The following is a 72,089-nucleotide window of genomic DNA, read 5'->3' on the forward strand; positions in this document are numbered from 1 at the left end:
GACTGTAGGAGCTGGTCAAGCGTTAGCTCGTGTCCCAGAGGAGCACCACTAGTAATTGGTTGGGAAGAGAAGATAGGATGTACCGTAGTATTTGTCATAGTGGACAGATAAGGGTGAGGGTTTGGAGGGTTGCTGGGACCAGCCTCACTTCTTGTGGTAAAAGGTGGTAGGGGTGGTCCGGGAGACAGCGTTGGCTCAGGTTCATCATAATCTAAACGAATCCTTATACCCTTTTCCCTTTCTTTACTCACATGTTGGTTAAGAAGTGACCTTAACTCGAGGAAATTATTAGCGACCCCCTCGGGGGTAAGTTCAACACGCGCCGGGGTGTCAGATACACCGACATTGGGGGATGGAGCCCCGGATCTGGATGGGGTTGGTGTGTTGAAGGTAAGGAACTCGGGTGTGCTCCCCGGAGTCGAGAAAGGTGTTGTTATAGTCGTATGAGCTTGGCCACCACCCGGGGTGGAAGTGTTAGGGATCTGGTTCACTTCTCCTGGAGATCCACTTTCAGACATGGTGACTTTGAGTGAAGAGAGCTACACTACTAGGTCTTTTTTTGAGAAGAAATAGCGGCGTAGCCCCACGGTGGGCGCCAACTTGTTGATGCAACAAACACGAGACCAAAGATGGTAGCTGAGTTGGTTAGGCAAAGAGGTTGAAGGGTTCAACCTTGCCTAACGCAGGTCGCGGGGTCCCCCCACGTTTGCAAAACGTGGAAGGAGGTTCACTAGTATGTAATTATTGTTTGCTGAGAGTTCTTTCTCCGAGACGTGCTCGAATCCAGGAGTGAAAGCAAACAGAATGTGTGTGGTGGATGTGATAAGAAGTAACTTGAGAGTGGGCAAGTACTCCACGAATGACCAGAAATGAGGGAATCTCAACTGATCGAAGAATGTCTTTTGAGGTGAATGAGCTGTCTTCTTATAGGGGAAGACATCTCCTCAAATAGTATGTACAAGACTAGTAGAACCTGTTTGCAGTGGAGGGTTTCCCTTTTTGGGGTTGAAGGCTTTTGTCCCCTGTATAATAGCATGTATGGTGCAGACCTGCTTTGCTTTTGCGAGCGTGGGTTGGTGAAGCGAGCTCGGATGTGATTGATTACTGTTCCCTCCTCGCTTTTCCATTTCACAGCTTTTCAACCATTGAACCGTTTAACCCTTTAAGCACTTGCATGTTTAGTCACTTTATTTAGTCTTGGGCTACCCCCGTCATCACCCCTAAATAGACATCTCTTTTCAATTCGTTTTTCCTAAAAACACCTGTCGGACCTACTCTCATGAAACTTAAAGGAATGACCATGACAAGGGACTATGTTAGTTTACTACCGGCAAGGAACCCATTAGTGAACGTTCGGTTTTCGTATACATTTAATTCACTTAATGCGATGAAATTCTTTTAAAATTTTTTAAAATTTTCAATTTTTTTCACTTTTCATCGTTTTCAATCACTTTCAACCTCTTTCAACCTCTTGTCCCAAACCTTTCCTTTCCCAGGTTCCCAGATCCCCACACTTGGGTGACATTGTCCCCAATGTATAGTGCTTTTAAAACAAACCCGGGAATAACAACCAAACCATCCCATAAGCGGCCAATCCCTAACACAAATAGTTGAACACCACCAAAAACACGAATAACAATACAATAATAAAAGTGGAATAGACTCCCCTGGTTTAAAGCATAGAAGCCTCATGCGTCATGTTCCACCACGACCGTATAGCATTCCATTCGCGGTCGTGTCCACAAGTACTCAGGTCAATCTCTATAATTAGTGTTCGGATCATCCCCATCCAAATGGAGATTGAGTATGACAGTTCTGACTGAACTCTAATCCGTGCATTGTCCGCAATTGCAACTAGAACGTACGGGGACTTCACCAAACATCCTCACACTTGGACCATTGCATCCGTAGAGATTAATAACCTGGTAACCTGCAAAAATACTCACGCAAAACAAAACAAATATACACTACTCTACATCCTCGGGCTGCCTCCCGAGAGCGCTAAGTTTATAGGTCTTCAGCCAGACCATACCTGATATGCTCAAGGTGGTCGAGTGAGATGTTCGCGTCCCATGGCCTCTAAGTATGTAATCCGCCAATGCTCAGGTAAGTCATCCACTGTCTTCCACATTGGACCGAATAACTTTAACCTCCGTTTTGCATTGTCACACTCGGGCGGTTTCTTTTCCTTCTTCTTTCCTCGTGGCTTCCCTTTTTCTGTCTTTAACTCCTCCTGAGTCACACTTTCCTTTTTCGTCACTGCTTTGCTTCCTGCCACTTCAAACCTGTCAACCATAAAACACTCATGTTTGGTATGAATCTCCTTTGCAGGAGAGACATTTTCTTCACCATTTTCAACTTTTGAGTGTTCACATGTAATAAGAGGATCAGTAGCATTTGAAAACACATTTAACCGCAATTCGCGGTCACCAAACTTCATACTTACCGTTCCATCAACACAGTTTATAATTGCAAGAGTAGTCGCTAAGAACGGTCTACCCAGAATGACTGGAGGGTGCGTGTTCTTTGAACTTGTGGTACAATCAAGCACTAAGAAGTTAACTGGGTAGTAACACTCTTCTACCTTCACAATTACGTCTCTTACAATCCCCCTCGGACACATGGGAGTCTGATCAGCCAACACCACTGTGGTGTTGACTTTTTGTAGCGGACCAAAATCATATTGGTCATACAGACTGCCTGGTAGAATGCTAACACACGCTCCAAGATCCAACAACGCCCTTTCTATTTTAAATTCACCCACTTGTACAGAAATAATGGGTGCTCCTGGATCTTGGAGTTTCTGGGAAAGGGTACCCAACAAAATGGCATTCACATTTGCAGTCAAATCAAGTTTTTTAGGAAACTTGTGAAGTCATTTTTGGTTACTTAACTCTTTCAGACACTCAACCTGATCGGGACTCTCTTTAATCGCATCGAGTAAGGGTAGATTAATTTTAGCTTGTTTAAAACTTTCCCACCTTTCATCCCTTGGTGGGTCCCGATCATGCTGAGAGTCCGATCCATTACCAACATCTTCCACCACTTCCTCAACAAATTGTGATGGTGGAGTAATTGTGACACTACCAATTTCAGAAGTTGGAAGAATACTTACTGCGTTAATGTGCACATTTCTTCCATTTTTCAAGCTAGATGACTGATGTGCTGGATTCACTGTGGTAGTGCTCGGCAACTTACCTGGATTTCTTCTTAGCTGGGCTAGATCTTCTGCTAGCTGCCCTAACTGCTTTTGCATTGCTTCAGGCGTCTTATCTCTAACCTCATTATCCTTTCGAATGTCCTTCATGAATGACATGATCGCGTCTAGCTTCGAATCATTCGAGTCGCCTCCACCACCTGAAGAATTACCTTGCTGGTTACCTTGATTCCTCCACTCCCTTGATAATTGCTTTGATAATTGCTCTGATTTTGCTGTTGGTTGTTGGCTTGAGGCCCTTGATTATATTGGCCCCGATTCTGGTAACCTCCTTGCAGGTAATTTCCTTGTCGATTCTGATACTGTTGACCTCCTTGGTTGGGTACCTGAAAATTGGGGTTTAACTGATTAGCAGAATTACCGTAACTAAAATTGGGGTGGTTTCGCAAACCTGGATGATATGTATTCGATTTCATATCATATTGCTTTCGTTCACCGTATAATTGATTCACTTCATCAGTCTGACCACCCAACACAGCACACTCTCCGACTTGATGCCCTAACTCTCCACACTCAGTACATACCGCAAACGTATTGGCGGTTTTAACTTCACCTCCCTTTTCGAGATTCATTTGAGCTACCTGTCGCTCAAGCAATAAATTTTGGTGCTTCAACTTCTCGACCCGTTCCTCAGCTTCATAATCGACTGATTTTGCTGAACTCGATCTTGCCCTCCTGCTTGATTGTGCATGTCTCTTAGAAGTAGCACTTTGTCTCTCCAAGTATGCCCAATCTGCAGCCTATGTGTTTGTAAGAAACGTACCATTACTAATGGCGATGAGATCTCTTACATCATCAGGAAGTAGCCCATCATAAAACGCCTTAATTAATTCCCATGTCTGAATTTCATGATGTGGGCATTTCTTAAGCAACTCCTTAAATCTTGTGAACGCCTCATGGAACGGTTCCCCTGAATGTTGCTGGAATGCTCTGATTGCATCCCGAACTTCACTGGTCCTATTCATGGTGTAGTATTCCTCCAAAAACACATGCTGCATCTCTTGCCAAGTGTATATACTACCTGGAGGTAATGTCGCGAACCATTGACGTGCTTTGTCTTTTAGGGTAAATTGAAACAACATTAGCTTTACCTCATCCTTTGTAAACCCTGACCCTCCAATAGTCTGACAAATTGAATCGAAGCTTGCAATGTGCAAGTATGGTTCTTCAGTTCTTTTTCCATAAAATTCCGGCAAATGGCCTAAGTATTGAGGCCTCACCTCGAAGGGTCGATTATTATTCTCCACCGGTATAACTAGAGCTGATGAGTTGGGTACTATAACGGGTCAACAATGACCTTCAACGTCTTGAATTGGTGCTCCTTGAACAACTTGTGGGACACCATCCACAAACTGTATCTGCTCGCCCCTAAACCGATTATTAGCTCTTCCCGCTTAAACTGTGGGACTCCATTATGAATTTGATTTTATGGAATCGGCCGTTGGATGTGATTTCTTTGGTTGACCTGCTGTTGTACTGGGTGTCCTTGATTAACATTATACCCTTCATCGTACCTATAATCTGCGTATCTCCCATCATACTAATTTTGATAATCATCATCTTCCCAACCAGATTCCCAAGTATGCACACTGCCTTCTCTGTGTTGGAAACCCTCATCATACACGTGTTGATGTTGGGGTTGGTTGTGACGAATAATTTCCCCATGTCGGAGATTTAGATTTGCCGGTTGCTTTTGTGGACCTGGGTTAAATTGTGGAAATGGTTGTGATGGTGGTTGATTCTGGTTTTGGTTATTGGGCTGGTTTTGGTTCTGGTTCTGATTTTGATTTTGGTTTTGGTTTTGAGGGATTGGTGGATCTGGAATGGGAGGGATTGGATCGTTTTGGGCCTGGTTTTGTGGCTCTTGATCATCCATTTCGTGAGCTGCTTGTTCAAGATCTTGAGCAACTGTTGATGACTGAGCTTTAGTTTTCACTGCTGAACGTAGAAGAACGAGATTCTGTCGAGCAGTCTTTTCTATTTCTGGATCAAATAAGAGCGGTGATGATTTCTTTGAAAACCTGGTATGCATGCAACACGAGAATCACCTGCACACAGACAAACAAGAAACCAAGCGTAATACGGAACAAAACAAATAAAAGACAAACAAAAGGAAATATTTTTGGGTTTTTTTGGTTTTTTCTAATTTTTATATTTTTTTTGAATTTTTAAGAAAAACAGCTAACTAAACTAAGCGCACCGACTCCCCGGCAACGGCGCCATTTTGATCGATGTCGTAAGGTCGGTCAAAAGTAAAGTTAAAAGTGTCCTATTCACCTTTTACTAGTAAAGGGCAAGTAGGGTGTCGAATCCACGGGGAATCAGTGGAAAGTATGAAACTTCGTTGCTTTAATTACCATCTACGTCTAAACTAATTGCTTTTTGCAGTTTTTAGAATGATTGTGAAAACAAAATAAATTAGATTTGTAAACAATTATGAGAAGAGGGACCAATCTCCGGGTTTTCAGGTTGTGTAGAAACACGGGTAACCTAATTACTACCAATTGGAAATCACATAGACATGATTTGCTAACTACTTGTTTTGATAAATAATTAACAGATAATATATTTGATTGCAATGATCCACGATCGAAACCGAAAGATTGATGCAACTGAATAGTAACCTAGATAATTACCAATCCTAGATTTCATAAACATGAACAAGTTCAATGGTTAAAGGTTGAAGACAATGACAACTTAGAATTTAATCCCAATTGTTGATGACAAAACCAAATAACTGATGAACAAGTATGCAAATGATAATCCAACAATGTTTAATAAAAAACAAATAAACAATAAAGATAAACTAACCGAATGATTAGTCAAATCTCAATCCAAAAGTTTGTAAAACTAAGTCAACCTGGTTCCTAACACAAACCCTAGTCCCGGAGATGATCACGGGTGGTTTAGCCGCTCATGTTCTTGATTTGATCTTCAATCTTGATGAGGAATTGCAAGATTGATGATTGGGTTGAGGTTGGGAACTCCAAAATTCGTCCTTGGGAAGTGGAAAACGGCTAGGGTTAATGATAATTACGTTTGGGGAATGTTTGTGCTTAAATATGGTGGAAAAACAAGAAATTCGCAAGTCAGATCTGGGTTCAGCGCCTAGCGCACCAAAAACAGCACCTAGTGCGCCAAACTATACTTTCCTTCTGTGGTGCGCTGAAATCAGCACCTAGTGGCGCCGATTGCTACCGAACTTCCCGTTTTTCATATTTTGGCCTTCCAACTTGTGTGTATGCTTCCAATACTCCATAATGCTTCCCGAAAACCTTCCGTCAAGCTCCAAAAGCCATCCGTTATGCTCCGAGTACATGCAAATCAAAATCAACCCAAAGTAAACCGTTTCCATACACATAATCATGTAAAGCCTCATAATTAAACACTTTAAAACACGATTAAACACCCTCACATCACCGTGTCTTTTACTTTATTTCAATACGCATTCTATAGGCCTATACGATATGTATTGAATTAAAAAAGTGTACGGATAGAGAGGGGGTGTGCCATTAAAAAATCTAAAAAAAAAACATGATTAAAATTAATCATATCAACAAAATAATCTATAATGATAATGACAAAATATCAAAAAGTCACATAAAAGTTTAGTCGGTGAAATAAAAGGCTACGACTATTTCATAAGAAGAAATAACCAATACGCAAGCAGTATCCCCACTTTCGCAGAGGCCGCAAATCTTTGACACCCCACCGATCGCCACAGCAAATCATGTCTGGCGGCATAGCTCGTGGTCGTCTCACCGAGGAACGCAAAGCATGGCGAAAGAATCATCCTCATGTTCGTCATATTCCAAACCCTAATTCCCCCCTTTTTTAATAATTTCACTTGCTAATTGTTAATTTCGTGTTATTAATTAGGGTTTCGTAGCGAGGCCAGAATCTCTCCCCGATGGTACAGTTAATTTGATGGTCTGGAACTGTACTATACCCGGTAAAGCTGGGGTAAGTTTTTACCATCTGTTAGTTTTACAAGTTTTAATGTTTAATATGCTGATTGGATAATCTTTTATTAAATTAGAAACTGCTGCATCTGATTTTTTTTAAGGTTGTTGTTTGGTGCCAGTTTGTCTGTAGATGTTACGTGTCACCTAAATGTTTGTTTTGATTGAGAAATAATGCTCTTAGTTTTTACTGTTATGTGATAGATTAGAAAGTGATGCACAACTAACGTTTTTAACACAATTTATGCGATGCTATAAGCGGTATAATTCTCGGATTGCGTTTATGATTAGGTATAGATTAAGAAATGGTTTTTTTTCATCACTTTCCTAAACTGGATATTAGTTATGTGACAGTTTGGGGGAGGGGAATGGCAGTTTGTTTTTGGATTCTTTCAGGTTGCATTTTCGATTTAAAAAGGGTGTTGTGACTTGTGATCTGATGCGTTTTTATCCCTAAAAGCCGATTATGCAAGACGTTTGTTATTGAAAAAAAATACTAAAGGTTTATTTATTTATATATGATATTTTAAGTTGTCAACTTTAAACACTAAAATATAAGATATTTTTTTCGTCGTCTCTGGTTAAATTTGTTAAATCAATGGTCTAATTTGTTCAAATACTCTCACTCATTGCTCGATCATTGGTCTAATTTGTTCAAATATTGGTCAACTGCATAATGCGTCGCATACTCGCATCAGACTGCATCAGTTGCATCATGGAATCACATTGCATTATGCAGTTGATGATGTCCCATCAGCACAGTGCGCACCTGATGCGCACATTTTTAAACAAAGCTTATGACTTGTGTCTATGAAAATCTCTAAGCTGATGATAATGCACGGTGGTAGTTTCTTTTGTGTAACCAGTATGTTTCAGTGTAAATAAGATCGATCGATCATCTAAGCGCGTAAGAATTGATTTCAACTTTCAATTGATGAACATGGATTTAGAAAATGTGAGTTGCCGTCTTTCTAATATTTAGAATGCTTAATGTAATGATTAGTTGCTAATTAAAGTCGCAGAGAATACTTAACTCACAGGCGGTTAGTTTCTACCAATGATGTTTGGGAATACGGTCTGAAATCGTGATAGAAGTAACATTTAAAAAAGTGGCTTGATGTTCGATGAAATGAAAATACTTTTATATTATGTTGGCTCTTTGATTGCTTGATCATGTACAAGTTCTTGACTCTATATTATCAAGATCATTGTGGGGTTGACTGTATTTATCTTATTCTATGATTTTATCATACGAGACTTTTGCAGACTGATTGGGAGGGTGGTTTTTATCCCCTCACCCTTAATTTCACTGAAGATTATCCAAGCAAGCCACCAAAGTGCAAATTCCCCCAAGGGTTCTTTCACCCCAATGTTTACCCGTCTGGAACCGTTTGTCTATCAATCCTCAATGAAGACAGTGTACGCGCATATCATCCATGTTAAGATTAAAAGTAACGTTAACATATATCGTTATCACTAATAATATTCTGTGACTATCTGTTATCTACAGGGTTGGAGACCCGCAATTACGGTTAAACAAATTCTAGTGGGTATCCAGGATTTGCTGGACACTCCGAACCCTGCTGATCCTGCTCAAACCGAGGGATATCATCTCTTTATTCAGGTAATCATGGTTTATTTCTGTAGTTTTGTCATCAGTTATCAAGTTACGGAACTCGTGATATGATTTGCGCAAAATATATCATGTGCAGGATACTGTGGAATACAAGAAACGAGTTCGCCAGCAAGCGAAGTCATACCCCTCTCCTGTCTAGATGCAATCCATGGTTCTGGTTTCATGTAGATCTGACATGTTAATGAATTTGTTTTCTATTGATTTGCAAAACCATCATTCAACAACGCGTATTTGGTTCTGATTAAACATGTTTAATGGGTTTCCGAGTTACTAACTTTCTGTTTATTTATGAGTGGATTTACAAGCAATATATATTAGTTTCGGAGTTCATTTGAACGCTACATCTTGGCTAATGTAAACATTTCAGCGCGCATGATCAGAGGAAATCTGGGATATGCTCGTCATGTCATTTAGAACAAGAGCCATCCAATGACCCTTAAAAATATGTATAAGGAGCACGGGGCACCTCTTAGATGGCGGCTTAGTGGGTTCCACAGGAACACCACCGCAACTTTTCTAAGACGGGATCCTAGGTCAGTTTTCGTGTTTTTGAATCTGTGCTGGATAGAGGTGTTTGAATGTGTTTTTCATATATATTTTTTTTTTTTAAAGTGTGATGTGTCTTAAGTCTGATTGTTACATTCTTTTAGGGTTAGAAATGAGTTGGAGTGAGTTCAAATAAGATGACATTATCATAATGATTGGCTTTATGAGTTCAAATGGGTTCTAAGATAGGTGTCCTTTCCACCCTTAGCTAAAACATAATTTATTTTAGCTGTATGAAAAATAAGCCTACTTAAGTTCACGAGCCTAGTCAATCTTGAGCAGCTTATAAACGGCTCTACTCATTTACACCTCTAGTCAAAAGTTTAATTAAACTAGAAAATAAATGTACATAGTTAACTTCAATGGGAATCACTTGCAAGCTTGATTGCAGAAGTCGCTAGACGCTCACAGGTCAGTTGACTGTAAGTTGCGAGTACTCGGTGTTGGCAGAAAGTACTCGGACATGATAAACTATAAAGATATTAATTTTCGGGAAATTATATATATGTCAGATATCACACGTTTACTAATATTTATAATAAAATATGTGAATATCGATATAAATAAAAGGATACGTATTTAGGTTAGATTCATTTGTGAACAACCACCTTAATAATGAACTGTGTGAACTAATCCTAGCCCTTGATTATTAATACATAAGTGTAAATCAATGATCAGGATTTGATGATGATTTCATGATGAAAATACACTAGTGTATTTTACGATTTGATGATGTAAATCAATGGTCATGATTTGTTCACTCAGTTCACAAATACGCTAGTGTTCACTTTAAAACCCAACCCGTATTTAAATACTAAAGGAAATTATATATACGTCAAATATCATAAGTTTACTAATAGAGGGGCAATCTTGACCCAAAGCCTTTCAAGTGGGTCAATTTGGGTTGCTTTTAAAATTATATGAGTTGGTTTGGGTAAGATATTTTAACTAAATGAGTCACAATGAGTCACTTGAACTTCCATCTTATAATTTTCGGGTCAAAGCGGGTCGACAACATTAAATAAATGGGTCGATGTGGGTTAGTGTCTTAAAGAAATGGGGCAGGTTTCGGATCGGAATGGGTTTCGAGCCGGCACAAGTATCCGCACGAGACGGGTTATGGCATGAAACGGGTTTTGGATCGGAACGGGTTCAGTTCAGATTGAGTTTCGGGCCGAGACGGGTTTCGACACGACGCAGGTTTTGGATCGGAACGGGGTCGGTTCGGGTCGGGTTTTGGGCCGACACGGGATTCTGCACGGGACGGGTTTCGGATCGCAACGGATTTTGGGCCGACACGAGTTTCCGCACGAGACGAGTTTCGACGCGAACCGTTTCGACGCGAACTATTTCGACCCATACCGTTTCGAATCAAACCGTTTCGACGCGGACCGTTTCGACCTGTACCCATTTTGACCCATGAAAAAAAAAATCTAAAAAAATCCTACACCCAGCGTGTTGTTGATGGGACAAAAAAAAGTTATTCTCATTTACCACTTGTTATACCCGTGACGAATGGGCAAATTTGGCTTAGTCAACGATGTTGTGTTATGAGAATCACTAGAAATCAACATGCTTAATATGAGCTTCGTTTTAAAAAACATTTGTGATTTCTCAGGCTTTTATGCTACAACGAATTGTGATATCAGTATATGAGTTGGAACTTTGTTTTCAATTGCAGTATCTGGAACGTAAGAAGTACCGTTTCGAATTGAACCATTTCGACGTGAACCGTTTCGATGCGAACCGTTTCAACCCGTACCGTTTCGACCAGTACCGTTTCGAATCGAACCGTTTCGACGGTTTCGACCCAAACCGTTTCGAATCGAACCATTTCGTACCGTTTCGACGCGAACCGTTTCGACCCGTACCGTTTCGAACCGAACAAAATTGCCTCTTGATGTACAATCTCTTTAAAAAAAACATTTTTAACCAACCCAACCCGAAACCCATTCCGACCTGAAACCTGTTCCGACCCGAACCCGTTCCGACCCGAACCAAATCAACCCGTTTCGACCCGAACCCATTTTGACCTATGACCCGACCCGACTCAACCCGACCCGTTTGACAGGTCTACTTACTAATATTTATAGAAAAAAAATGTGAATATGCTCAGGTTTATTTAAATACGTTCACATATAGACATAGGAATTATGTTCTATTATTTTAAGTCAAACTCGGCCTGACTAGATCCGGTTCTACACGGGGTTGACCGCCTTTGACCGATTCCCAGTAATTAGGCGGAGTTGAAGAAAATCGGCTCAGCACGATACCATACCAAGTAGTGATTACTCGACGAGTCCTCGACCGCCTACACTGAGTTTACAACATTGCTTTCAAGCATAACTAGTGCCATAATTTGAAAAGGTTATGTGAATCGGCATCAATGTGAGTATATAACACTTAAAAGCCAGGTATTATATAACATGATTTTTTACTACCCAATCTAGATTTGTCCTGCTCGAAGGCTTTGGCTCAAGTTCGTTTAAGTTTTAATCAATTCATACTTTTAACACCTTGATCTCGAATAACTCATGAGTGGTTCAACTAATTTCTACCCTTAACGTTAATTAAATGAAAAGTGAAAATAGGCGGTGTTCATTTGGTTGGCTATAGTTCATTTGGATTTTTTCAAACTTCTAATGAAATTTACACAAATCAAACAAACCCGAGCAGAAGAAAGTAACTACCAACACAAGTTGACATTGACACTCATGCCAATCTAAATTTGATACTTGGATTTGAAATTGTTTACATCAATATTTCCCCAGATGTGGACATCGTGAAATATAATTTATTTTTGAGTAATTTACAATTTGAGTCCCAGCGGTTTACATTGTCCAACATGTTGAGCCCGTAACTTGTTTTTTCATCCGAGTCCCCGTGGTTTACAATTTCCTACACTTTGTGTCCGTCTATTAGGGTAGTTAGATGGTTAACTATATAGTTTAGTTCTTGACTATGTAGATCGGGTTTTTGTAATGATCTAAGGTACACAGATTTCAAATATGCAATAGTTTCAAATTTGAAGCAGTGACACCTTGGATCAATGACAAACGACCACCATTCAGGAGCAGACCCACTACCATTTAAAGGGGGTGGCCGCCCACCTTAAAATGTTAATGTTATACGTATATTAAAATTCAGATATGATAATACAACACACCTAGCCTCTCTTTTATACAACTCCAAAACAGAACCCTAATGAGTCAAAGATCCTGACTTTAACAGCTACTAGCAGTCCTAGCTCATTAGCAGCCCAACAACAACTATATTAGTAGCTCAGCAGCTCATCAGACCAAGCGGACCGATTTTTTTTATTATTTAACGAAACGACCCCTAAAAATATATGCCTCGTGAAAAAACTTTACTAGGTCCGCCATTGCCATAAGTGGCACCGATGAAGTTGTATTATGATAATCCACTGATGCGTAATGTTATAACCACCAATTGTTACACTATTTTCTTTCATGATGGTTGCAATGTTTCACTCTGTCATTGCACTAATTCGACCCTTATATAAGGGAATAATCTGGTTCGTTTAATATACAATCTGATCAATTGGCTTTTACAGAAAAGAACGTCTTGTTCTTGAGAAACATTTTTTGTTTTATCCGATTGTTGATTTCGTGCACACAAAATACTATAATCTGAAAACAAGATTACATGATTTAGAAAGTTATCGAAGTTATACTAAATCTATAGTGAACATAATCTATTCGTTACAAGGTTAAACATTTATAACCCAAAAAACAAATGGATATTGGCCTCTAAGAATTCTTGCTAGACGTCATTGGCCATTGGCAGTCCCACCTTTTTTTATTTCACATGACAGTCCCACCTTTCAACTATTTTTTTTCACCGGTCCTCAGATAAAAAACCCTAACAGAGTTAAGTTTTTTTCCAAATTACAAACTGATATTTAGGGCTTTTGATCAGAACGAGGATACGAGCCGAATGATGTAAAACTTACCTTGAAATTGTGCTCTAAACGACGAAAATGATGCTTCAATTCAAGTGTTTAAACTTCCAATTACAAAAATCAAGTCGTTTGGAGCACTATTTCGAGGTAAGTTTTACATCAATAGACTCGTAACCTCGTCCTGATCAAAAGCCTTAAAACATCAGTTTGTAATTCGGAAAAAAACTTAACTCCGTTAAGTTTTTTTTAACTGAGGACCAGTGGAGGAAAAATAGCTGAAAGGTGGGACTGACAGGGGGATAAAAAAAGATGAGACTGCCAATGAACAATGACATCTAGTAGGGATTATTACAGATCAATATCCCAAAAACAAATCATTTAGAATCACAAATCATTTAGAATCATGTTCCTATCTTGATTTGTGACAGAAATGAAATCTCTATGTAAAAAAATAGTTTTTTTTTTTTTTTTGTTGACGGTTTACTTCCAATTTTGGCCGAAAGTCTCGAAGTTTAATTTGTTAACTTCCTAGGATACCCTAGGAAACGACACATGTTGTTGCATAAAACAAGAGTCATGACAAACACAAAAGTTGCATTGATTTCTTCACCTAATGTTTTGATTTTCAAAAACTTCTATCAAAACGTCAACTCTCATGTGTTAAATAGAACTTAAAGGTAATACAGCCATGATAAAATCATCACTAGTGGTGATCACGGATATTTAAGTTCCATTCATAGTGGGCATGAGTGAGTTTTCCCCTCTAGGTCTCAAGTTCGAGTCTGAGTAATAGTGGTTTTTCATGAGGGGTTTAAATTGAGGATCTATTGTGTGAAGGGACTCTCTAGTACGGACCCGATTAAAACAACGAATGCTAGACCTCCTGACATTCACAAATAATTCACACCTTTAAAAAAAATACAACCATGATAAATATAGTCTCTCCCCTAAATTATAATCTATTATTTATATTTTAGTTTCTTACAAAATAATTAACAAATCTATGCATTATGAAATATAAGTAAGATTGATTATTATCTTATTATTTACCTTTAATTTTAGGGTCAATATTTTCATTTTCTGTTATTTATAAAATCGTATCTATATATATATATATAAATGAGATGGATTTGGGCTAGGTGGCATTTGTATTTGGCCATCTTGGCTGATGTGGCAATTTAGTTTAGGAGGGAAATCTCATTTTGCTTTCTACATTCACGATTCCAAGAAAAAAGAGGCGGGATCCGAAATGTGTTGGGTCGGGTTTTTTGAATTCGGGTCATAGTATATATTTCCTTTTTTTTCTCATTCTTCTTGCATACACTTTACAAACCCTAAAAAACTAAGTTGCATCCTCTCTCCTATCACCACCACCAAGATCCTCAATTCTAAACCATAGCCAAACCTCTGCAACATCATCTTCTTCACACAAATCAATCCTATTAACCAATCAAAGGTATGTTTCTATGTTTTTGATTTTATTGTTTCTGATTTCTTTGTTTTACGATTGTAATCTACACAATCGATCCTAAATCTGCTTTATTTATGTTATTCAATTCTATAGAAACTTGATTTTATAAAGATTGTGTCGAATGCTATTAACTTCTTCTTTGTCCTAAACTTTGTAGATCTGATCATAAAAATTGAAGGTATGTTGTTTTAATTTGTTGTTTATCTATTGTGTATCTTTAATCAAGCGATTGAACATTTATCTTTTTGTTTTTTTGCAAACAAAATCAAGATCAGAGGTTTTATTATCATCATCTACATTTATCAAAGTTACTGATTTTTGTTGATTTTGTTTTTCATGTGGAACCCTAAATCTTGGATAAAATCGGACTCCGATCATTCGTGAAACAACAGAGGTTCGTTAAATGTTATAGTTGTTTTCTTTTTTTTAAGTTTGTGTAGGTTTGATTTTATCCTTTTTGTTCGGTATTTTATTTTCAAAATTAATAACATATGTTCTGAATGTTTTATGGTTTGTTTTTCTCATGGTAAACCCTCAATCTTTTATGACAATTGGACTCGAATTGTTCGTCGACCAAAACAGGTTAGTTCAGTTTTGTTGGTGTTGTTTGTTTTTTTATATGTATAGTCTTTCTTTTTTATTTTTGTCTTTAGGCGTTAATTTGAAATTTTATGTGATTATCTTTTGAAGTTCTTATGGTTTGTTTTGTGAGTTATAATTTTTGTATTTAGTTATAATTTTTGTATTTAATTAGTTTTTAATTCTTTAAATATGTCTTTAATTTCTTTTTAAATCTGTTTTTGTTTCTATAAATAGATTAGTGTTGTTAAAGATGATTTTTGTATTCGAAATTATGATTCGGTTTCTGTAAATAGACTTTGTTTCTATAAATAGATTACCGTTATATTTTTTTAAACAATGGTTACTTCCATTGCAGTTATGGATCATGAAAACAACGCTACTTCGTTGTTAAAGTTGATTGAGGACTATGATCCTATATTTTTCGAATTGTTCGTCGACCAAAAACAGGTTAGCTCAGTTTTGTTGTTGTTGTTTGCTTTTTGATATGTATAGTCTTTCTTTTTTATTTTTTTCTTTAGGTGTTAATTTGAAATTTTATGTGATTATTTTTTGAAGTTCTTATGGTTTGTTTTGTGAGTTATAATTTTTTGTATTTAGTTATAATTTTTGTATTTAGTTAATTGTTAATTCTTTAAAGATGTCTTTAATTTCTTTTTAAAGTTGTTTTTGTTTCTATAAATAGATTAATGTTGTTAAAGATGATTTTTGTATTCGAAATTATGATTCGGTTTATGTAAATAGACTTTGTTTCTATAAATAGATTACCGTTATATTTTTTTTAAAACAGTGGTTACTTCCATTGCAGTTATGGATCACAAAAACAACGCTCCTTCGTTATTAATGTTGATTGGGGACTATGATTCTATATTTTTGGTATGTTTCTTAAGTTTTCAGTTTTGTGCACACAATAAATTATTGCAACTTATATGTTTTTTTTTTGTTTCAATTGATAGAAAATACCGTATGATTTTGCAACCTTATTGTGGGGAGAACAACTTCCATATGTTAATGTCTTAAAATTATTAATGATGATTTATCGTGAGTCATTTAGTTATAATTTTTGTATTTAGTTAGTTGTTAATTCTTTAAAGATGCCTTTAATTTCATTTTTAAAGTTGTTTTTGTTTTATTAAACAGATTACTGTTGTTAAAGATGATTTTTGTATTCGGAATTATGAGTCGGTTTGTAAATAGACTTTATTTCTATAAATAGATTACCATTATATATTTTTTAAAACAGTGGTTACTTACTTTGCAGTTATGGATCCTAAAAACATCTCTCATTCGTTGTTAAAGGTGATTGAGGAATATGATCCTATATTTTTCGTATGTTTCCTTAGTGATTTGATTTTTAAATTTTAAATTTTGAAGTCAATCATTATTTTAAAATTAAATTTTGAAGTAAACCATTATTGTGTTTGATTTTAGATTTTCAATTTCGAAGTCAATTATTATTTTAAATTTAAATTTGAAAGTTTTCTATTAATGTGTTTCATTTTAAATTTCGAATTTATAAATTGAATTTAAATTTGAAAGGTTAGACTTTCCTAATAAGTTTGCTTGATTTACGGGATTGGATATTAGTGATTTGATTTTCAGATTTTAAATTTTACATTTTCAAGTCAATCATTATTTTAAATTTAAATTTTGAAGTAAACCATTATTGTGTTTGAATTTAAATTTTGAATGCTTTGAAATCTTGATGATTTTTATGAGATGCTTTGAATATATTATCTGTAATTTTAGGGATGCTTCGAGTCTTCGACTATTATTTTTGTACTCGAGTTGCATATCTAATTCAAATTGTGTTTTGTATTTTTAGGTGAAGAGCTTCTTTCAGACTCCTTCCTCTACAAGGAACTCTTGAATGAGATCCTATGAGAAGTTGAAGGAAAGGTATATCTTGCACCGTTCTTTATCTATATCTATATATCTATATATCTATATATCTTAAATGGGATCCTATGGGAAATTGATCTCTATTCGATTCACTAATGTATATTTTTCTCCTCACCATTTTGTTCCGTTAATAAACTCATGTGTGCTCTTATGTTTGATACCCGATCTTAATCCAGTGATTAATATCCGCTTGGGTAACCCAATCTGAGTGTGATTTTTTTCGTTAACGATTCAGGTAAACTTTCCCGATTTTGGTTTTCTGCAAGGCTAATCATCTAAATTAATTTGTTATTTTATGGTTTACCATTGCATAAGTTAGTATAATTTGTTGACAAAGTTTTGTTTTGGGGTATAGTAATCATAAATTGAGTAATATTCAAGGTTTATGTGTTTTATTTTGATTCATTAGGTGTTTATTTTGGATGGTCCGGGGTTTTTGGCTGCAACTATGTTGGACAGAGATATGCTTGCTATGGCTGGAAACAACATTGTTGTGCTTGATTTTAAATTTTAAACTTTAAAGTCAATCATCATTTTAAATTTAAATTTTGAAGTAAACCATTGTTGTGCTTGATTTTATATTTTCAATTTCGAAGTTAGTTATTATTTTAAATTTAAATTTGAAAGTTTGCCATTAATATGTTTGATTTTAAATTTCGAATCTGTAAATTGAATTTAAATTTGAAAGGTTAGACTTTCCTAATAAGTTTGCTTGATTTATGGGATTGGATATTAGTGATTTAATTTTCAGATTTTAAATTTTAATTTTTGAAGCCAATCATTATTTTAAATTTAAATTTTGAAGTAAACCATTATTGTGTTTAATTTTAGATTTTGAATGCTTTGAAATCTTGATGTTTTTTTTATGAGATGCTTTGACTATATTATGTGTAATTTTAGGAATGCTTCGAGTCTTCGACTATTGTTTTTGTACTCGAGTTGCATATCTAATTCAAACTGTGTTTTGTAATTTTTGGTGATAAATTTCTTTCAGACTCCTTCCCTTACAAGGAACTCTTGAATGGGATCCTATGAGAAGTTGAAGGAAAGGTATATCTTGCACATTTCTTTATCTATATCTATATATCTATATATCTTGAATGGGATCCTATGGGAAATTGATCTCTATTCGATTAATTGATGTATATTCTTTTCCTCACCATTTTGTTCCGTTAATCAACTCATGTGTGCTCTTATGTTTGATACCAGATCTTAATCCAGTGATTAATATCCGCTTGAGTAACCCAATCTGAGTCTGATTTTTTTCGTTAACAATTCAGGTAAACTTTCCTGATTTGGGTTTTCTGCAAGGCTAATCATCTAAACTAATTTGTTATTTTTATGGTTTACCATTGCATAAGTTAGTATAATTTGTTGACAAAGTTTTGTTTTGTGGGATAGTAGTCATAAATTGAGTAATATTCAAGGTTTATGTGTTTTTATTTTCATTCATTAGGTGTTTATTTTGGATGGTCCGGAGTTTTTGGCTGCAACTATGTTGGACAGAGATATGCTTGCTATGGCTGGAAATTGGTACCATGTCGGTTGGTTTTGCTTGGCAAGGTTAGACTTTCCTAATAAGTTTGCTTGATTTACGAGATTAGATATTAGTGATTTGATTTTCAGATTTTAAATTTTAAATTTTGAACTCAATCATTATTTTAATTTTTTAGCTAATAGTTTGATTGACTCGGTTGTTAGATTTGTGACGATGCGTCAGACAAACAACATTGGAATAAGATACAGCCTTGAGCCTTGGCAAGTTAACACATTAGTTAGGGTTATGAAGTTTTTCATGGCACCGACACATTATTGAGCAGTAGCGCATCAGGTTAGTGATATTAGACTTTTTGTCTTGAGAAATTTTGTATATTGATTGATGTTTGAAATTGATTGTGAGGTCTTTGATTGTGCATTGTATTGCTGATTGATATATGAGATTTTGTTGATTGGCATAAGGTATTAGATAAGATGTGTTTGAAGTTGTGAAGATGAATAAGTGAGACGTGTGTAGCAGATATTAGTGAGTGCACAACACATTAGTTAGGGTTTTGAATTATTGATACAGGTTAGTGATGTTAGAGATTATGTTTTGAGAAAGTGTGTAGATTTATTGATGTCTGTGTTTGATTGTGACACCTTTTATTGCGCATGAAATTGCTGGTTATATGAGATTTTGTTGATTGTAGACAAATAAGTTTGAACAGAACTTATTAGATTCACATTTAAGTATAAAAATGAGAGGTTGTTATAAACTGAATTATATACTGAACGAAAAACTGAAAGGAAAAGGAAAAAAAAAAACAATTTAACACAAAGAAAATGAGAGAGAGAGAGTTGCCACATTTTTTAAAACAAAAAATATAAGGTAACCATGCTTCTAAAATCTACTATACTTTTTAATAACATATGGTGGAAAATGGACTATGTTGGATAGGTAGTCAAATACGGTTTTTAGGGTCAAAACGGCTCTGTTGGGTTGACTCGGGACACTTTTATGAAAAACTTTATGTTTTTGACCTTAATAAACCATTTTTGTAGATGACCAGTGTATATCTCTACTTGAGGAATTCTCCAAAGATCCAGAGCCGATTGTTTCATAGAGCTGTGAAGTTGCTCTAAACATACTGGATTTTGAACGATCCGACAAACCATTCGAGGTACTTGGAAGATTAAGTTTCGCTCATTTTATACGAAAAATGTATCGTGTTAAGAGCGATTAGTTTAATCTATGTTTTCTGCAGTACATCTTTATGTAGGCACCTCAATTGCAGGAGGCAGCATGATGGTTTTACTTTGTTGTGTGTTTTGTTACCATTGAGTACTAAATGGCATACATTTGGATAGAGTTTTGAATGATTTACTCAACATTATTATTTGAATGGTTTCTTAGTGTGTGTGTTTTATTTATTGATTAGCGTATCGTATTAGGTATGAATGAATACCATTAGCAAGTCAGTTTAATGCCTTCAAAGTTAATGGATTTTTTTTAATAAGCAAGTGATTATTTGAAAATGGGAACAATCAACACTATATTAATACCCATGTTATTAATTTGTTATATTTCGATTGGTCATGATTGTTAAAAAAAATATATAATGTATATTTAATGAATAAAGTTTTTGTTGTTTATATTTTCTTATGTAAACTTTTAATTAATTTCTAAATTTAATTAAATGAGTTTGTTTTGTAGGTTTGAACAACTCCATGCGTATATTTTATTATAAAAAATAAAAGTTTTTTTTTTTTTTTTTTTTTTTTGTTTCTTGGGTCATTCAATGAGGCAAGTTTCTGCCTTTGGTTCTTGCCCGAAGTTTCTGACCTTACTCGCAACCCAATGACTACAACTTTCAATTCAAAACAATTATAAAAAAAAATTATGTTCGAAAACATGTATTTTTATTTTATTTAATGACATAGTTCGATTAATATAAAGTTAATGTTTTTACCTGCGAAGTTCGCGGGTGATAACCTAGTATTTATTATATATGCAAGTTTCAAAAAACTTGGACATAGATAACTTATTAACTAAGTTGTAATGTGTTTTTATGTGTAGATACATGTACATTGTTCTATATTTTTCAATTTTAAGTTACAACCATAACTGTTTTGTCAAACTTCGACACAAATGTCAATTACAACTCACACACATAGATAAGTTGTAGCTACAACCAATTATATCAAATATACTTTTACCATTAGATAAAACAGAACATTATTTTAATGTTGTATTTAAGTAAAGAGACGTGCTCCACAACCAAGTGGCTGTGGATTCAAATCATACGGAATCTAGGTGCGATAATTTTAGGAGTAGAGTAGATGTAAGTAGAGAGTGTGTGTGTAAAAAAAACTATGTGTGAAACTAAAAGCTGGCATTTATTTTGAGATGACCAATGTTTTTTTTTTTTTATACTAAGTTCCTTACACAAGTAAAGAAGGACAAGCAGTTCATGATTTTCTAGGCAAGAAAAAGAGACCTTAAAGTGTAGTCAAATTTATACATTGAAACATCAATTGCCCAAAAATTAGGGCACTTTGTTTTGTTGAACCTTTTTTACTAAAAACTAAGACGATAAATTAATAATACGATATGATGTGACATTTTATTTTCAACATATACAAATTTTATGGACGGTACTAGTTCCTTTCACCTATCGGGTGAAATGGGCGGTGGGGAGAATAGTGTTAGGCACCTGCCTGGCACTCCTCTATTAGCTCAATAAATTTATGATTTTATCCCGTTTTAAAACTGCGATTTTACCATTAGTTCAAAATTATGTTTTTACCCCACTTAAAAATATATTTACGCTTTTGTTCCTAGCTAAAAATTTCAATTTTGTCCTGCGTTCAAAATTACGACTTTGGCCCCTTTAAATTTACGGCTTTGCCATTAGTTTTTTTCCCATTATAATTAGGATTTTGCCATCAGTTCAAAGTTATGTTTTTACCCTGACTTAAAAATAAACTTACGCTTTTGCTCCCAGCTAAAAATTTCAATTTTGCCCTCGATTCAAAATTACGATTTTGCCCCGTTTAATTTTACACTTTTGCCATTAGTTTTTTTCTCACAGCCAAGTTACGATTTTGCTCTCAAATTAAATTTATATTTTTGCCAAGTTGTTTTCCTGGTTAAATTACAATTTTGCCCCCGTAAAATTACAGTCATGCCGGCAGTTGCCTGACACTCGCCCATATGTCCATTTAATTTACGATTTTATCCCTGAAAAAAATTATGATTTCGCCCTCAGTTCAAAATTATGTTTTTCCCATCGTTTTATTGTTTTTTTTGTTTTTTTGTTTTTTTTTTTTTTGCAAAAGTATAAAAGTTTTTTTCAACTGGTTGACTCGATTTAATTTTTTTCTATGTCAAGGAGCTGCCTAATACTCGCTCATTAGTCCTGAAAAATTACAGTTTTGCCCTGAGCCGAAAAATACGGTCTTATCGTCGTTTTAGTTTTTTTCCTAGCAAAATTATAGTAGTGTTTTTTTAATTGATTGAGAATTATTCGGCTATCGCCCCGCAATACGTGCGGGGCATCAACTAGTTTATAGTGATACAAGTAAAAAAAACATTGATTATTATTTTAAAGGGTTAAAGAAATGTAATAGCTATGTATTTTTTTTTAAAAAAAACGTGTTTTTATTTATGCAATGTATTTTTTATCCTTGTTACGTAATTGTACTTGTAAACGTTTATTTGGTTTAAGGATAGATTTAAAGTTTTTTTTTTTAATTTTTTTTATAATGGTCAATGTCATTCGTGGGCAAAGACAAGCACAAGTACACAACATGGCAAATGACAAACAATAGATGCTGATTTATGGTATTGCAGAGTTTAAGTGCGGTCACAACTTGGTATCTTTCTATCCACCGACCACTGACCGACCTCCCCATAACTTTAGTTCTTATAATTACTTTATAAAAAACATTAAAAAAACCAACCACTAATAATAAGAAAAAGTCTTTGTTGGCGTCAAATAAGTGGTTAGGCATCAAGTACTTAAATTATTATTACTTCATAATAGTTCATTGAAACCATGTAACACCCACCCAGCTATGTATAAATAAATATTAAAATGATAAAACCTTGTTTGCGTAAAATTTGATCAAACACTTTTAATTCATAACTTCATATCCTCTAAAATTTCATTTTATATGAAAATATTGTACTTTCCTTGTTAAAGTTTCAATGTGGACTTCCAATTTATCTAAAAGATAAGGCAAATCATTGTTTTACATTACTTGTTATTTGATTTGCTAAACTTAGTTGAACCTTGATGAGACTCATGAGAGTTTAGTTCCAATATTGTTTGGTTTGGGTAAAACCGCATAAGACTTCTTCTACACAAGTGAAATACGCATCCCCGAGAAAGCTTTCATCTTAAGTTGAGAGACAAGTCTTGGCGCTACAAACGTTGACTATCACTTATTCGGATACTATGGATACATGGCACATCTTGGAAATACATCTATACCCAAGTACAAATCAAGATATATTCTAACACCATCTATGTTTGAGGACTCATAAGATGTAGCATAATCATTTGTATAATAATATGATATTTTATGTATCTTCAGGGTCGTATCCTAAACTATATATCATGTCATTTAAGATACCTAGACAAATTCAACATTCAAAGAAACATGATCATCCACATAATAAGCTAATACTCAACTCACACCATATCTTAGCAATATTTGAAATTTTACGTCTTGTTATTTTTTGGAAGCCTAAAGTCGGGTCTTTTACTAATTTAATGTTTTAGCTTTTCTTAGGGCATTCACATTGGATTTGGTAAACTCTCTCTTATCTTTATATTTTGTGGTAAAGTTAAAAAAAATACTCCTATAACACATTCCTTAAACCAAAACCAAAACCATATCCATAAAACTATATGAAAACTTTATCCATTTCCTTAAATATAATAACTCCTATTCATGCCATATAATCCTTTTGTGAATAGAAGTGAGAGAAAAAAATGGTAAAAATTGATTTAAAAGGTATTATTTAATTGAATATAGATAAAGGGTAAGGATAGTATAAAAAGGGCCTAAAGTGTGAGAAGTGTAAGAAGTGTATTATAACACTATATATAATACTATATAACACCATATAAACACCGTATAACAATATGTAACACCATATAATACCATATAACACTATGTAACACTATATATCATTATATAACAAATATAACACTATAGGTTGTCTGATAGCATGTCTATGATAGATGTATAGTGTTATATTTGTTATATAATGATATATAGTGTAACATAGTGTTATATGGTATTATATGTCATTACATATTGCTATACGGTGTTTATATGGTGTTATATAGTATTATATATAGTGTTATAATACACTTCTTACACTTCTCACACTTTGAGCACTTTTTACAGGATCCTCTACCTATAGATAAATATAAAGAATTAGATATGGGTTGTTGGTTTAAAATCTTTAAACTGATAAGGTAAATGTGTTTTTTATTTAATATATAAGAATATGGATAAAAACTCTAACATGAATGCTCTATATACAGTAAACCATCTTCACTACATTAAAAATCCACCTTTTCTTGGGACTTTATGTTTATAGATGTGATTATGGAAAAAATCAAATATGAAATACCTAAATTGACAGAGATGGCATAATTTCAATGTGAGAGATAGTCTAATTTGATAATTTTGCCTTTGTAGTTTTTCTTTCCATTCTTTATTTTATTTGATTTTCTTATACTTTGTCGGGTTTTACAGCTCTTGCTGGACCTTGTTATATAAATAAAGAATCTTCAATCATTAAAAAATATATTAAATTCTTGATTCATGTTGTTATTCATACTCCTTTTTAAAAGACGGGTCTTATTAATTACTTCTCGAGTCTCTGTGTTTTAGTAGTTTTAACCACTTAAGCTCAAAATCAAAAGTTTAACGCTCTGAATCTCTAACCACTCATTTTATAACATTTCGAGTCCAACTTTTAACACTTGTACTTTTAATTTTGAACTCAAATGGTTAAAACCATTAAAACACAAGTACTCAAAACGTTATAAAATAAACGGTTTGAAACTCAGGGCATTAAACATAATCACTCAAAAAGTAATTTACTTTTTTCTAATACATGTGAACAAATCACTCATCTATACGATGAACTTTTTTCATAATTTTTCAATATTGTTAAATAGGATAGGAGTTGGCTACAAAGTTTACTTTTTCCTATAAAGTGTAGGAAGTGTTCTTGTGGTGATGACATCTAATGGATTTTAATAAAAGGGTAAAAAGATAATTCAATCATTAAATTATTTGTGGAAAATATTTCTCTAAAACAATAAAAGGAGATTTTTAAGTAAACTCTCTATCTTCTATAAATTCAAAAAAAAAAAAAAAAAATTATTACGAATCACGCATTATTCGATCATCATTCTTCACGATTTTTTTGTTTGAATCAATTGATTCTATGGATAAAAAAGTGTCGATGTCTAACTCTTTATGAATTATTGACCTTGTGTTTTACTAGTTACAGGTTCATTCACAATGTGTTATAGCTTTCATTTTTGCATGTAAATAGATACTGCATGAACAATTTCTTGACGATGTGTATTACCAGCTACAGTCCTTCATGAACAATTTGTTGACGATGTGTTTTACCAGTTATAGGTTCATTCACAATGTGTTATAGTATTTTATGTTTTTAGAAGGAGATGTATTTGTGTAATTATTGACGTGTTTTATCAGGTGTTGGTTTCACCACGATGTGTTATATCGGTTATGATTCACGAATAACATGTATTTTCTTGACGTTGTACTTTATAATTTTTGAGGTTTTTCACGATGTGTTATATTGTATATGTATAACACACCATATGTAGAACACATCATAACTGGTCATTCAAACTATAAAACACACCACACTGTTATATAAAAACCACTGTAACTGGTAAAACATATCAACTAGTTGAAACGTAATTTTTTAACATATATAGCAATATGGTACTCATATTAAAAATAAAAAACGCTCGTTATTATGGTGTAATGTTTTTTAAAAATAAATTACCTATAAAAAGTTATTGATGCTTTAAAAAAGGGGGAAGTTGCATGTGACTTGCATTGAGTTCCTCGATTTAAGGCATGCTAAATTTACTTTTATACCCTTAATCTAAGAAAACCAATCAATTTAATTAAAACAAATATTACAATTTTACCAATCATTAAATCTCATCCAGAATTACTCGTAATCTAATGGTCATTATCATTTATTACACTTTTTAGAAAAAAAAAAAAAAAACACTTTATAGAGGAATCTAACCCTTGTTAAATAAATAACTATAAATTATTTTTACATGCATATGACTTGTTTTGATCACACCTATTTTTCCCCGTCTCCCCCACAATAATTCGTTTAAAAAATGAGCCATAATATATAGATCGTTTAAAGCCATCTCAATATGTGCTTTTAGCAAACAAATTCCAAGTCGTATACGACTGCCTTGATTTGTTTACACAATTTTGACTTTTGAGAACATCTGTTAGAAAGTTAAATTGATCTAATGTCTTGTACTCACCATGAAGTATCATTATTGCATAATAATATTCAAGTGAGACTGCTAATTACGATCTGGTTAGTTCAATAGCCATTTCTTGTTAGGGGAACTTCTCGAGTCTATGATGTTTATTAGCGTCGTTTTCTTGAAGAAGTGGACGTGTGTTATTTTATACGCGTATGATATTATGACATCATTGTCAATGCTATAAAAGGTCACAAGAACCATGTGATGATGCTCATTTTGTCAAGTAAATTACTAAGAATGGTTTGTCTTCTATAAGGAATTATAATATAGAATAATGATATACGATATTATGAATATGATTGATGGTTCACTGGCCGGCATTTATATATATTAGATGGATAAAACTGTGTATATTTGTTTATTATTGCAAGTACACATATGTATGATATTATTTGTTAGATTGATTTTCAAAATTGCAGTTGAGTTGAAATAAGGATTGATTTGTATACCTTATAGCCCAAAGATGATTATTTATTAATAAAATGATTATATAATGTCTAATAATTGCAATTGAGTTGAAATAAGGATTCTAAGAAAGTCAATCTTTGTTGGACATGAATACTTAATCATTTGCATGTAGGACTCAATAGGGAACAGTGTTACAACTTATAAAACGTGTATAGAAGTTGTTTTCCCGTTAAAAAAATCGATATACATGTTTGCATAAAGCTTCTTTTCTAACTTTGAGTTTATTAATAAGATTAGAACATTTGATATAAACTCTTTAAATCTAAATTGTTTCTCAACTCCAAAATACAAAATGATAAGTGTATAACAAAACATATGGCTAGACTAATGGATAGCAAACGAAGTTTCTTGCAACAACATGAGGGTACTCATATCACTCTACCATTGCCTCGAGATTTTTATTGATAGAAGTTTTTGAGTAAATTGCCAAAATGGTCTTTGAGGTTTGGTTACTTTTACCACTTTAATCCAAAACTTAAACCTTTTGAATCTGGGTCCCAGTGGTTTCAATTTTGTTGTCATTTTCGTCCAAAAGCAAAATCTGTTCAGATTTTTCAGTTAACATCCTGCTTTTTTTGTCGTTTTCCACCCTTTTAATATAGGGTAAAATAGTCAGATTTTCTGAATTTGTTATAATAAAACATTAAAAGACCATTTTACCCTTTATTAAAAGGGAGGAAAAAGACCAAAAAAAAAGCTACATGTTAACTGAAAAATCTGACCAGATTTTGCTTTTGGATGAAAATGGCAACAAAACTGAAACCACAGGGACCCAGATTCAAAAGGTTTGAGTTTTGGACTAATGTAACAAAAGTGATCAAACCTCAGGGACCATTTTGGCTTTGCAATTTTGAGTGTGGAACCGCAAGCCCCTTCATCGACAACAAAAGTATCACACCCCAACCGATGGCGGAAACATCAGAGTGAGACGAAAACATGATTGTTCATATCATCATAACACTAATTGTGACAATATAGTTGATCAAGATTTCATAAATGCTAAAATGTCATACATTGTTCAAACCAAATATGATCAAAACATGAATCAAATTTCAAACATTGTTTATTATCTAGGCGTGTTTCTAAGTCCACTCTAAACTTGGTTCTTCATCGCTTCGTCTATCAACCTGCAATATGTATTAAAATAATGACCAACAAAAATGTTGGCGGGTATACAAGTTTGAATACATAACATAATAATAAAATGTTTTAACGTGCTCATATCCAACATGAATAATGTATACAAGTTACTAATATGCTGAACGGGTGTAACTATATGTCAAACCAAAGTTTCCAACGCAATCGTGATTACCAACATCGTCGAGACGACGAGGGTGTAACATGTTTTACTTAACAATACCTCAAGAATACGGGCGATGCGTTAATCCTATAGCGCTATAATTGTTAAGGTAGGCTTGCAAAGTTAATGAGCATATAGACACAATGTATACAAAGCATATGAGGTTAACAAGTATAACATGTTTTCATGTTTAAACGTAGATAGAGTGTGATTTGAATAAACAAGTATCATAGTGTTGCGCATTTTTGTATAATGTACATGTTGCACCCAAAATGATTAAAATAAAAAAGGGATCGAGTATACTCACAGTTTTGCGTAAGGTAACACTAAAACGCGAGCGGAGTTGACGAAGTTTCGAACACTGAGATTACACTGAAATGGTTAAATAAGAGTATAAGTATTCTGTTGCGAAAGAGTGTCGGATCAGATTGCGTGAAATGCGAGAATTATGCCGGTTAAAATGTTTAACAGTCCGTTCGTGCAGATGGACATAGTCCATTCGTGCGAACGGGGTTTCCTGTTAAAAACGAACTGGCTGCTAATACTTGATTATGAACTGCTTTGATTAAAAAAGTAGGATAATTGTTTTAGAATTGTCACACCCCGATTTCCACGTGTTTCACTGGTGGGCCCGGTTAACCATTGTTTCATCAATAGTCAAATCACACAATATTTAAATGCACAGCGGAAGCATAAAGATAGATATATTTCAACTATCGAATGTAATATCCAAGTATCACAAGTAGTCGAAATAAATCCACAGGGGATCAAAATAAAAATAGAAATATTGTTCAACAGATAGTGGCATCCCAAGCTTGCGAGACTCTAACGATGCTAAGGAGTGGCCAGCCTATTTCGTGTAGAACCTGCATTTAATCTTTTGGGGAAAATACGTCAGTTTACACTGGTAAATACATTCAACCGACACTTTTGAAAAAGGTTTAATAAAATTGATTTGAATGCACAAGGCACAAACTCTTTATAACTTGGGATAATTTATAAATTAAATCTTGTAAAAGAATTACATGTTCACTATGCGTTCAGTCGCCCGGGTCGTGCCGGGTTTAAGGTTAATAGACACGCCACATAGCATAAAGCCGTGGCAGGAAAACCAATAGTTATACCTTTATAAATATAGACACATTGTCGGGTGTACGCCTACACCCGCGTGTCGAGGTCGTGGCCATTTCGTAAAATGATGCCAAGGATATCCGGGACATGGTCATTAAGCTCCCAAAGGCGTAAAGCCAACAAAACAATTTTTTAAACGGGTCACATTGACAATACCCAACTACTAATGAGTTGGGGTCAATTGCCCGACCAAGCGGTATTTTTATATACGGTAACCCAAGCTCGTATAACGGAAAATAAGTTAAAAGTATTTACCTGAGCAAGTATTAAACCACAACAAGCAATGCAAGTATCTTTTACTGGTCTCCTATTCTGGAACGAAGGTTTATAACAACCTATTAGAATCCTAACGGGTCTTTAATTTAGCCATAGCTTAGACCGGTCAGTTTCAAAGGATAATTACGGTTTAATCGCGTGAAAGGCGAAAACCGGGAAATGGAATGTGGTTTGGACCCAACAAGTTTGAAGACTTGTCTTATATGGGTAATATAACCACACTCTGGATTTTTAAGTAAAAACGATAAGGCTTGACTCGTTTCGGCTAGTTTATGTAAACTAGTTACATAAACCGAACCGTGCGCGCAAAAGGCGTAACAGGTAACTGTAAGAGTCTTACATAGGTTCCCTAAGTTAATATGCTCTAAAGAAGTTGTGGTATCAGTAGGATACCTTCCATTATGCCCATAACGAGTTTAAATCCAATATACGCCCGTAGGGGTATTTCGGTCTTTTTAAAGATTATAAAAGAGATTTCCGAGTTCTACAGGAAATCTGAGTTTTCCGAACAGTTTATAAAGTTCAAAATACTTTATTTATTATTTAAAATCAGTAGCAACTGGAATCGGGTCAAAATACCATATAGAACTCAAGTTATGTCCGAAAAGGGTATATTCGGTATTTACCGAATCGATGCCATAACCGCAGGTTATGAGCAGGTTAAAAATAATTAAAAATCTTTAAAAATCCCAAAATATTATTTTACATCAGTGTGTAAAAGGTTTGGTGTCGAAATTTGGGTTTAGATAGGCTTTATGCTAATTGCGCCGTTTAATTACTAAAGTTTCCGTAATTGCGCTATTTAGCATAACTCCTATTCTAGACCTCGGATTGATGTGAAATTTTAGGGACATGCTTAGAAATCAGTAAATAAGGTTATTGTCCTTTCACATGTCCAAAATTCTCGTTTTAAAGTGAAAAGGGCGTTATAGTCAACTTTTATGCATTTAACGGAAATGTGCAAAAGACTCGGAAAAACAATGAACCGGTCACAGAGGGTTATACCATCATGTAACCTGGTCCTAAGAGAGTCCTAAGGCATATCTAAATCATACCATAACGGGTCAGAACTGAAGTCAAAGCAAAAGTCAAAGTTTTGCGACTTTCGGTTCCGAACCGGGTCAAAACAGTACATGGTCGGATCAAACAAGCTTAGACCACTTATAATACTTATTATCATGTAGTATGAGTGTTAAAATAGGTTACACGCCATCTACATTACTGATTATGCATAAAATCGAAAGTTAGCATTCTGTTGACTTTTTCTAAGCAAGTTTGACTCGACATTTGGACTAGTTAGAGTGGGAATCAGAGGGTGCCCTTTTAGGGATTTAATGCCCACATAATTACCAACATATAACTACCTTTGATTCGACAAATCACTGGACCATTTGTGAATTATCGTTAAGTCAATCGTTAGTTACGACGGATTAACTTTTAAGCTATATCTAAGCAAAATTTAACCAAGAAAGGGTGGAGCATACTTACAAGAGTCCTATGCACGACCAGGGATGAGTATTGAAGGCACTTGAGCTCCAGAAGTGATCAAGAAGGTGTGAAGTTCATTGTTGCACAAGGTGGCCTTTTATAGTAAACTACACACCTTAGATCCTTGACAACTAAGGCTACAAGTGTCCTTGGATGATTACCAAGTGTCCCTGAGTGCTAGGGGACGTTTAGGGGGCGCCCATGCTCACAATAATGGCACATAAGTCGGTTAAAACAACAAACAGTGCTTCTGTCCGACTTTTCTGCATCTGGGGGGCTGACGCGGCCCGAGTAAATGATACATCAACTCTTACGCGGGTCGCCTGAATCCTATGTCAGAGCCCATGTCTATATTGTCAGCGCGGCCCGCGTAAGACCCTTTGCTGCTCTTACGCGGCCCGCCTGAGACCTAAAAGTAAGATTTTCAAATCTTTTCAATTATTACTGCTGGCCTTTGGCGATTCGAAGGGGTAACTTTGCGTTTTGGGCCTCGTTAATTTACGTATAAGGGCCTCGTGACTTTTACCCGCGCTGTTAAGTCCCCGGTTAGTTTATTACTACCCGAAAAGTCTTAACTTTCATTGTTGACGCTTTTAACCCTTCGCATACGAATTCGATCATAACTTTCTCGTTTTAAAACGGAACCTTGCGAAATTTATATCGTACATTCTAGTGAGTATAATTTACCATTACAAAGCCTCGGGTATGCCCAAAGGTCACTCAGAGGTATAACTTAAACATGTTGACACATTTGGCCCCTGTAGTTTGTGATTCCTCACTTTCTTCCATAATTCGTTCCGTACGATCCATGATTCATTCGTTTGAAGGTACGAGCATCACTTAGGGTTACTGTACAGTATATTTATCCCTTGTTGACCTTTTTAAACCCTCGAATTCACATACTTTCAATGTTTGTCAACTTTAGTCCTTATTTAGTATTCAAAACCACGTGTAAACTTATGACACGTGTCAATACATTATTGGACGCAAAATTTCGAGGTGTTATAAGAATAAAGAAAACCGAAAGCATAATGGTTAAACATTGCAAACTGATGTGAACAGAAGTTTATTTAGATTATGCAAAAGTGTCCGTTCGTGCGGATGGACGTGGTCCGTCCGTATGAACTGACTGTTGTGTAAAGTTTAGTTTTAGACTTATTTGATTGAAAATATTGGAGTATTTGTTTAATTTGAATCAGTAAGTAAAACGGTCAATCGTGATGAACTGGTATAAAAACAGAAGATGAAATTAAACAGGTTATGCAGGGAGTCCCTTCGTGCGGATGGTCATAGTCCGTCTGTGCGAACCAACTGTTATATACAGAAAACGTGTGTTTGATCTATCCAAAACAGATCATTTCTTGATGGAAATTAACCCTAATGCAGACCCTTAACTATGGATTGAGTTGAGGATCTGATGGGTTCCAGATTCCATCGAGATTGTGCAATAATCGAAGAAGAAAGTTATGAATAAGTTGTGAAACGTTTAGATTTTATCAACCTCGATTCAATCTCATATGCGTGATGCTCCATATCAGTTTGCCCGAGCAAAGCTAGTGGAAACCATTCTCGAGATAGATTGAATCAAAAGGGTTTTGTGAAAAGTTTAAGAATTTATGATAAAAATGCAAGGAAATGAAATGAAATGTAATTGAAAATGAAGGAATGATCCTTACAGCAGGTTCTTGTCGTCAAGGAAAGCTTGAGAGTGTTTGCAAGAAAGTGGGCGAGTGAAATAGTGAGATTGTGTGCTTATTTATAGGTTTCGAGTGAAATTAGGGTTTCCTGGAATTTCGTGCGGTTGCACGTTTGGAGCGGATCTGCAGGTTCGTGCGAACCTACTCTTTTCCCATGTTTTAATTTCCAAGTTTGATTATCTTATTGGTTTTAATCAGTTTTTTGAGTGTCAAGCATCAATGTGTATCGTGTAATCAAGAATCATGCATAACATAGCATTCAAAATGTGAATTATGAGTACAAATTTGCACATAAGTTTAACACGAATAACATGAATATGATTAAAAGACATGCGTTTCCATTATGATCAATTGTCTCAGATTACAAATTGAAACGAAGTAGAGTACAATAAGAGTACAAGTGTCTAAAAATAGAAAGTACAACAACGCTTGCTAAATCGGGAAACTACAAATATGCGAAGCGTTACAAAAAGGATCGACAAACACAAAACCGATAACAACATGCTAGTGAAGAAAAAAGTAGAAAATACCTTTGAATGCCAAGACATCAAAGAAAATCCTGATAAGAGTCAACGACAGATAAAACAACTATATAGAAGATGTACTAAGGAGACAGACTTATACTTTAAACATAGTAAGATTGGTAAAATGATACACGAGTAAAGTTAACACATGACTACACTGCCAAGTAAGTGTAAGCAATAACGATTACACTTAAAAAATTTACTATAACATATCACCCATAGTAAAATAACACATCTAAAATTTAATTTTAAAATAGAATAACATTCTTACAAAATGACTAGTATTGTTGTGATATTGAGATATTTATCAATATCAAATAGGTTTACTATCGTCGCCGCGTTGCTGTGAACTTCTTTTGTTATTTAGTCCGTGTTTAAATGTGTCTTGAAATCACTACGAGCGCGTTGCGCACAGAACTGTTGACAAGAATAAAAAGAAAATGTAGAAAAAAACACTAAAAGATAATCGAAAGAAAATCAACCAAAAAAGTTGTATGGTAATTGTAACACCCCGCGTTTTTGAAGTCAAAGTCAAAGTCAAAGGAAGAAAAGATTACTAAATGCGATCTGTCACTCCTTGCTTAATTATTGATGGTACTCTTTGACTTTGTAATCGATACTCTATTTTATGTTACTTTAGTTGTATTATGTGGAGTAAATGTAATAATCGCAGCTTATCGCTAATCGACTTATCGCTATCCCATCGCTAACGCATCGCAACTCGAATTATGTGTTCTGGATATTGTTTTACGTGTGTGTGCTACTTATGTGTTACTTGTGTATGTTTATATTTTTTTTGTGGTGATTATTCGAAAACGCAATCGCAACTCTATCGCAACGCAATCTCATCGCAAACTCGAGATGCAGGGTTACTTATGTTGTTGTATGTTAGTTAGGTTATTCGTGTAACTATTATTTAAACCTCTCGCAATGCATCGCAAGCTCAACGCACGAAACGAAAGTCAAAAACCAACTCGCACCCACCATCCGATCGAACTGTCCTTCGGTCCATCACATTGCACCGCCTCAACTCCTCTTCACCTATAAATACCACCTGTCACATCACTGTTCATGATGTGACAGCTCTCTCGTCCGACCAACACGTTCCAGCCCTATTTTCCCTCGATTCCTCGGGATTCTTGTAAGTTTCTACCTCAAATCTTGTACTTCTATGATCTACACACACTTTCTCATCTTTTTCACCATCAAATCTTAACTTTTCACCATGAAATCTAGGGGTGTGCATGGGTCGGTTTGGTTTGGTTTTTACTATTAACCAAAACCATAACCGCTAGTTCGGTTATGGAGTTTTGGTAACCATAACCATAACCAAACTTCGGTTACTGTTAATCGGTTATGAAATCGGTTATGGTTCAGTTTTGGTTAATTTCGGTTAAGTAACCAAGCAAGGTTTGAAATAAATAGGGTTGTGCACGATTTGAACTTAGCTTGTGCCTATTTTATATGATAATGGAGACTAAACTTTTTGGTTAAACTACCGATTTGGGGTTCTTTTTAAAAAGGTAATTCTCAAACAAAAATAATTCTGGCCATAACACCTTAATTCTTTATCAAAATAAATGGCATCTACATTAAGATTATTTTGTTACTAACATACTTTTATCTTAGTAAAAACCCTCTATATGGTTTTGTAAAACACAAATCTATTATATAAAGTTAACATTACAAGTTCGGTTCGGTTTCGGTTATATCGGTTAACCAAAGCTTCATAACCATAACCGATTGAGCGGTTATACAAAGCTTCATAACCATAACCATTGGTTATATGGGTTATCGGTTATTAGTGGTTCGGTTATGTCGGTTATGGTTCGGTTATCGGTTATAGTGGTTAATTTGCTCACCCCTAATGAAATCGGCTGATTTGGGGTGTTCTAGGATGATGTCATCATGGGTTCTCAATGAACTTCAAAGTGTGACCTCATTCCACCAAGAACAACTAAGATCTAAGAGATTTCAACATGTTTAAACACTAATCTCGCCATAATCTAAACATTTTCCAACTGATTTCCACTTTTCTTCATCATTCTCAACTTTTCACATAAAAACCGATGGAAACCGAGCTCGTTCAGACCTTCTACTCGTTCTATAGTGAAGTGTTGGACTGAGAATAGATTTCTATCAGAGAAGACAACCGATTTACGGGTTGAACATGAACAACCATCAAGAGTAGTTAACTGATCGGACTGGGTGATTCCCATCCGATCGGACGACTTGGGCTTGATGAGGTTTTCCGTTGTTTGACACGTGGTCATACCGTCTCGGTACAATCGCAAAACTTTTCAAACTTAACAAATTTTTACAAAGTGCACAACGAACAGATCACCAAGCGGACTACCGTCCGATCGGATTGCCATCCGATAGAATGACTTGTGACCCTAATACTTAAACATTTTTCAAGTTTTCAATAAATGTCAATATCCAAACGAATGACCATCCGATCGGACTACCATCCGATCGAATGAGCACCCTGCTGTGAACTTGTTCTTTAGAAATGTCTCGCTGGAACGGATCGCCATCCGATCGAACGACCATCCGTCCGGATGACCGTTCGATCGAACGACCTAAAAGGCAGAGATACTTCTCTGATTTTAAAATGCTACAACGAAAACTTCAAAGCCATCATACACAAACACATCCATCCCAAACGAATGATAGTCCGACCGAATGACCATCTGACCGGATTGTCATCCGATCGGATGACCCTCCGTCACACTATTCACTTGAACCGATTAACGCGCCATTCTTTGCTTATGCTATCGTTCTGTAATCAGGCTTACTCTAGCGCTCCCTTCAATCCAATCACAGATTGTGTTTAGTAGCTACCATCTCTGTGAGTATACTCGATCCCTTTTTGCTTTACGCACTTTTGGGTGTTACATACGTCTATACCAAATCACATCAATCACATAACGCAAACACATATTATATGCTAACCGCTCTCGCACGTTATACGTGTTATTCGATGAATGCTTGTATTTTATGTTTACACAGTGATTGTTGCCTGACACCTTAGCAACGATAGTACTATAGTTTGGACTCAGCACCTGTTGTGGATGGGGGTTGCTAAGGGTATTTATTCACGTGTCACAGTGGTGATATGTGTTGCGCACTCTACAACTCGCAGTCACGTCTGTGCATATTTCACTGTCGATAACCTACTAGCTTCGCATTACTACGTGTTACATGCTGGTTATGCGTAAACGATTTTCGCTATCTACTATACTATTAAACTTGTATGCTCACCTTTACACTATGTGTATTGACTTTTATTTTAACGTATGTGACAGGTGTTTAGGATGCTTTGGCTTGTTAGCTGCTATGGAATCAAGCTAGGAGAGTCTAGAAACAAACTAAATAAAATCTGAGTTGTCGGAATGGATATTTGTCTTTGAGAACAACGTCTGTACTAATTGTTTTATTTTATATGTTTGTGGTATGGGACATGAACCTTTAATATATTATAATTAATAGTTGTTATGGATTATCCTGGACAATCTGTTTCGCTCAGTGCCGCGCCCCGATGATTCCGCCATCGGTTGGGGTGTGACAGATTGGTATCAGAGCCATAACTATAGGGAATTAGGCAAGACTCGACCTAGTCCGGGTCGATGTCTTAGAAACAACCTAGTCTATAGTCTAAGTACCTACAGACCGACTTGTGCAAACCCTGTAGGGGATTTGTATGAGCTTACTTGCTATTTCTCACTCGAACTCGCAAGACACTATCACTCAACCTTTCCTAAGGCTAGCACACGCACAACTTATGAAAATGAACAAGTGATTAAATCGAGACTAGGTGTGAAAACCGCAAACTCTCATTCAGATCGCTTGTTCGACACAACTTTTTACTATAAACACGAGAACTTGCGTTGAATCAGGAGTGAAATCCATACTTCGACGCAAATTCTCTTCTCTATCTTGTGATTCTATCACATAAACAGGAATGTAGTTGTTAAGTTAGGGGTGAAACCCGAATCTTGATGACTCGTTCCACTCTCGATTGTGTATTCACAAAACTCTCCCCAAAGTCTCGGTGGACTCCAACGACTTGAGTCACGCTGTAACTGGAAGGATGCGTCCCGATCACCCGGATTGAGGCGAGAGCACAATCCAGAAGGCTAAAGCGTGTACTCGAAGTCCTTGAGAATAGTCGAATCACCTTGGATAGTCGATGTCTATTAGCCAAGACAATCTATTCTCGATTTTATGTGCTTCGATTCTGGATTTCGCCGCCACTGATTCTGTGATTTATCGCTTTTATGTGAAATTTTATGTGTTTTATGTGGTTTTACATGTTTACGTGTTTTCAATTTTTGGTGATTTATTCGCTTTCCGTCGTTCGCTTTGATCAACATACACAACTCGCACTTCACATATATCTCAAAACGTTAACAAATCACGGAACTCTCGCAGTCGCTACTCGCTATTCGTACTCGCAACTCTTAATCGCTCACGCAACTATGAAAGATAGGTGAATACGTGCAATATATGTAGGTGAATACGTGCAAAATATAGTTGAAGATGTGCTTACATGGTCTATGTGCTTCTGTGCTTACATGGACAACGTGCTTATGTGCTTACGTGCCTCTATGGATTATGTGCCTACTTGCTTACGTGCTTACGTGTAGACGTGTTACTGAGCTTTAGTAGTAGTTGCGAGGTGAGATTCAAACATATAGTGTCTGAATCCTATGGCGATGTCTATTGCAGACAATGTCGTCATTTGGATCACACACTTCTCGCACTGCACACCGAAACCATCAGGACAAACGCATCGCTGCTCTAGTCGCAAAGCAGATGGCTAAGGTCATTCCGCAAATTGTTAGCGAGCTGAATGAAAACGCTAGCAAGTCCTCTGAAGAATCTAGGACTGATTCTCCAAAAGCTACTTTTAGCTTCAAGTAGTTTAAGGCCTGCGGACCCAAAGAATTCACCAGAGAAGATGGGCCTACTGCCATGTTTCAATGGTTCGATTCTATTGAAGTCACCCTGCGCCAAAACGACTGTCCTGAAAACCTTCACACTATTAATGCCACTGGCGTTTTCCAGTCCAGGGCTCTAGACTGGTGGACTGCCGAAAGAAACAAGCGTGGGAATGATGCATCCTATGGGCTTACGTGGGACGAGTTGAAGGACATCATGATGAAGGAGTTCTGCCCTCCCCACGAGCTTCAGAAGCTGGAGGACGAGTTCTGGCACATCAAGCAAGAGGGTGGCGACAACGCTGGTTTAACTGCCCGCTTCAAGCAGCTGAGTATCATTTGTCCAGGCTAAGTTACTACTCCCGAAATCACCATCAAGAAATACATTCGTGCTTTACCGGATTGTGTGGCTGATTTCGTGTAAGCTGCGAAGACGACAACCATTGAGGAAACCTTCCTACTCGCTGCCGAGATTAATGATAAGCGGGTACGGGCTGGTTACTTCGATAAAGCCACCAAGAGTCTTCACCAAGTTACCGCTGCTCCCACTGGCGAAACCGCCACCGCACCGCAAGCCTCCAAGACTTCTCGCCACAAGCGTAAGCAGAACAACAACAGTAAAAAAAATTGTGCTGTTACCGCCGCTCCGCTCCAAGCCGTACCTGCCCAACCGCAACCCCAGAACCGCCAAGTAGCGGCCCTACTTGTACTTATCATCACCCGGTTGGAATCGCATGCAGGTTTTGTGTTCACTACAACCTGTATGACCACTTTACTGCTAACTGCCGTACCGGTCCCCGCCAAGCTCTAGCTCAAGGTCAAGCTCCTGCACTGCCAGCTCCTCTTCCTGCTCCCCAGGGCCAACAAGCAGCTCCTGCACCCGCTCCTCACGCAAGAGTCTGCTTTGCGTGTGGTGATCCCAACCACTTTGCAAACATGTGCCCCAACAGAGTGGTGAAGCAAGAGCCACAGCAGCAGCCGCAACAACATCAACAGCAGCAGCCTCAGCCTTAGCAGCAGCAGTAGCCAGCACACCGCGGACGTGCTTTCAACATCAACGCCCGCCAGGCTCAAGCAGACAACAATGTGGTTAATGGTACATTCCTTGTCAATGGTATATATGCTTCGTGTTTGTTTGATACTGGAGCAGATAACTGTTTTGTATCATTTGAATTCGAAAAGCTCCTTAACCGTAAACGCGCCCATCTCCCTACGACGTTTGACGTTGAAGTTGCCACTGGAAGGACAGTTACTGTTCGTTCTATTCTCCGTGATTATACGCTTGAACTCAACAATCACGTCTTTCCTATCGACCTTATTCCGATGAAGGTTGATAGATTCGACATCATAGTAGGCATAGATTTTCTTCGTGAAAATCGTGCTGAAGTCGTTTGCTTCGATAAAATGATTCGTTTCTCGCTCGCTGATGTGCGTGAAGTGTGTTATATTTTAGGTATATGTTTTAAGCCCTTTTACACTTTTTAGCCAAGTTTTAAATTTATAAAACACGATATTTACTAACACTAAACACACATATGGGCAAGTGAACCCATCGTGGACGTAGTATAGTGTTGGTAAGATACCGAGGTCGTCCAAGGACACAAGAGCTTTTAGTACCAGTTTATCCTCAACGTCTAATCAAATCAAAAAGTTAGAAAAAGGTTTTTAAACTAGAAAAATAAAACTAACTAAAATGCTGAAAAGTAAAAACAGATAGACAAGATGAATCACTTGGATCCGACTCGTGTGTAGTGTAACCTTTGATTATTTTCGCACTTTTGCACTTGTTTAAGAGATTATCTTAGTTATTGTAGTAGGTCCCTCTTTTGAAGGCGACATTACTCTCAACCCAGTAGTTTGAGTCAGCAAAGATACAATCCTAAAGGGTCGGATTATTGAAAGATAATTAATTAAGTTATTAATGCATAATGTGGTAGGCCCCTCTTTTGAAGGCGACGTTACCCTCGGCTAAGTAGTCTGAGTCAGCAGGGATACAGTCCTAAGTAGCCGGGTTAAAGTTTTAACAGTAGTTTAACTTATGAGGGGGTCAAAGAGTTTGGACCCCCGCCATCTAATACCGTTGGGTATTGAAGGAGGTCCTACTAAATTTGACCCAGGTCCTTTGCAGGATCTATACACTGAACAATGGCAAGACTCTTACCAAACCGTTCCCTTAACCCCCGACCAGGTAGCCAACATACCTCCATATAGACCGTGGAGATATGAATGGTGAAAATCTTTTATTTTATATAGACAGTAAAATAATGCCAAGACACCACGGACAAACGATAATGAAAAATCACCTTCAACATAAGAAACTAGTTATTAAAGTCATTAATACAAAACCAATTAAAAAGTGCAAAAGATTAAAAATAAAAAGTATTACACTAAACACTTGTCTTCACCAAGTGATGTAAGAGACTTAGGCAAACATGGCCTTTGATTGTCAAGAACTCTTACGATCAATCTTGGACCCCGAGACGACTCACACACTCTATGATGGACAATGGATGATGGTGGTGGATGATGGTGTTGTGATGGTGGTGGGTGGTGGGTGAAGTGTGAGAGAGGTGGTGTGCCAAGGGATAAGTTGCAAGAGCTCCAAGCACTCCTATTTATAGGCTGAACAGAAGCTCGGGCACGGCCCCGTGTCCATTGGGCACGGCCCCGTGTCCATCCTCCTCTCTTTCTTCATTAAATGCAGTTTGTCTGCATTAGTTGACCACGCCCCCGTGTCCGCTGAGCATGACCCCATGTGCAGAAGCATATTTGTACTATCAAGATTTGCCTGGATTTCGCGAATCTTATAGTTGACCACGGCCCCGTGGTGGGCGATGGAAGCTTCTACCACTTTGTCTTTTCTGCTGACACTTGGGCACGCCCCCGTGCTCATTGAGCACGGGGCGTGTTCAGCCCTCTATTTCCTTGTTTTGCTTGGGAAGATGCTGTCGGGGGGTCGGGCATGCCACGTTTGTTCCTTTTCTTGTATTTGTGCTAGATTTAGTTGCCCTTTTGCTTATTTTATTCATTTGAGCTCATTTAATCCTGAAAATACAAAAGGAAGACAAAAGCATACTTTTTCCAACATTAGTACTAAAAAGGGTTAGTTTTATGCCACAATTGATGTAATTTATATGTTGTATTTTGTGCATATCAAATACCCCCACACTTGAATCTTTGCTTGTCCTCAAGCAAAACTCTTTATAATGTGGCTTTTTCACTCCCAAATAGAATGGGTAGAAGAGAAGGTTTTTGGGCTTGTCATAGAGTGTCGGGATTTCCAAGATTCTTTATTAAGTTTTATTTTTATTTATTTACAACCCTATTCGTCATGATTTATTTAAAACGTTTCATAAGATAAATTACTTATTAGGGCATAACATGCCTCTTTTAAAATTCCATTTATATACAAGTTCACATACCTCACGGGGGATCACTCAACACTCCGCCGAAGGTGTATTTTTAGTGAATCTCTCGAGAGCGGCATGGAACTTACTCCTACCATAAGCTTGCCAAGCAATCAATCCTCCTCCTTTTTAACTATATACCTTTGTAAATATCAAGAGGACTTATTGGGTGAAGGGTAAGGCTTGGGCTAAAGGTGGGTGGTTTGGTTAGTGGTTAGTAAAAGGGCGAAAAGCGTAAAAAGCGTTGGTTTTTGAAAGACTTTTTATTTTTGACAATTTATTTTACTTCGATGAACCATTTCTTTCAAACAAAGTTAATTTTTTTGATAAACTTGTTTGTTTATTTGGTTTCATCATCATTTTTTTAAGTCATAAGAAAAACCGAGCTTTGTTACTCAAAGAAAAGGGTAAAAATAAAAAAGGTTTAGGTGGGTAAAAAGGGTGATTGTTTTGGGTTAAGAAATGAAAATGTTTAGGCTCAAAGGGGTTAACTAGGGGAATTTTGGGTAGTTGGTAAAAAAAAATAATGGTGTAGAAATAAAAAAAGGGGTTAGTCCTAATGCCTCCATCATTTACTTACTCGGGTTTAAGTTGGTAAGGACCGGGAATGCATTGTCGTGGCAAGTTCTAGAGTCGTAAGAATCAAGCGGCTATTCACACAAGAAACGAAAAATGAGCATTTAGTGTAAAGATATGTATTTGTATGCTCAATAAAGGCTCAAAACTCACTTTTGTGGGAATGTGTTTTTATGTGATCAAGTATATATAATCAAATTTTAACTAAGCTTGTCATGCCGTTTCATAATTTTCTTATGTTGGTTCTTTTTATCACGACGCTATCGGTTGTAAATTTGTAAAAATATAGCCTTGTTAGAATTTTGAAATTCCCAACTTAAACTTAGACACGTAAAAAAAATGAAAATTTTTGAAAAAATTTGGGGTGATTAGCGGTTCCAATAGAGTTTTGTGTAAGACTTGTTAATTAGGACTTGCAAGATTCAAAGTTTTAGCATCCCCGCACACTTAAATTACACATTATCCTCAATGTGTCCCAAAAATAAGTTTTTAGGTTGATTGAATGTGTAAAAGGGTGTTAAAAGCAAAATTTTATGTTACTGGTACTCTAGACACGACCCCGTGGTGTCCGGGCACGACCTCGTGTTCAAGTGCCAGTAACAGAAGTTTGTAAAAAGAAACAGAAGCCTGGACACGGGGGCGTGTTCAGTGAATACAGCCCGTGTCCAGTTACCTGAACTGGGCGTTTTCTGCAGATCGTGCAGCACGGGGCCGTGTCGGGTGGACACGGGTCGTGCTGAACTTGCTGTAATGAAGAAATTTTTGTCGGATGGCCCTATTTTCGTGCATGGGGTGCTGGTGCAAGTTTCCCTTGTTATCCTTTACCATTCCGAGTGTGTTTTAACCATTACAACATCATCCAAACACTAAAACCATCATTTTTATTAAAGTCATAGAGAGAATTACATTATCCTAAAAAGCTAGTAATTTAGATAAGCAAGTTAAATGAAGCACAAGAAGCTTAAACCAAGAAGTTCTAGCCTAAAAGTTATTCTAATTAGCAAAATTTCCGAAAAGATAATTCTCTTGGTTAAATGCGGCTTCAAAGAACTCCTTCCTCCGGGCATGGGTTCCTCACATGTCCGCTGAGCACGGCCCCGTGGTGGGCGATGGAAGCTTCTACCACTTTGTCTTTTCTGCTGACAGTTGGGCACGCCCCCGTGCTCATTGAACACGGGGCGTGTTCAGCCCTCTGTTTCCTTGTTTTGCATGGGAAGATGCTGTCGCGGGGTCGGGCATGCCACGTCTGTTCCTTTTCTTGTATTTGTGCTAGATTTAGTTGCCTTTTTGCTTCTTTTGTTCAATTGAGCTCATTTAATCCTGAAAATACAAAAAGAAGACAAAAGCATACTTTTTCCAACATTAGCACTAAAAAAAGGTTAGTTTTATTCCACAATTGATGTAATTTATATGTTGCATTTTGTGCATATCACTCGCTAATAGTGATCAACTTTGTGTGTATGGCGAAACTCCTTCGAAAGGTCTCAAACTTATGTCGTGTATCCAAGCAAGCAAGTATCTCCGCAAGGAATACAAAGCTTTCTTGGCTAACATCATTGTAGCGGAGGAGGAAAAGAAAGAGAAGGCAATAGATAAGGTGCCTGTGGTTTGTGATTTTCCTCGCGTCTTTCTTGATGATTTACCTGGTTTGCCGCCCTCTCGTGATATCGACTTTCGTATTGATCTCATTTCTGGAGCAAATCCTGTTGCTAAAGCTCCCCATCGACTCGCTCCGTCTGAAATGCGCGAACTCTCGAGTCAACTCCAGGAACTGCTTGACAAAGGCTTTATTCGCCCTAGCACCTCTCCTCGGGGCGCACCTGTCCTTTTTATCAAAAAGAAGGACGGATCGTTCCAGTTGTGCATCGATTATAGGGAGTTGAATAAGCTGACTATCAAAAATAGCTATCCCCTGCCCCGCATCAATGATTTGTTTGATTAATTGCAAGGTGCTACGTGTTTCTCGAAGATTGATTTACGCCCAGGCTATCACCAATTACGAATCCAAGAGGAGGATATATCTAAAACCGCTTTTCGAACCCGTTACGGCCACTATGAATTCGTTGTTATGCCCTTTGGGTTAACCATTGCACCCGCGGTTTTCATGGATCTGATGAATCGCGTGTGTAAACCCTTTCTCGACCGCTTCGTCATTGTGTTCATCGATGATATCCTGATCTATTCTAAGTCGAAAACCGAACACGCGCAACATCTACGTTTGGTTCTTGAATTGCTCCAAGGGAATCGACTCTATGCCAAGTTCTCCAAGAGTGAATTTTGGCTGGAGGAGGTTCAATTCCTCGGTCATATTGTCAATAGTCAAGGTATTCATGTCGACCCCGCGAAGATTGAAGCTGTTAAGAGTTGGGTTACACCCAAGAACCCGTCTGAAGTCCGTTCTTTCCTCGGACTAGCGGGCTACTATCGCCGATTTATCGAAGGATTCTCTAAAATCGCTGTGCCGCTTACTTCTCTCACGCACAAGGACAAGCCTTTTGTCTGGGAAACTGGACAAGAGACTGCCTTTCAAACTCTCAAGCATATGCTCTGCAATGCTCCCGTGCTTGCTCTACCCGACGGAAACGATGACTTCGTAGTCTATTGCGATGCCTCTAACCTTGGTCTCGATTGTGTTCTCATGCAATGGGACAAGGTTATCGCTTACGCATCTCGTCAGCTCAAGATCCACGAGAAGAACTATACAACCCAGTCCCACGATCTCGAGCTTGGTGCAGTTGTTTTTGCATTGAATATTTGGCGACACTACCTTTACGGTACCAAGTGTACGGTCTTCACACACCATAAGAGCCTGCAACACATCTTAAATAAAAAGGAACTGAATATGCGCCAACGTCGATGGGTTGAACTTCTTAACGATTACGACTGTGAAATTCGTTACTATCCTGGCAAAGCAAATGTCGTTGCCGATGCTCTAAGCCGGCGAAGCTATTTGCATAGCATTCGTAATATCCAAGCCCAGCATAATCTCGAAGCTCTTATCCGTGAAGCTCAACATGCTTGTTTTACCAAACACACCCTGAAGAAGGAGAGGATTATCAATAATGACGACCAGCTAGTGAATAAATCAAACGGTATATTTCATTACCTAGACCGAATTTGGATTCCCAAGCGCACTAATTTACGACAAATTCTGCTAGACGAAGCCCACAAATCTCGATATTCCATTCATCCCGGTGCCGATAAGATGTACCAGGACCTTCGCTACAAGTACTAGTGGCCGGGCATGAAGAAAGATATCGCTGTCTATGTTTCAAAGTGCCTGACTTGTTCGAAAGTCAAGGCTGAACAGCAAAGACCCTCTAGCTTACTCGTACAACCCAAGATCCCTATGTGGAAATGGGAGAGTATAGCTATGGACTTCATAACGAAACTCCCGCGCACGCCATCAGGTCACGATAGCATCTGGGTTATCGTTGATCTACTTACAAAATCTGCTCATTTTCTGCCGATACGGGAGGACTTTAAGGTAGAACGATTTGCATAGATCTACACCGACGAAATCATCTGTTGACACGGGACGCCTCCTGATATCATCTCTGACGCGATGGTCGGTTCACCTCGCGTCTTTGGGAAACGTTTCAATCTGCCCTCGGTACTACTCTTAATCTAAGTACCGCTTTCTGTAGGATCGTTTGCACGACCAAAACGAGTCGTTCAGAAGAGTTCTAATCAATACGAGAGGCGGAAACAAACGTATCGAATTAGAATCGGCTTGATTTACACACAGAATCACTTTTAATGTCTTGTATATTGATTTGACAACGATTTACAGTCAGAAGACACCTCGGCAGCACTTCGGTACCAGAATCAGAACTGTTCCAAATGACTTGACAGCCCAGGTATATATAGGCATGGTGTTGGTGCACGATTTCTAAAGCCTATGTCTTAAGTCTAGGTCATAATGTATAGGGGTCTAAAGTGTCAAATCTGTAAAGTTTAAGGGTTATTTTGTAATTTCGCATGTAATGGTCTTAACCTAATTCCGCACGGAATTACCTAAAGTAATTCCGCTTGAACTGTAATGTCTTATTTCGTGCGGAATTAAGGGGCCTATATATAGTTGTGTTGTCTTCTCATTTGGCACGGAATTAGTTGTGCTGTCACGAAGTGCTGCTGAATTTCTGTCGTGTAATCAAATCTTTTATTGAATGAGAAGCTTGTGTTAAAGTGAAACACTCTGTTTCTACTCAATTCTTACTGATTCAAAGCTGTTTGCTTGTTTCCGCCACTCAAACAGTTGTGTATTGCCTCTGATTGACTCATTTGATCGTCAAAACGATCCTACAATTGGTATCAGATCCAGTTATGAGTTAATACACTTGAATCGGTGACTTTTTCTACACTTTCTTGGACTCTTGGACATTTTAACGGACAAAATGGACTGATTTTCTAGTATTGTATGTAAAACAGTGTTTTAACAAACCCTTGAGAGTTTCAGATCAAAATTCGAAGTAAAAGTGACAAAAATGGGCTAAACAAGTAATTTCGTTTGAACGAACAGTCTAATATCGTTTGAAAAAATTCAGTAATTCCGCACGGAATTACTGTTTCAGCTTGAAAAACATACTCTGTTTAGCTAATTTCGCTCGGAATAACTAATTTCGTTTCAAAATGACATTTGTTTTTGTTTGAAATGGTAATTTCGTGTGAAAAGTAATCTCGCTTGAAACTAATTTCGTGTGAAAAGTAATCTCGCTTGAAACTAATTTCGTGTGAAAGTGTAATTTCGCACCAAAGTCCATTCTGTACGTAATTTCGTTTGAAGTCTAATCTCGTGTGAAACTAATTTCGCTTGAAAAGTTCTGTATTTTCAAAACTTGAAAATTTTTTCAGTAAACTGATTTCTTAAAATGGACAATCAAGAATTTTATAACTTCTTTGCCGGCGGTGGGATGACAGCAGCACAAAACCCAGCCAGTATTGTACAAAACGTGAATATGGAAAATGAACTTGGGACGATGCAGAAACCTCCTAAGTTGATGAAAATTGACGAGTATTCGGGTTGGTCTGGAAGATTTAAGACATGGGTTCAAGCAAACCACTTTGAGTGCTGGATGAAGATCAAATCGAAATATGTTCTTCCTAAAGATGGTTTGGGTCTTGAGAAGTCGATTGGCAGTTTGACACAAGCTGAACAAGAAGATTTTAAGGCAGAAAAGAAGATGATGAGTATTCTTCAACAGGCAATTAAAGAGGATATCTTGGTGTTGTTGCAGCATGAGGATAATTCACAATCTATTTGGCAGTCGCTGCAAGTAAAGTTTCAAGGGAGTGTGTCTATGATCAAAAGCAAAAAGGCTTTGGTAAAGAAACAATTTGACATCTTCACTGGTATGAAAGGTGAAACTACAAAACAATTGATTGAAAGATACTGCCATCTAGTTATAGAGATGAAGAGATTGGAAATAACCAAGACTAATGAGGAGTGGATCGATAAATTGGCAGATGCATTGCCGTACGATGAGTGGGGTATTTATTTGCTGGTGTTGAAGAACAATTCAGATTATGTTAATTTGAACCTTAGTGCATTCATTGAGAAGATCGACGCACATGAGTTAGTGTCACACCCCAGTTTCCACGTGTCTCACCGGTGGGCCCGGTGAGGGATTACCGTGACGTAGTTGGCAACAATATAGTCAAACCACACAATATATGAATGCACAGCGGAAGCATAAAGATAAATATATTTCAACCATCGTTTGTAATATCAGTGTATTACGAATAGTCGAAATGTATCCACAGGGGATCAAATAAAAGTAATATAAGTATTGTTCAACAGACGTAGGCATCTTAAGCTTGCGAGACTCTTTATTGATGCTAAGGAGAAATATCCATCCAATTACGCTTAGTACCTGCATTTAATCTTTTTGGGAAAATACGTCAGTTTACACTGGTAAATACATTCAACCGACACTTTTTGTAAAAGGTTTAATAAAAATTGATTTGAATGCACAAGGCACAAACTCTTTATAACTTGGGAGAATCATTTAAATTTATAATCTTGTGAACGGATTACATGTTCCTTATGCGTTCAGTAGCCCGGACGTACCGGGTTAAAGATCAATAGACACACCACATCAACTATTTCACTGACGAGTGTACGCCTACACTCCGCGCTTAGGTCGTGGCCATTTCGTAAAATGCTGCCAGGGATATCCGGGACATGGTCATTAACCCCCCAAAGGCGTTTAAGTAAATAAGACTGTTTAAACGAGCCGATCAAATTATTCAATTAACCACCAAACGATGGAAGATTTGATGCCCGATCAAGTGGTATTTTATATACCGTAACCCAAGCCCGTATAACGGAAAATAAGTTAAAAGTATTTACCTTTGCAAGTATAAATCCTTAATCAAATAATGCAACTATCTTTTACTGGTCTCCTATTCTGGAACGAAGGTTTAAAATAACCTATTAGAATCCTAACGGGTCTTTAATTTAGCCGTAGCTTAGACCGGTCAGTTTCAAAGGATAATTACGGTTTAATCGCGTGAAAGGCGAAAACCGGGAATGGAATGTGATTTGGGCCCAACAAGTTTGAAGACTTGTTTTATATGGGTATAATAACCACACTCTGGATTTTGAGGTCAAAACAATAAGGTTTGACTCGTTTCGGCTAGTTTATGTAAACTAGTTACATAAGCCGAACCGTGCGCGCAAAAGGCGTAACGGTTAACCGTAAGAGTCCTACACAGGTTTCCTAAGTCAATATGCTTTAAAGGGATTGTGGTATCAGTAGGGTACCTTCCATAACGCCCGTAACGAGTTTAAGTTCATATTATGCCCGTATGGGTATTTCGGTCTTTTTAAAGATTATAAAAGAGGTTTCTGAGTTCTACAGGAAATCTGAGTTTCCCGAACAGTTTATAAACTCCAAAATACTTTATTTATTTATTTAAAATCAGTAGCAACTAGAATTGGGTCAAAAGACCTTGTAGAACTCAAGTTATGTCCGAAAAGGGTATATTCGGTAATTACCGAACCGATGCCATAACCGCAGGTTATGAGCAGGTTAAAAATAATTAAAAATCTTTAAAAATCCCAAAATATTATTTTACATCAGTGTGTAAAAGGTTTGGTGTCGAAACCTGGGTTTAAATAGGCGTTATGCTAATTGCGCCATTAAATTACTAAAGTTTCCGTAATTGCGCTATTTAGCATAACTCCTATTCTGGACCTCGGATTGACGTGAAATTTTAGGGACATGTTTAGAAATCAGTAACTAAGGTTATTGTCCTTTCACATGTCCAAAATTCTCGTTTTAAATTAAAAAGGGCGTTATGGTCAACTTTTAAGCATTTTAACGGAAAGGTGTAAAAGACTCGGACAAACAACGAACCGGTCACAGAGGGTCATACCATTATGTAACCTGGTCCTAAGAGAGTCCTAAGGCACATCTAAATCATACCATAACGGGTCAGAACTGAAGTCAAAGCAAAAGTCAAAGTTTTGCAACTTTCGGTTCCGAACCGGGTCAAAACAGTAAATGGTCGGATCAAACAAGCTTAGACTAGTTAATATACTTATTATCATGTTATATGAGTGTTAAAACAGATTACACGCCATCTTCATTACTGATTATGCTTAAAATCGCAAAATACCATTCTGTTGACTTTTTCTAAGCAAGTTTGACTCGACATTCGGACTAGTTAGAGTGGGAATCAGAGGGTGCCCTTTTAGGGGTTTAATGCCCACATGATTACCAACATATAACTACCTTTGATTCAACAAACCACTGGACCATTTGTGATTTATCGTAAAGTCAATCGTTAATTACGACAGATTGACTTTTAAGCTAAAACTTTGGAAAACTAAGCCACAAAGGGTTAGGCATACTTACAGAAGCTTGGTGCACGACTAGAGATGTTAGAAGAAAGCTTTAGAGCTCCAGAAATGAGCAGATGAGTTGTTTGAAGGTGTAATGAACAATGGTGCACTACATTGCCTTTTATAGTGAAATTTTGGGCATAAGATCATTACAACTCAACCTATAATTGCTCATGGATGACCAACCGCTGTCCCTGAGTGTCACACCCCAACCGATGGCGGAATCATCGGGGCGCGGCACTGAGCGAAACAGATTGTCCAGATGTTTCCACAACAACTATTATTACAAATTCAGTTAAATGATACGTCCCATACCGTAGCCCAAATAAATAAACAAGTTATCATAGAAAGCAACTAGGCAAATAATTCCGTTCCGACAACTCAGATTCAATTATTATTACAGGCAATTGTTTATTATTTCTAGACTCCCTAGCCTCGATTTCATCACCACGCGCCTAAGCATCCTAGCAACTTAAGCACCTGTCACATACGTTAAAATAAAGTCAATACATAAAATGTAAAGGTGAGCACACAAGTTTGATAATAGCATATAGAGTTCGAATAGTTTACGCATAACCAGGCACGTACACAGAGGAAAACGATGCATGTTAATTATCGACATTGGACCATCGATACCAACGACTACGGGTTGACCGTCCGAGACGGTTCGCAATACATGATTACCACCGTAATCCATGCAAGTAATTGTCCTTAACAACCCCCGTGTGAACGGGTGCTGATTCCAAACTATAGTACTATGTTGCTAAGGCAGGTAGATAGCACTCCACGTGTAAACATAATAAACAGCATTCATTTAGTCAAGTAGCACATGCAAATGGTCAACGTTCAAATAGTTTGTGTTTGATTGTGATTTGATAGGTAACGTATGTAACACCCAAAAGTGCTACAAGCAAAAAGGGATCGAGTATACTCACAGTGATTGATTGTGGATTGAAGAGAGCGCTGAGAGTAGGATTAGCCTGAATAGTTTGATAGCATAACGATAAGTAACGCGGAAAATAAGACATGTGTGAACGGATCGAATGGGCTGGTCGATCGAACGGGCTGTTCGGTCGGCTGGTATGTCCGGTTGGGCAGTCCTGTTCGATCGGCTGGCAGGCTCGATCGGCTGGGCCATTCGAGTGGATTGTTTCTTCCTCTGGTGTGTTTGTGTTTGAGGATTTGAACTTTTGAAGTTTTCATTGCAGCATTTGAGAACACTGAAGTGTTCCTACCTTTCAAGTCGATCGATTGAACGGTTCGTTCGATCGGCTAGCTCACTCGATCGGCTAGGGACTTCAGAATTAGTCCTCAACTGAATGTCACTCGATCGAACAGTCTGTTCGATCGGCTGGCATTCCCTACTATGAACGAGTTGTGAAAACGATTAAGTGTTGAAGAGTAGTATCTCATGATACTAAGAGTAATGTTCACCAATCGCAGTTCGATCGAACATCTCTTCCTCAATACTATGCTTCCTGAAATTTTTAAAAGTGTGGGACCATGTGCTAGCCGATCGGCTGGCCCGGTCAATCGGCTGGCATGTCCGATCGGCTGGGCTGTTCGAACAGCCTAGCCGTTCGGCCAGCAAGTCTGACCTGGTCGGCCTTTCGTCTAACACTTGGCTTTTTGATTCTTTGTCATTATATCGAGGTAGTTTGATAACGAGTTGAACTATGACACCTTCGTTCTTACTCATCTCTCCGGTTCGGACAGGAATCACCCAAATCCGTCCGTTGAGCGGTTCAGAACGTCGGCTTATAGTTTAACCCATTGTCAGTGAACCTCGTAGATAGAACCCGAATCTTGAACCATCCAACCATTGGAATGATCGGTGGGTCGGCTCAGGCTCCGTTTCTACCGGTTTGAAGGCATTGAGTGTAAAAGAGTTGAAAGAAAGTTGGGATTCCTTCTTTCAATTCTTCACAACATGTGGATGTTTAGATCTTTGATAGATCTTAGCTTGTTTATGTGGAAATCGGTTAGATCTAAGCCATTCATAGTTGAATGAGGCCAAAACATGATGTTCTTCAAGAAGACCATGATGACATCACCCAAGAACACCTAGATCTTGGTGATTTCACGGTTAGAATTCAAGTTTTGAAAGATAGAAAGGTGTAGAATCAAGTAATGATAAAAGACGTACAAGAATTAGAGTGAAAACTTACCGGGATTGAGAGAAATCTGAGAAAAGATGAAGACTAGGAGCTGGCCGGTCAGAACTTTCCAAAAGTGGAAATGAAGACAAGGACAACCCTATTTATAGGCTTCCAAAAGGGGAAAGTGGCAGCCGATCGGCCAGGAGCTCCGATCGAGTGGGCTGCTCGATCGGCTGGCAAGATGCTAGCCGATCGGCTGGCCTGTTCGATCAGGATGCCTCCTGTTCGATCCGCGACACACTTTGAGTATTTTGCGACAATTTTTGACGTTTCAATTTCGATAGAAGGTGATACGAATACGATAGAGTTCCTAGTCAAATTACTTTCAGTCCCAATCACTATATCTAACATACAATCTTCTATAAGTCACGTTTCGATGTCGGTTTCGATTGAGTTCGATTGCTTTTCGAGTTTCGATTCGATTTTCGATTGATTTGCTTGAATACCACACCAAACATAAAGTAAACATGCACAAGTAACACATAAGGCACACACACACGTATAACAATACCACAATTCGCATAATTCGAGTCTCGAGTTCGATGATTGTTAGATCGGTTTGATTACTGATTAGTTAACTTTATCGCATTGTTACTTCCTATCATTCACAGTCGTAGATCGGTTTGCATTAAAAAAACATTCGATTACTTCGATTCTTGCTGATTACAACACTTACTCCACATAATACAACTAAAACACAAAATAGACTAACTACAGTCAAAGAAAGTCAAAGTTGACTTGGATTTTGACTTTGACTTTGACATTCAAAAACACGGGGTGTTACACTGAGTGTTAGGGGACATGTAGGGGGCGTCCATGCTTCAATTAATGCATCCAAGTCGGTTAAAAATGGCAAACAGTGAATCTGTCCCGTATTTCTGCATCTGGCACCTTCACGCGGCCCGCATTAAGGATCAGGCTAGGCTCACGCGGGCCGCCTGAATCCTTATATCAGGCATCGAATCTTCATATGGCTCGCGACCTGCATTGGCTTTCTTGTTTCTCTAACGCGGCCCGCCTGAGGCCTGTAAATCAAGATTTTCAAATCTTTTGCCATGATTAGCCTGACCTTTCGGTTTCGAAGGGGTAACTTTGCGATTTGGGCCTCGATTATTTACGAATAAGGGCCTCGTGACATTTACCCGCGTCGTTAAGTCCCCCGGTTAGTTTAATTACTCTCCGAAAAGCCTTAACTTTCATTGTTGACGCTTTTAACCCCTCGCATACGAAATTGATCATAACTTTTCCGTTTTAAAACGGAACTTCGCGAAATTTATATCGTATATTCTAGTGAGTGTTATTTACTGTTACAAAGTCTCGGGTTTGTCAAAGGGTCACTCAGAGATATAAATTAACATGTTGACACATTTAACCCCTGTAGTTTGTAATCTCTCACTTTCTTCCGCATTTCGCTCCGTACGATCCATGATTCATTCGTTTGGAGGTACGAGCATCATTCAGGGTTACTATACAGTATATTTACCCCTCGTTGACATTTTTAACCCTCGAATTTACATACATTCAAGGTTTGTCAACTTTAGCCCTTTATTTAGTATCTAATACCACGTGTAACTCATGACACGTGTCAACACATTATTGGACACAAAATTTCGAGGTGTTACATCCTCACCCCCTTAAAATAAATCTCGACCCGAGATTTACTTAAACAAATAAGGGTATTTTTCTTTCATCGTGGATTCAACCTCCCACGTGAATTCAGGACCTCTACGGGCATCCCATTTGACCTCAACAATAGGTACATGCTTCCTTCGAAGCTTCTTTACCTGTCGATCTTCAATCGACACAGGTTTTTCCAAAAAAATTTAAGCTCTCATCTACATGCACATCTGTATGTGGTATTACCAGTGATTCATCAGCGAAGCACTTCTTTAGATTGCAGATGTGGAACACATTGTGGATACCACTGAGCTCCTCCGGTAAGTTTAACTTGTAGGCAACCGATCCGACACGTTCGATTACTTCGAATGGTCCAATATATCTCGGGCTCAATTTGCCTTTCTTACCGAATCGCATCACTTCCAGGGTGATACTTTAAGCAACACTTTCTCACCTACTTCGAAGTGAAAATCTTTACGCTTTGGATCTGCGTAACTTTTCTGCCTATCTCGGGCAGCCTTGAGACGGTCTCGAATCTGGACAATCTTGTCCGTCATTTCGAAGACTATCTCTGGTCCTGATAATTGCACATCTCCAATTTCCGCCCAACAAACGAGCGATCTACACTTTCTGCCGTATAATGCCTCGAAGGGCGTAGCCTTAATGCTGGTATGGTAGCTATTGTTGTAGGAGAATTCGATTAATGGTAGGTTCTTATCCCAACTACCACCCAAATCGATCGCACATGCACGTAGCATGTCTTCCAACGTCTGAATAGTACGCTAACTCTGACCGTCTGTCTGAGGATGGTAAGCCGTACTAAAATTCAAACGTGTGCCCAAAGATTGCTGGAAACTTTTCCAAAAATGCGACGTGTATCTAGTATCTCTGTCAGAGATAATAGACACATGTATGCCATGTAAGGCTACAATCTTATCAACGTATAACTGGGCTAACATGTCGGAGCTATAAGTCTCCTTTATGGGTAAGAAATGTGCTGACTTAGTCAGTCTATCAACTATAACCCATATTGTATCATTTCCTTTCCTCGACTTGGGTAACTTGGTAATAAAACCCATAGTTACCATTTTCCCACTTCTATTCAGGAATTTCAGGCTGTTGTAGCAAGCCTGACGGCTTTTGATGCTCAGCTTTGACTTGTGCACAAGTCAAGCATTTGGCTACATGAGTGGCTACAGACTTTTTCAAGCCTATCCACCAATAATTTGCCTTTAGATCCTGGTACATCTTATCAGCTCTAGGATGAACAAAATATTTGGAACTATGGGCTTCCTGGAGGATAACATCTCGTAGTCCTCCATAAATTGGAACCCATATTCGTCCACTCAATCTTAGAATTCCATCCTTGCCAAGAGATAATTGCTCCTCAGTTACTCCTAGCTTTTCGTTAGGGTAGTTAGCTTCCAACACAGCTTCCCTCTGTGCAGCTAACAACCTTTCAATCAAACTGTTCTTCACTTCAATGCTCTTGGCATTGATTCGGATGGGTTTCACCCTTTCCTTTCGACTCAAGGCATCAGCGACTACATTCGCCTTGCCGGGATGGTATCTGATTTCACAATCATAATCATTTAAAGTCTCCATCCAACGGCGCTGCCTCATGTTTAAATCCTTCTGATCAAACAGATGTTGAAGGCTCTTATGATCAGAATAGATCACAAACTTGATACCATACAGATAATGCCTCCATAGTTTTAGTGCGAACACAATGGCACCCAACTCCAAGTCATGGGTGGTGTAATTCTTTTCATGCACCTTTAACTGTCTTGAAGCATAGGCAATAACCTTGCCTTTCTGCATAAGCACACATCCCATGCCAGTGTGTGATGCATCGCAATAAACTACGAACTCTTCGGTACCTTCAGGCAATGTCAGTACAGGAGCGTTGCTCAACTTTTGCTTCAGAATATCAAAGGATTCTTGCTGCTTAGGTCCCCAGTCAAACTTTACTTTTTTCTTGGTCAAGGAAGTTAGGGGCGCAGCAATCCTTGAAAAATTTTCAATGAAGCGCCTGTAATATCCTGCTAACCCCAGGAAACTACGAATCTCTGTAGGCGTCTTCGGCTCTTGCCAATTCATGACAGCTTCCACTTTAGCGGGATCCACTTGGATACCACGCTCGCTGACAACATGTCCAATGAATTGGACTTCTCGTAGCCAAAATTCACACTTAGAGAATTTGGCATAGAGTTTCTCATGATGCAGGAGTTTGAGAATACAGCGAAGGTGTTTCTCATGGTCAGCTTGATTCTTCGAGTAGATAAGAATATCGTCGATGAAAACGATGACGAATTTGTCTAAGTATGGCCTGCAAACGCGATTCATGAGATCCATGAACGCGGCCGGTGCATTAGTGAGCCCAAAAGGCATCACTAGGAACTCATAATGACCAAAACGAGTCCTAAATGCGGTTTTATGTACGTCTTCATCTCTAACCTTCAGTTGGTGGTAGCCTGACCTTAAGTCAATATTCGAGAAATAACTTGCCCCTTGTAACTGATCGAATAAGTCGTCGATCCTGGGCAGAGGATACCTATTCTTTATCGTGACTTTATTAAGCTCGCGATAATCGATGCACAGACGCATCGATCCATCCTTCTTTTTGACAAACAAGACAGGTGCTCCCCAAGGAGACGAACTAGGTTTAATGAAACCTTTAGCTAGCAGTTCATCCAGTTGTGTCCTCAACTCCTTCATTTCGGTTGGTGCTAACCTGTAAGGTGCTCTAGCCACAGGTGCTGCTCCAGGGATGATGTCAATTCTGAATTCCACTTGCCTATCTGGTGGCAAACAAGGTAGATCTTCAGGGAAAACCTCTGGGTATTCAGAAATGACGGGGATGTCTTCTATCTTCGGTTTAGGTTCATCAATAATCACTTGTGCCATGTAGATGACACAACCCTTCTTTAAACATTTTGAAGCCTTGAGCATAGCCACTTGCTCAGGCAGCCCATACTGGGTATCTCCCTGAATGGTAAGCGATTCACCAGTCGGAGTCTTTAACACCACTTGCTTTCTGTTGCAGACGATTTGGGCCTGGTTGTGAGATAACCAGTCCATACCCAATACTATGTCAAAACCGGCCAAATTAAAGGGAAGTAGAGATAGAGGAAAAGAGTGGTTCTTAATGGATATCACACATCCATCTAATACGGTGGAGACGGTTTCTATGGTGCCATCTGCTAAGTCTACCTCATAGTTTATACTCAAGGTTTTGACAGGCATATTCAGCAATTTGCAAAATTTATGATCTACGAAAGACTTATCAGCGCCTGAATCGAAAAGTACTCTTGCAAGGACATCATTTACAAGGAAAGTACCTGCGATCACGTTATCGTCTTGCACAACTTCTTTAGCATCCATTCTGAAGACTCTTGCATTGGTCTTCTTGGCCTCTTCAGGCTTCTTGGCGTATTTAGGGCAGTTGGTTTTAATGTGCCCTTTCTCATTGCAACTGTAGGAAGTTGCATCCTTCAGCTTTTTGCAATCCAAGGTCTTGTGGTCCTTGGACTTGCATATCCCGCAAGCAAATGACTTCGACTGAGTCTGCGAGTTCGATTCGAGTCTGCGCTTTCCAAAGTGTTGTTTCTTGCAAATCTTGCACTTGGGCTTCTCACCAGACTGAGGCCCATCCTTCCTTGACTCAGACCCTTTCTTGTTGTCACCGTTTCCACGGTGCTTCTTGCTCGATCTTAGTGAATTATCATCTTCACGTTTTCTCTTCTCAGCTTCTTTGTTCCTCAGCGATCTTTGTCTGACCGCATCCAGAGTGAGGGACAAAGATATGTCAGCTACAGATCTAAAGGTAGCTGGCCGAGAGGTCTTTACGCTTGCCTTTATCTCGGTGGCTAAACCACCGATAAAACGAGCTATTCTTTTTGGTTCCGGGGTTACCAGATACGGAACCAACCGGGACATTGTGTTGAAGCTCGTGAGGTAAGCTTGACAGTCAAGGTTTGTCATAACCAATGATAGAAAATCAGACTCTATCTTTTCAACCTCATGTTGAGGGCAGTAATTTTCCTTGATGAGAGAAATAAATTCCTCCCACGTCATGCTATACAAAACAGCCTTCCCCGAGGCCTGAACCAAAGATCTCCACCATGCAAGGGCTTCACCCTTGAATGACTGTGAAACAAACTTCACCACATCTTTCTCTGCACAACCACTGATATCCACCACGGTGTCCATCTCGTCTAACCAAGTCATACAATCTACCGCGCCCTTCTCCCCAGTGAAATCTCGGGGTTTGCAAGATACGAAATACTTATAGGTGCAACCCCTGGTGCGAGATGCATCAATAAACACTTTTTCCTTAGGACGGACACTGTTTTCATTGGACGAGTGCTTATCATCGTCCTTCTTAGGCTTAGACGGAGTCGAGGGTGGTTTGCTGTGAGATTTTGAGTGGGTTTTTGGCTTTGAGTGTGGTGTAGATAAGGTTCTGCTCCGGGACTCGGTGTATTCTTCGTACTGTCTGTCACACCCCGATTTCCACGTGTCTCACCGGTGGGCCCGGTGGGGGATTACCGTGACGATGTTGGCAACAATATAGTCAAACCACACAATTATATAATGCACAGCGGAAGCATAAGATAAATATATATTTCAACCTCTGGTGATAATATCAATGTATTACAGAAGTTGAATATCCACAGTGGATCGTAATTAACATAAAGTATTGTTCCATCAGATACTGCAATCAAGCTTGCGAGACTTATCACGACGCTAGGGAGCTAATACCAGCCAATTTACGTTTGGGTACCTGCACTTAATCTTTTGGGGAAAATACGTCAGTTTACACTGGTAAATACATTCAACTGACACATTTGAAAATGTTTATTAAAATTGATTTGAATGCACAAGGCACAAACTCTTTTATAACTTGGGTAAATTATAATAAAATCTTGTGAACGTTTTACATGTTCTTTTATGCGTTCAGTAGCCCGGGTCGTGCCGGGTTAAAGATTTATAGACACACCACGTTTGCGTAAAACCGTAGTATAAAAACCAACGGCTACGTCTTTTAAATTTAATGTCGACACTTTATACCGGGTGTACGCCTACACCGGGATGTCGATGGTCGTGGCCATTTCGTAAAATGATGCCAAGGATATCCGGGACAACGGTCATTAAACCCCCCAAAGGCTTATAAGCAACAAAACTGTTTAAATGAGCCGATCATATTTAATCAATTAACCACCTAAGCGATGGAATTATATAATGCTCAATCAAGCGGTATTAATATACCGTAACCCAAGCCCATATAGGGGAAATAAGTTAAAGTATTTACCTTTGCAAGTATTTTTCCTTAATCGGATTAAATCACCGATAGCTTTTACTGGGGCTCCTAATCTGGAACGAAGGTTTTAATTAACCTCTTGGAATCCTAACGAGTCGTTAAAATGGCCGTAGCCTAGACCGGTTGGTTCCGATATATATAGATATGGTTTAATCGCGTGAAAGGCGAAAACCGAGAATGGAGTGTGATTCTGACCCAACAAGTTCAGAGACTTGTTTTATATGGGTTAATGGTTCACACTCTGGATTTTGGGGTTCAAATGATATTATTTGACCCGTATCGGCTAAATTATGAAAACTAGTTTCATAAGCCGAACCGTGCGCGCAATAGGCGAAACGGTTAACTATGAGGGTCGTACGCTTATTTCCTAAGTCAATATGCCTTAATGGGTTGTGGTATCAGTAGGATACCTTCCGTGACGCCCGTAACGAGTTTAAGTTAATATTATGGCCCGTAGGGGCTTTTCGGTCATTTTAAAGATTTTAAAAGGGCTTTTCGAGTTCTACAGGAAATCTGAGTTTCCCGAGCAGCTTATAAATCTTAAAATACTTTATTTATTATTTAAAACCAGTAGCAACTGGAATCGGGTCAAAAGACCTTGTAGAACTCATGTTTTGGCCGAAAAGGGCATATTCGGTATTTACCGAACCGTAGCCATAACCGCAGGTTATGAGCAAGGTAAAAATTATTAAAAATCTTTAAAATTTCCAAAATATTATTTTAATACAGTGGGTAAAAGTTTTGGTGACGGAATCTTGGTTTAGATAGGTGTTATGCTAATTGCGCCGTTAATTACTAAAGTTTACTTAAATTGCGCTAATTAGCATAACTCTCATTCTAGACCTCGGATTGACGTGAAACTTTAAGGACATGCTTATAATTTAATAAGCAAGGTTTTGGTCCGTTCACGTGGCCGAAATACTCGTTTTAATTTTAAAAGGCCGTTACGGTCAACTTTTAGGCGAATGACGGAAATACGTAAAAGACTCGGATAACTCATGAACCGACCACAGAGGTTTATACCAACATGTGACCTGGTCTTAAGAGAGTCCTAAGGTATATTTATACCTCAATAAAACGGGTCAGAACTGAAGTCAAAGCAAAAGTCAAACTTTGCGACATTCGGCTCCGAACCGGGTCAATATAGCAAATGATCGATTCAAACGAGCGCAAACAAGTTTATATACTTATTATCATGTTTTATGATTATCAAAACAGGTTCCATAACATATACATTACAGATTATGCATAAATCGCTAAAATAGCTTTCTGTTGACTTTTTAACCGCACGTTTGACTCGATATTTGACATAGTTAGAGTGGTGATCAGAGGGAACCCTTTTAGGGGTTTATTACCTCCATTGATACCAACTTATAACCACCTTTGATTCGTCATAAGACAGAACCATCATGGACATAATTTAAAGTCAAACCGTTTTTACGACGGTTTGGTTTTTAGCTAAATACTAAGCATAAACTGAACTACGGATGATCAAGGTAACTTACAGAAGTTAGAACTTGAATATGGAGCAGAGAAGGATGCTTATTAGCTCTTGAGATGACCAGAGAATGTGTTTTTGAGTGTGATGAATGTTATGAACTTACTAGTGCTATTTATAGCAAATGTCATGGCTCAAGATCATTACACACAACTCTACAAGTGCCCTTGGATGAATGGCAGGTGTATTAGAGGGTTATGGGTCGAGTAGGGGGCACCCATGCCTCATTGATTGGTGTTTGGTCGTTCATATGGTCCAAAGGCCAAGTAGTTACAACAATTCTGCATCTGGGCGTCTAATGCGGCCCGCATGGAAGTTCCATGCGTTTATAATGCGGGCCGCCTGGGATCTAAGTACCAGACGCGTAATTGAGGAGGCTCGCGGCCTGCCTCAACTTAACCCAATATGCAATGCGGGCCGCGTGGGGTTAAGATTTCAGAAATTTTAAATCTTTTGTCATGATTACAGAATCTGGTAATTAATAACGAAATCTTTCGTAATGATTTACCTGACCTTTCGGTTTTGAAGGGGTAACTTTGCGGTTTGGCCCTCGGTTATTTACCGATAGGGGCCTCGTGTTATTTACCCGCGCTATTAAGTCCCCGGTTTATTTATTAATTATTGGGAAAGCCTTAACTTTCACTGTTGGCGCTTTTAACCCTTCTCATACGAATTTGAGTATAACTCTTTCGTTTTAAGACGGAACTTCGCGGAATTTTTATAGTATATTCTAGTGAGCGTATAATACTGTTACGAAGCCTTGGGAATGTTAAAGGGTCACTCAGAGGTAATATTAAACATGTTGACACAGTTAACCCCTGTAGCTCGTAATCTCTCACTTTCTTCCGCGTTTTGCTTCCGTATGATTTATGATTTATTCGTTTGAAGGTACAAGCATTTATTTAGGGTTATTATACAATATATTTACCCTTGTTGACATTTATAACCCTCGAATTTATATACATTCAAGGTTTGTCAAAATTAGTCCTTTATTTATTATAGATGCCACGTGTAAACAAATGACACGTGTTAACACATCATTGGACACAAAAATTCGAGGTGTTACATCCTCACCCCCTTAAAATAAATCTCGACCCGAGATTTACTCAAATAAATAGGGGTACTTTTCTTTCATTGTAGCTTCGACTTCCCACGTATATTCAGGACCTCTACGAGCATCCCATTTGACTTTTACAATCGGTACGTGCTTTCTGCGAAGCTTCTTCACCTGTCGATCTTCAATCGACAAAGGTTTTTCTATGAACTTTAAGCTCTCATCTATATGCACATCTGTGTGTGGAATCACCAACGATTCGTCGGCGAAGCACTTTTTGAGATTGCAGATGTGGAACACATTGTGAATTCCATTGAGCTCTTCAGGCAAGTTCAACTTATAGGCAACTGATCCGACCCGTTCAATGACCTCAAAAGGTCCTATGTATCTCGGACTCAGTTTGCCTTTCTTGCCGAAACGCATCACCCCCTTCCAGGGTGATACCTTAAGTAATACCTTTTCACCCACTTCGAAGTGAAAATCCTTACGCTTTGGATCAGCGTAGCTCTTCTGCCTATCGCGGGCAGCCTTGAGACGTTCCCGGATCTGGACAATCTTGTCCGTAGTCTGGAAAACAATCTCTGGTCCCGATAATTGGACCTCTCCTACTTCCGCCCAACAAACAGGCGATCTACATTTCCTACCATATAATGCCTCAAAAGGCGCAACCTTTATGCTGGTGTGGTAGCTATTATTGTAGGAGAATTCGATCAGGGGTAGGTTTTTATCCCAGTTACCACCTAAATCGATCGCACATGCACGAAGCATGTCTTCTAGCATTTGGATAGTACGCTCACTTTGACCGTCCGTCTGTGGATGGTAAGCCGTACTAAAGTTTAGACGCGTGCCCAAAGATTGCTGGAAACTCTTCCAGAAGTGAGATGTGTATCTAGTATCCCTGTCGGAGATAATAGACACAGGTATGCCGTGTAAGGCTACAATCTTATCAACATAAAGTTGGGCTAACATATCGGAGCTATATGTCTCCTTGATGGGTAGAAAATGAGCTGATTTAGTCAGCCTATCGACTATGACCCATATTGTATCGTTTCCTTTCCTGGTTTTGGGTAACTTGGTTATGAAGTCCATAGTTACGCATTCCCACTTCCACTCGGGAAGTTCAGTCTGTTGTAGCAAGCCAGATGGCTTTTGGTGCTCGGCTTTGACTTGAGCACAAGTCAAGCACTTTGCTACGTGGGCGGCTACAGACTTTTTCAAGCCTATCCACCAATAATTTGCCTTTAAGTCTTGGTACATTTTGTCAGCACCAGGATGGACTGAGTATTTGGAACTATGGGCTTCCTGGAGAACAACATCTCGTAGTCCTCCATATATCGGAACCCATATACGTCCGTTCAGTCTAAGAATTCCATCCTTGCTAAGAGTCAACTGCTCCTCAGTTACTCCTAGCTTTTCATTAGGGTAATTAGCTCCCAACACAGCCTCTCGCTGTGCAGCTAATATCCTTTCCATCAAATTATTCTTAACCTCAATGCTCTTGGCATTGATTCGAATGGGTTTTACCCTTTCCTTCCTGCTCAAGGCATCGGCGACCACATTCGCCTTGCCGGGATGGTACCTGATTTCACAGTCATAATCATTCAGGGTTTCCATCCAACGGCGTTGCCTCATGTTCAACTCCTTCTGGTTGAACAGGTGCTGGAGGCTTTTGTGATCAGAATAAATCACAAATTTAATACCATAAAGGTAATGCCTCGATAACTTCAGTGCAAATACAACGGCACCCAACTCCAAATCATGGGTGGTGTAATTCTTTTCATGCACCTTTAATTGCCTTGAAGCATAGGCAATCACCTTGCCCTTCTGCATAAGCACACACCCCATGCCTGTGTGTGATGCGTCGCAGTAAACCACGAACTCATCAGTACCTTCTGGTAATGTTAACACAGGAGCGTTGCTTAGCTTCTGCTTCAGGATTTCGAAGGACTCTTGCTGCTTTGGGCCCCAAATGTACTTTTCTTTCTTCTTGGTCAAAGAAGTCAAGGGCGCAGCAATCCTTGAAAATTTTTCAATAAATCTCCGGTAGTATCCTGCTAACCCCAGGAAGCTACGGATTTCGGTAGGCGTCTTTGGCTCTTGCCAGTTCATTTTCGCCTCTACCTTAGCGGGATCCACTTGGATACCACGCTTGCTCACAACGTGTCCTAAAAACTGAACCTCTCGTAGCCAGAATTCACATTTCGAGAATTTGGCGTAGAGTTTCTCACGTTGTAGTAATTCGAGAATGCAACGGAGGTGCTTCTCGTGGTCAGCTTGATTCTTGGAATAGATAAGGATATCGTCAATGAAGACTATGACGAATTTGTCCAAGTACGGCTTGCAAACGCGGTTCATGAGATCCATGAACGCAGCCGGTGCATTTGTGAGCCCAAAAGGCATCACTAGGAACTCGTAATGACCATAGCGAGTCCTAAATGCTGTCTTATGTACATCTTCATCTCTGACCCTTAGCTGATGATAACCCGACCTTAAGTCGATTTTTGAGAAGTAGCTTGCTCCTTGCAGCTGATCGAATAGATCATCGATCCTTGGTAAAGGATACCTATTCTTTATGGTAACTTTATTCAGTTCTCTATAGTCGATGCACAACCGCATCGATCCGTCCTTCTTCTTTACAAATAGGACAGGAGCTCCCCAGGGTGATGAACTAGGTCTGATAAAACCTTTCGCCAGCAGTTCATCCAACTGGGTCCTCAGTTCTTTCATTTCCGTCGGAGCTAATCTGTAAGGTGCTCTTGCTATCGGAGCTGCTCCAGGGATGATGTCAATTCTGAACTCCACTTGTCTATCTGGTGGCAAACCAGGTAGTTCTTCAGGAAAAACCTCGGGGTATTCAGAAATGACAGGAAGATCCTCGATCTTCGGCTTTGGTTCCTCAATTATCACCTGAGCCATGTAAATTACACAGCCTCTGTTCAAACATCTTGAAGCTTTCAGCATAGATACGTATTCGGGCAATCCGTAATGCGTATCCCCTCGAATGGTAAGAGATTCACCACTCGGAGTTTTTAAAACTATCTGCCTTTTGCCGCAAATGATTTGGGCCTGGTTACTGGATAACCAGTCCATGCCTAGCACAATGTCAAAACCCGCTAATTTGAAGGGAAGTAGAGATAAAGGAAAAGAATGGTTCCTAATGGACATTTCACATCCTTCTAGAACAGTAGAGACGGTTTCTATCGTGCCGTCTGCTAACTCTACTTCGTATTTCACGTCAAGGGTTTTGATTGGCATATTTAGTAGTTGGCAAAATTTCTGGTCTACAAAGGATTTATCAGCGCCAGAATCGAATAGTACTCTTGCAAATATATTATTTACGAGAAAAGTACCTGTAAGCACATTGTCGTCCTTAACCGCTTCCTTTGCATCCATGCGAAAAACTCTCGCATTTGACTTCTTAGTCTCTTCCGCCTTCTTGGCATACTTCGGGCAATTACTCTTTATGTGCCCCTTTTCGTTACAACCATAGCAGGTTGCATCCTTTATCTTTTTGCACTCCACGGTCTTGTGATCCTTGGACTTGCATAGCCCACAGGATGTAGTCTTTTGTTGCGACTGTGAACCAGACGCAAACCTACACTTCCCGGAGTGAGGTTTCTTGCAGACCTTGCAGTGAGGTCTTCCATCAGCTTGCCCCTCTTTCTTTGCCTCCGACCCTCTCTTGCCCTCACCGTTTCCACGGTGCTTTTTCCCAGACTTTCGTGAGGTATCATCCTCACGTTTTCGCTTTTCAGCCTCCTTGCTCCTTAGTGCCCTCAGACGGACAGCATCAAGTGTAAGAGACAAGGAGAGGTCAGTAACTGACCTGAAGGTCGTCGGCCTAGATGCCTTCACACTGGCCTTGATCGCCGGCTCTAAGCCCCCAATGAAACGGGCAATCCTTCTAGGTTCTGGTGTCACAAGATATGGCACCAGGCGTGACATGGTATTGAAGCTTGTCAGATATGCTTGACAATCCAGGTTTGTCATCACTAGTGAGACAAAATCCGCCTCAATCTTCTCAACCTCATGTTGAGGGCAGTAGTTTTCTTTTATGAGGGTAATAAACTCCCCCCATGACATTTTGTATAAGGCAGACTTACCTGAAGCCTGCACCAGAGCTCTCCACCACGCCAGGGCCTCGCCCTTGAATGACTGGGACACAAACTTAACCACGTCCCTCTCAGCGCACCCGCTGATGTCCACAATCGTGTCCATCTCGTCTAGCCAGGTGATACAGTCAACCGCACCTTTCTCCCCTGTAAATTCACGGGGCTTACATGATACAAAGTATTTGTAGGTGCAACCCTTAGCACTGGATGCATCAGTATATTCTCTATCGCGATGAACGCTGTGCTCAGTAGACGAATGTTTGTCGTCATCTTTCTTGGGTTCAGAGGGTGGTTTGGAGTGTGTCTTTGGTTTAGAGGGTGGCTTTGACACGGTTCTGCCTTGGGACTCAGTATGTTGACGATCAATAGCTGCCTGAACAGCATTGTCAATCAGAGCCTTTAGTTGTGCGCCTGTCAAATGCACTGACGCATTGTCATAGTCATCTTCATTTGTGTGGCTGTTCTCTCCATTGGGATCCGCCATTGTAACTTGAATCTGTTACAGAAGATAACAAAATTTTATTTAGGCGATTATTATATAATTTTCTTTTATGACAATTCGTCAACCATGGTACAGAGACCATATTTGGTTAACTTATTATTTCATTATATATTAGGATTTGAATATATCCTATTTCAGCCATATAGATAGTATTGGCGGCATAAAGCCTAATCACGATGATGTTTTATAATATTAGCCGAGATTTCGTAGAATCAAAGGCATAGAGAATTGAACCGTAGTTCCTTTATCTCTTTCTGACAGGGAGTCATAGACCACCACTGTCTTTTGTCGTTATAAGACGATTATTATGGCCCATAGGCACTACACCTCTAATGGATGTTTAAATATAGTTGGCCCGTAGGCACTACATCTCTAATGGATGTTTTGATATGGTTGGCCCGTAGGCACTACATCACTAATGGATGTTTTAATATGGTTGGCCCGTAGGCACTACACCACTAATGGATGTTTTTATAATACTGGCCCGTAGGCACTATATCACTAACGGATGTTTTAATAATATTGGCCCGTAGGCACTACATCACCAATGGATGTTTTAATAATACTGGCCCGTAGGCACTGCATCACTAATGGATGTCTTTATAATACTGGCCCGTAGGCATTGCATCACTAATGGATGTCTTTATAATACTGATCACCTTCATTGGTGATTTAACCCGCGATTTATGAATCATTTAGTTGGGTTTTGAAATCCTTAAGGGATTATTGTATAGGAATGACGTGCGTGATTTTAACGAATCACATCTGCCATGATTGTTAACATGCGTACAGAGGTTAACAGGGAATCAGAATCCTTTCATTTAGGTCGTACCATCTTGGCTGGATCTTAAAAGACACCAAGCTAGGTTTCACCTTTTAAGATTCTTTATTTAGGCAAATCAATTAAAAGGATTGGTTTTGATTTATTTTATATATATTAAAACAAAACTCATAACATACATTCCAAAATCTCAAATACAATTACATATTGCCCTAAACGGGTCTTTCAAATAGTACATACCTCCAGAGAGGTTTTAAAATAAGTGACAAGTCCACGCAGGGACTAATACAAGATAGGTGTCCATGCAAGGACTAAAGATAAGTCCATGTAGGGACTGAAATACGATAAGTTGTCCACACAGGGACTTATTTTAAAGTAGAAATTACATTCGTACAACTATTAAGGGCTAATGGTCACGTTTCTTCTTTTTGCCCTTTAGTAGATTCGCCAAGCCTTTGAGAAATCCTCGGTGGCTTTTCTTTTCTTCCTCGAACTCTCTCTCCACACGATCTAGTCGATGGAGTATTTCTTCCTGTTCAGGAGGAGAGAAACGTGGTTGTGGCGCTTGATGCGGAGCTGGAGGTCTGGGAGGTATTGGGTACCCATGAGCTGAGTAATCCGGTGGCCCCATGTTTCCATGTGCTCCGTCAGGGTAGCGCGCATTATATCTTGCCGACACCACATAAGGGTCGCGCTCATAGCCGTAGTTGTATTGTGCTTGTGACGGTTCGAACGGGTTGTAAGCCGTCGGACCTGTATAAGCAGGTATGGGTTGGTCATACCCAAATGGTGGCGAATTTCGGGCAGCTGGTGCGGAGTTCGCCTCCTGTATAGGACTTGAAGGTCCTTCTTCTTGTAGTGGCGGATAGTGGCTACTACTAGAATGTCGAGGAGTGCTGAAGTGGATACCCCCTCCTCCTCGTGTAGACATACGAGCATTTGTCCTCCTACGCCTCGGCGGATCAGGTATCACTGGTTGTGCCGGTGGCGGAGGTGGTGGCGTAACTGCCTCAAAGCGTGAATCCTCAGAGGGATCCTGTGGATGTCTCGGTTGTTGAGATGTCTGTCGAGATGGCGTGTAGTACCATTCATGTCGGTCAAACATTGCTTGGAAACTGTCAGGTCCTTGATAGGGCGTTCCATGGAAGGATGACCCATCAGAAACTTCTATCGGATGCGTGGGCGTACCACGAGCTGGTTCAGTAGGATCCTCATCTTCCTCCATGGGATCTTCAGAAAAGTGGTCTTGTGGACCTAGCGGAACAAATCCTGAAGGTTCCTGTATGTAGTCAGCCGGATTAAACTGACCTATGTAGTATGGAGTAGGGTCGTCATAATTCCGGTGCGAAACCGAACGTTGTAGAGGTATGAAGGAAGGTTGTGGGTTGTTGGGATCATTTTCTGAATCTGGCCCAAAGGAGTGCCGGTAGGATGGCGTCGAGCTGTGCGAAGTGGAATGCCTCGCGGGTTCGTAAAGCTCTCTTCGTCGTTGTGGCTCTTCGCTTCTTGTCATCGAAGGCTGTCTTGTACCAGATGGTCCAGCTTCGTTATCGTGATGTGTCACGATTTCTCCTCTGCCTCTTCGTCCCCTTCCTCTTCCTCGGAATATAACAGGTGGCATTTTCCTGCTTAAAACTTATTAAAAATCGAATCGAAAATAAAGACAAAAGGAGTATCAATCCGAATTTGTCCTAAGTTCTTGTCTAGACTCAAGTATGTGCAATTGTGTCATTGAGATTAAACACAATAGGATAGTGTTTAATTCACTCAATGTTGGCTCTGATACCAACCTGTCACACCCCGATTTCCACGTGTCTCACCGGTGGGCCCGGTGGGGGATTACCGTGACGATGTTGGCAACAATATAGTCAAACCACACAATTATATAATGCACAGCGGAAGCATAAGATAAATATATATTTCAACCTCTGGTGATAATATCAATGTATTACAGAAGTTGAATATCCACAGTGGATCGTAATTAACATAAAGTATTGTTCCATCAGATACTGCAATCAAGCTTGCGAGACTTATCACGACGCTAGGGAGCTAATACCAGCCAATTTACGTTTGGGTACCTGCACTTAATCTTTTGGGGAAAATACGTCAGTTTACACTGGTAAATACATTCAACTGACACATTTGAAAATGTTTATTAAAATTGATTTGAATGCACAAGGCACAAACTCTTTTATAACTTGGGTAAATTATAATAAAATCTTGTGAACGTTTTACATGTTCTTTTATGCGTTCAGTAGCCCGGGTCGTGCCGGGTTAAAGATTTATAGACACACCACGTTTGCGTAAAACCGTAGTATAAAAACCAACGGCTACGTCTTTTAAATTTAATGTCGACACTTTATACCGGGTGTACGCCTACACCGGGATGTCGATGGTCGTGGCCATTTCGTAAAATGATGCCAAGGATATCCGGGACAACGGTCATTAAACCCCCCAAAGGATTATAAGCAACAAAACTGTTTAAATGAGCCGATCATATTTAATCAATTAACCACCTAAGCGATGGAATTATATAATGCTCAATCAAGCGGTATTAATATACCGTAACCCAAGCCCATATAGGGGAAATAAGTTAAAGTATTTACCTTTGCAAGTATTTTTCCTTAATCGGATTAAATCACCGATAGCTTTTACTGGGGCTCCTAATCTGGAACGAAGGTTTTAATTAACCTCTTGGAATCCTAACGAGTCGTTAAAATGGCCGTAGCCTAGACCGGTTGGTTCCGATATATATAGATATGGTTTAATCGCGTGAAAGGCGAAAACCGAGAATGGAGTGTGATTCTGACCCAACAAGTTCAGAGACTTGTTTTATATAGGTTAATGGTTCACACTCTGGATTTTGGGGTTCAAATGATATTATTTGACCCGTATCGGCTAAATTATGAAAACTAGTTTCATAAGCCGAACCGTGCGCGCAATAGGCGAAACGGTTAACTATGAGGGTCGTACGCTTATTTCCTAAGTCAATATGCCTTAATGGGTTGTGGTATCAGTAGGATACCTTCCGTGACGCCCGTAACGAGTTTAAGTTAATATTATGGCCCGTAGGGGCTTTTCGGTCATTTTAAAGATTTTAAAAGGGCTTTTCGAGTTCTACAGGAAATCTGAGTTTCCCGAGCAGCTTATAAAGCTTAAAATACTTTATTTATTATTTAAAACCAGTAGCAACTGGAATCGGGTCAAAAGACCTTGTAGAACTCATGTTTTGGCCGAAAAGGGCATATTCGGTATTTACCGAACCGTAGCCATAACCGCAGGTTATGAGCAAGGTAAAAATTATTAAAAATCTTTAAAATTTCCAAAATATTATTTTAATACAGTGGGTAAAAGTTTTGGTGACGGAATCTTGGTTTAGATAGGTGTTATGCTAATTGCGCCGTTAATTACTAAAGTTTACTTAAATTGCGCTAATTAGCATAACTCTCATTCTAGACCTCGGATTGACGTGAAACTTTAAGGACATGCTTATAATTTAATAAGCAAGGTTTTGGTCCGTTCACGTGGCCGAAATACTCGTTTTAATTTTAAAAGGCCGTTACGGTCAACTTTTAGGCGAATGACGGAAATACGTAAAAGACTCGGATAACTCATGAACCGACCACAGAGGTTTATACCAACATGTGACCTGGTCTTAAGAGAGTCCTAAGGTATATTTATACCTCAATAAAACGGGTCAGAACTGAAGTCAAAGCAAAAGTCAAACTTTGCGACATTCGGCTCCGAACCGGGTCAATATAGCAAATGATCGATTCAAACGAGCGCAAACAAGTTTATATACTTATTATCATGTTTTATGATTATCAAAACAGGTTCCATAACATATACATTACAGATTATGCATAAATCGCTAAAATAGCTTTCTGTTGACTTTTTAACCGCACGTTTGACTCGATATTTGACATAGTTAGAGTGGTGATCAGAGGGAACCCTTTTAGGGGTTTATTACCTCCATTGATACCAACTTATAACCACCTTTGATTCGTCATAAGACAGAACCATCATGGACATAATTTAAAGTCAAACCGTTTTTACGACGGTTTGGTTTTTAGCTAAATACTAAGCATAAACTGAACTACGGATGATCAAGGTAACTTACAGAAGTTAGAACTTGAATATGGAGCAGAGAAGGATGCTTATTAGCTCTTGAGATGACCAGAGAATGTGTTTTTGAGTGTGATGAATGTTATGAACTTACTAGTGCTATTTATAGCAAATGTCATGGCTCAAGATCATTACACACAACTCTACAAGTGCCCTTGGATGAATGGCAGGTGTATTAGAGGGTTATGGGTCGAGTAGGGGGCACCCATGCCTCATTGATTGGTGTTTGGTCGTTCATATGGTCCAAAGGCCAAGTAGTTACAACAATTCTGCATCTGGGCGTCTAATGCGGCCCGCATGGAAGTTCCATGCGTTTATAATGCGGGCCGCCTGGGATCTAAGTACCAGACGCGTAATTGAGGAGGCTCGCGGCCCGCCTCAACTTAACCCAATATGCAATGCGGGCCGCGTGGGGTTAAGATTTCAGAAATTTTAAATCTTTTGTCATGATTACAGAATCTGGTAATTAATAACGAAATCTTTCGTAATGATTTACCTGACCTTTCGGTTTTGAAGGGGTAACTTTGCGGTTTGGCCCTCGGTTATTTACCGATAGGGGCCTCGTGTTATTTACCCGCGCTATTAAGTCCCCGGTTTATTTATTAATTATTGGGAAAGCCTTAACTTTCACTGTTGGCGCTTTTAACCCTTCTCATACGAATTTGAGTATAACTCTTTCGTTTTAAGACGGAACTTCGCGGAATTTTTATAGTATATTCTAGTGAGCGTATAATACTGTTACGAAGCCTTGGGAATGTTAAAGGGTCACTCAGAGGTAATATTAAACATGTTGACACAGTTAACCCCTGTAGCTCGTAATCTCTCACTTTCTTCCGCGTTTTGCTTCCGTATGATTTATGATTTATTCGTTTGAAGGTACAAGCATTTATTTAGGGTTATTATACAGTATATTTACCCTTGTTGACATTTATAACCCTCGAATTTATATACTTTCAAGG

The 72,089-nt window shown here is 38.5% G+C and overlaps 1 protein-coding gene and 1 long non-coding RNA gene across 3 annotated transcripts; both read left to right on the top strand.

The window, feature by feature from the left end:
- Window positions 1-6,842: 6,842 nt before the first annotated feature.
- On the top strand, window positions 6,843-9,151 carry LOC110927288 (SUMO-conjugating enzyme SCE1). The gene is made up of 5 exons (XM_022170953.2): window positions 6,843-7,016; window positions 7,097-7,180; window positions 8,446-8,598; window positions 8,690-8,803; window positions 8,892-9,151. The coding sequence occupies exons 1-5, from the start codon at window positions 6,948-6,950 to the stop codon at window positions 8,952-8,954; spliced, it is 483 nt and encodes a 160-aa protein (XP_022026645.1). The 5' UTR covers window positions 6,843-6,947; the 3' UTR covers window positions 8,955-9,151.
- A 6,577-nt stretch (window positions 9,152-15,728) lies between these two features.
- On the top strand, window positions 15,729-20,122 carry LOC110907998. 2 transcript variants are annotated; one of them, XR_004867501.1, is made up of 5 exons: window positions 15,729-15,783; window positions 18,692-18,798; window positions 18,937-19,066; window positions 19,777-19,895; window positions 19,980-20,122. It is a non-coding gene; the product is annotated as an uncharacterized LOC110907998 (long non-coding RNA). The 2 variants fall into 2 exon arrangements; XR_004867502.1 differs by lacking the exon at window positions 15,729-15,783 and adding an exon at window positions 18,443-18,515.
- The last annotated feature ends 51,967 nt before the right edge of the window (window positions 20,123-72,089 follow it).

Source organism: Helianthus annuus, chromosome 9 (genome assembly GCF_002127325.2).
Source record: "Helianthus annuus cultivar XRQ/B chromosome 9, HanXRQr2.0-SUNRISE, whole genome shotgun sequence".
Lineage (NCBI taxonomy): Eukaryota > Viridiplantae > Streptophyta > Magnoliopsida > Asterales > Asteraceae > Helianthus > Helianthus annuus.

Coding starts and splice junctions, on each gene's coding strand:
- LOC110927288 (XM_022170953.2), top strand. CDS start 6,948: ATGTCTGGCGGCATAGCTCGTGGTCGTCTCACCGAGGAACGCAAAGCA. Junction 7,181..8,445: donor CTATACCCGGTAAAGCTGGG/GTAAGTTTTTAC, acceptor AGACTTTTGCAG/ACTGATTGGGAGGGTGGTTT. Junction 8,804..8,891: donor GATATCATCTCTTTATTCAG/GTAATCATGGTT, acceptor TATCATGTGCAG/GATACTGTGGAATACAAGAA.